The sequence below is a fragment of the Rhynchophorus ferrugineus genome, unplaced genomic scaffold (genome assembly GCF_030347505.1).
Source record: "Rhynchophorus ferrugineus isolate W39M unplaced genomic scaffold, kcgeb_rfMv2 rfM3, whole genome shotgun sequence".
NCBI classification, from domain to species: domain Eukaryota; kingdom Metazoa; phylum Arthropoda; class Insecta; order Coleoptera; family Curculionidae; genus Rhynchophorus; species Rhynchophorus ferrugineus.
This window is the reverse complement of record NW_027472582.1, coordinates 56022503-56080212: the sequence shown is the minus strand read 5'-3', so window position 1 is coordinate 56080212 and position 57710 is coordinate 56022503. Positions and strand designations below refer to the sequence as shown.

The 57710-nt window shown below is 31.6% G+C and overlaps 1 protein-coding gene, 1 non-coding gene and 1 pseudogene across 4 annotated transcripts in view; all 3 read left to right on the top strand.

Moving 5' to 3' along the window:
- The first annotated feature begins 542 nt into the window (after positions 1 to 542).
- LOC143194214 (inter-alpha-trypsin inhibitor heavy chain H4-like) lies at positions 543 to 25088 on the top strand. 2 transcript variants are annotated; one of them, XM_076400813.1, is made up of 20 exons: positions 543 to 670; positions 3543 to 3683; positions 3911 to 4150; positions 4213 to 4416; positions 6838 to 7101; positions 8305 to 8410; positions 8469 to 8650; positions 8754 to 8981; positions 10323 to 10608; positions 10668 to 10851; positions 13849 to 13964; positions 14738 to 14776; positions 14831 to 14854; positions 15964 to 16002; positions 16057 to 16080; positions 22559 to 22597; positions 22653 to 22676; positions 24537 to 24620; positions 24688 to 24853; positions 24948 to 25088. In XM_076400813.1, exons 2-20 carry the CDS (start codon positions 3552 to 3554, stop codon positions 24982 to 24984), a joined length of 2418 nt encoding a protein of 805 aa, XP_076256928.1. In that variant the 5' UTR covers positions 543 to 670; positions 3543 to 3551; the 3' UTR covers positions 24985 to 25088. The 2 variants fall into 2 exon arrangements, with proteins under 2 accessions (XP_076256928.1, XP_076256927.1); XM_076400812.1 differs by having other exon boundaries at positions 24534 to 24620.
- Positions 25089 to 36851: 11763 nt separating this feature from the next.
- The window catches only part of LOC143194218 (inter-alpha-trypsin inhibitor heavy chain H4-like), a 33866-nt pseudogene continuing 13007 nt past the window's right edge, over positions 36852 to 57710 (top strand). The window contains exons 1-7 of the transcript XR_013005263.1: positions 36852 to 36936; positions 37675 to 37812; positions 41757 to 41996; positions 42050 to 42247; positions 48608 to 48871; positions 56688 to 56793; positions 56851 to 57329. The product of XR_013005263.1 is annotated as an inter-alpha-trypsin inhibitor heavy chain H4-like (transcript). The remainder of the gene's footprint in view (positions 36937 to 37674; positions 37813 to 41756; positions 41997 to 42049; positions 42248 to 48607; positions 48872 to 56687; positions 56794 to 56850; positions 57330 to 57710) is intronic.
- On the top strand, positions 49398 to 49501 carry LOC143194506 (U6 spliceosomal RNA). Its single transcript, XR_013005346.1, has one exon. It is a non-coding gene; the product is annotated as a U6 spliceosomal RNA (small nuclear RNA).

The following is a 57710-nucleotide window of genomic DNA, read 5'->3' as shown; positions in this document are numbered from 1 at the left end:
TTAAGGTAACAAACATCACAAATTCCATCTTCGGGCTGCAGAAACTTCCATCTATCTGCAAACATGTTTTTGTTGCTGCTATTCTGAAAAGAAGATAAATCAATACCAGCCAACTCTCATCTAATCGGTTTTCTAAATTCCTATAAAGATTTGTTTTGTAAACCTTGGAAAACCAGTCACTCCAAGTAATCGTCCAAACACATATGCCTAAAATCGCAAGATCCCCTAATTGTTATGTTCTAAACATAACAATTAAATCGGTCAAATTGTGGGAACCTGTAAATTTGCTGCCAAAAATGTAAGTTATAATCTTCCACCTTAAAGGTTCCCTTATTAAACAAATTTACTTATTAATTTGGTCCAGATCCCTGAAGCCTGACGCGATTAGATTTATTTTCTTGTCGGATAAACAAATATAACCATACGCCGTAGGGATTCAAACCCGCGACTGTCGCAGTAGTAGGAGGTCAGTTCTGTCACCTTGACCAGTATGTCGACTTGGTTGCGCTGTACGTTTGCATTTATCATTATATAAAAATAAGGAATTTTATCATAAGAATTAGTGGGATGCGCAACTGAAGCAACAGTTGAATATTGCCAGCCGATTGTTAAAAACTTCTGGTAGTACAGTGGTTACTGTTTTTAGCTTGTCGTCGCCTGATTACCAATAGTGAGTTTAATATTTGATTTATTTTTTTTAATGTTGCTTCAACGTATTATATAAACATTAACAATTAAGTTTTTAAATAAATACTTTACCTGTGACTTTAATTTAAAGCTAATTTTTCTAAATAATAAATATGTGTTTAAAGTTGTTATATTTCAATAAGCGCATCACTATTTTTTTGGGAATATATATATCTATTAATATATGTTTGCATCAAGATTATTTAGGAACTTATTTGGTGGTTGACCTGCAACTTCTTTGAAATTAGTTCGATTTCAGAGATTATATCTGTCCATGCATTGGAAAGAAAAGCTTATAAAAAGTTTTTTCTTTACTTAATCCTGACAGTTACATAATAAAAAATAACTTTAAGCTCTTTGTAATAACCTGAGTTATGGCTATACTAGCTGTTTTTGGCAATGAACCCAATAGAGTAACGACACATATAAGACGATCTCCCATATATAAAGTCGTGACTAAATTATGTTCTTCGGAACCACCATAGAATATTTAGACGGGGAAACTTGGAAAATATATTTTAATTAAAATATTTTATTTATAAGAATATATGCATAATAATAATGTAAATACTATTTAACACTTGAATAGTAAATTTATTTAAAAAACATTAAAAAACATTATCTAAACTAATATTTGTGATGTTTAAACAAATATAATTTTTTTTAATAAAAACAGATATTTTTCGTTTTTAATACATTAAATATAACACATATGAATCATATCTCTTTTATTCAATAATAAATTTAAAAATCCATTTGTACATTAATATAAAATTAAACAATTATCTGCCTGAAGTAGAAGGCGCAGATTCGTATGCTCTGAAATAATCTATGGAGGAGCATATCTTATTATTTTCAGTTTAAAATCTCACAATTTCTAATTCTTTTTAAATGTTCTAATATGGGCTGAATAACTTCCACTAATCCCAATATTGAACTTATTTGGCCATATTTTTCTTCTCGATAGGTTAGGGCAAAAAACCTGTGAAAAAAAAAAGATTTTATGTATCTCAATTCACTTATGCAGATCAAACATAATAGAAGACTTACTATTTAAATTCTAATTAAACGATAGCATCTTGGTGAAACAATGTACATTTGGAGTTATTAATATTTGGATCTATAATTATTTGGTTTCAAATGCCTGTCCATGCAGGGCAAACTTTCCTGTACTTATCTAGGGGCTTATAAGAGTTTTTTTTTTAAGTTAATCGTGGTTTACCATTAAAACTATTTCTGGGCCAAAGGCGTTGAAAAATAATCGACTCTCTTTTAATTTCATATCATAGAACCCAAGGCTTTTGTTTCATTTTAATATTTAAATAAATCATTTCTAATGTTCAATAATTAAAATACAAATATAACCAAAAATATCCTATAAGATTTCAAACCGTAAAACCAAAAGCAATAAATTCGTCAGATCTGTTTTCTTCTTCGTCTTGTCGGTGCTTTTTAAGTCTTATTTTTCTATGATGGGCCTAGGAGTTGTTTTTGATTCAAATTAAATAATTTTACCATACAGTTGTCCGTTTTTTATGCTATTACTAAATATTATGCCCAAAGTTGTTAAACATATTATATCATATAGTTAAATGTATTGGACGCTCCAAAATGTGTGTGTCACATCAATCTCACAATATAAAATATTGATTAACTTCTGTTCCAATCACATCCATACATGTATTACATAGAGTTAATTATTGTCGATGTAAAGATAAAGACAAATATAAACAAAATAACCCATGGCAAAGTTTTTACAAAACAATAATTTATTTACCTATACTTTTATATAAGGAAAATACAATGAATTATTATATATAATACATTGCATTTTCCTTGTCTTTAGATCATTAGGGTGTCGTTATAGTTTTATATTTTGTTTATTTGACCCAGGTCTACTTTTGTTAGCAAATTTAATTATTTCATAGCATCACTGTACATTGTTCTTACATCTTAGTAAGATGCTGTCTAATTTCTTCTACTATGATTCTTTGAATTTCACATTCTTCGACTTTTACTCTCTACAAATTCTAGCTACGCCTAACCTTTAAATTTAAATTAAAAATATTATCAAAATATATTATGTTTATAAATGTCTAATTATTACCAGTTACCAGTTACCAGTTACTACAATTTTTGCTACTATTGTTGGTGGACAAACCGCATTAATGACTTGACTACTTCCAACACAAGAAGAATCATATTCTTCTCTGTTCTTGTTATCGTTCAATTTTGGCATATGTTGATACCTATTCGATGTCGTTGAAAATGATGTTATAAATTTGGCAGCTAACATTCCCACTATAAATAAAATTGATGCTGTTTGCACTTACATTCGGCGCTTACCATTTTTAAATTACTTTTTTCTATTTTAAACCAACAAGAATAACACGACAATTTAATCGTTATTACTATAGAATTTTTAATGTAAAATAAAATCTTAATATTCTAGATTTTTGTTTTGTTTTGACTCGAAAAGAATGTACCACCATTAGAAAAGGAAGACAATATGGTTTACTCTTTTCTATGGTTTAGTCTATTCAGGAGAGTGCGCATGCGTCAAATCCGGAGATATTTGTGGAGTAATGTATCCTCCCAGCGACTGAATTATCATAAATACTCTTAATCAATTAATTGTTGTTGGTGGGATTGCGTTTTGCTTCAAAGAATGAATCTTGATTGATGAAATTTATTTTTCATGAATCGTCCAAGCTCGTCATAGAACTAATCACAATTTCGACATATATGAACATTATTTTATGATTATTATATTTATTATTGGATGTTATACAGTTACTATTGTCTTTATTTTGTAAATAACGTTATTTGTTTCAATAACTGTATTTTTGTTTTAGGGAATTTAAATGGAGTTAAATGGACTTCGTTTATATTTAGTGTTCTTTACACTAATATGCTGTATTTCTTCTGGTGCCACACAGGATTATGTTGTAGAAAGTAGGAGACAAATAGGTGGTTCTGGAGGCTTCTTTAATAGAGTACGATAATTTTTTGTATAAGATTAGTTCGAATAAATAAATAAAATCATATTACTTACAATTAGTTTGGAATTATAAACAGAATTTCTCAATTAAATGGTTTTTAATATGCTAATAATTTTTTATGAGTAATGCTATAATGAATTATATAGAGCAAGTAGTTAATATAATCATACAAAATAACGTTATATATATTTTTCTTTAATTGATTACGATATTTTGTTTAGAATCAAAATGTTATTCCACAAATTTATGAAATGCTGCTTCATACAAACGTGTCCAATCGTTATGCCAAAACACTCGTCACTAGTAAAGTAAAAAATCAGAGCCCTTATGCACAAGAAACTACTTTTTCTCTTGTGATACCGGACAAAGCTTTTATTTCCGGTTTTACGATGGAAATAGATGGTAAGGAATATGAAGCATTCGTACAAGAAAAAGTGGAAGCTAAAAGAACTTACGACCGCGTAAGAATATTTGATTTTTTAATTAATTATCGTGATTGATAAGATCATTATGGCTGTTGTAGGCCGTTGCTAGTGGAATTGGTGCTGCCCACGTCGCAGCTAGTGTCAGAGATTCCAATCGGTTTACAGTATCCATTAATATAGAGCCACAAAGCAAAGCAATATTTCGTCTTCAATACGAGGAACTTTTAGTAAGAAAAACCGAAAATTACGAACTGGTGCTAAATATTAATCCAGGGCAACTTATTACAAAATTGGCTGTTATGGTAAGTATTATAAAACATTTAATTTGAAACTCAGTACTTTAGTCTGTGTTATTGAACTTTAAATGATTCTTCCTTTTGATTATAATTTTGTGCTCAATATCTTTTATAATATATTTTTAACTTAACTTATTTTTAACTTAACTTTAACTCACAGTATCTTAAGTCTCAAAATTAACTATTTTCATTTCTTTGGCTTGAATTATATGCATTGAAGAATACTTTTCAATTAATTTTCCATAATTTTTCTTGTCTTTCTGATTTCTTTTTGAGATTTCTTTTATCAGATATAATCTTAATTTACAAATACTTTTATTACTATTTTTCTATTCTACTTGCAATAGTACGAAAAAGCAAGATGAGTGCGGGATTAATTTATTAATGCGGAATCGGACCAAAGGACATGAGCAGACATCGGATTAAAGTGGATGTCGAGGTATTTAGCTGATTCTGCTTGTTGAATCGGGCATCCTTCAAGTGATATAATTATGTTTGTGTTATTTCAACGTATTACGAAATTGACATAGATGTATTTCGAACTATTGGGCTGTTTTTGGCAATTGTATTTTTTCTATAGCTTTAAGCAGATATATGTATTATTTTTACACCGTAACAGGTCAAGTGAAAACTCCCCGGCCTACCATTTTCTTGGCAAAATTAATTATTAAACAATACAAAATTATTCAACATAATTCCCTTCAAGGGTGATACACTGATTATAGCGACCCTCCAACTTTTCGATACCATTGGTCCTTTGCTTCAAAATAGGCTTCAGTTTCGGTGATCACCTCTTCATTCGACGAAAATTTCTCCCCAACAAGCATTCTTTTGATATCTGAGAACAAGAAACAGTCGCTGGGGGCCACATTTGGAGAATACGGTTGATGAGGAAGCAATTCGAAGCCCAATTCATGGATTTTTGCCATCGTTTTCACTGACTTGTGACACGGTGCATCATTAAGCAGCACTATCTTTTTTTCAAATGCGGCCGTATTTCGAGGATCTCGTCCTTCAAATGGTCCAATAAAGCTATGTAATAGTCGCTGTTGATGGTCCTTCAAGGTAGTCAATGAAAAATATTTCATGCGCAACCCAAAATACAGACGCCATAACCTTGCCACCCGATTGTTACGTATTCCCACGCTTTGGAGCGAGTTCATCGTGTGCAGTCCACTCGGATAACTGTCGATTGGATTTGAAGTGAAACGACGGAACCATGTTTCATCCATTGTCTCACATCGATGCAAAAAATAGGGTTTATTACGCTTGATCATCTTCAAATACTGCTCTGAATCATCAACTTGTCGCTGTTTTTAGTCAAATGTGAGCTCGCGCGGCACCTACTTTGCACAGAGCTTTCTTATACCCAAATATTCATGAAAGATATGATGATGTACACCTTCAGTTCATATCTTTATTTTATCTTTAGAGTGTCTGCTATTTCGATTTACGGTCACTCAAAATCATTTTGTGGATTATTTTAATGTTTTCGTCGGTAACAACCTCTTTTGGGCGTTCATTGCATTCACCGTCTTCGGTGCTTATTTCACCACGTCTAAAGTTAGCATACAATCCTCGATGGTTGATTTTCCTTGCGCAGTGTCCAACATCGAAATGAACGAAACTCGGCATCAAGCCAAGTTTTTGCTCCAACTGTATTTTTCCCCTTTAAAGAGCAATATTTTATCAAAACGCGAAATTCCTTTTTATCGATTTTTTTTTCACAATAACTAAAGTTACTTCACGCAAAATGCTATAAATCACAAACTAATGGTCCGACAGCTGTCAAATTTATACACGCATCTTTTGAGGGTTAGCGTTAACTAGAAAACATATGGATTTATTTCTAATAGCGCCATCTATATGTCAGGCCGGCGACTTTTCGATTGATCCGTTATAACAGGTACAGGAATGACCCCCTGACACCCAGCATATCCAGTCAAAATACATTTTTTTACGATTTGATATATTAATATTTGAGAATGTCCCTTTCTGATAACATATTTTTCAAAATATTTCTGTTTATATTCCTTAATCTTTTAATTCGTCTGATTTTTTGTTTACAGTATTTTTTTGCCTTAATTTTGTGGTGTTTTGATTTTTTTTACATATTCTTTGCGATTTAGTGACATTACTTTAAATTACTTTGCGTTACTGAAAAATTTTCTTGAACTTATAATTAACCATTTTTTTTAAAGTTTAAATAAATGTAATTAAGTCGCAATAACTGCTTCTATTTAACCAGTAATTATCGTTTATTAATCAATTAGATTAGATATGGTTTTCGTCATGTACTTAATTAAGACCGTATTAATTTGAAATAATAAAAATTATGTAACATATTATGATGAATTGAATTCAGATCAGTTATATCAAGATAGAATCTTGAGTAAACTATTTTTATTAATTACATCTCTTCGGTAGGTTAATATAATAGAATCTCGACCTCTGAGGTTTGTGAAAATACCATCACTACGATCAGGAAATGAGTTAACTATGAACGACGAAAAGGCAGATCTTGAAGCAGATATTGACGTCGTCAATGATACAAGTGTCATTATTACTTTTGAACCAAGCATAGAAGAACAGAAATTACTAACTAGACGTTTGGGTCGTGAGGAAGGCATTGGATTGAGTGGACAGTTAATTGTTCAGTATGATGTAGTTAGGGATCCACTGGGTGGAGAGGTATGTTTTGAATTTTTTAGCTACTTATTCAATTTTCAAATTTTTAAGCTATTAAAAATTAAATCCATAGTGAAGGTGCATTAAATATAATTTTAATTGCTTTGTTATTGATGTTTTGAAGATACAATTATTGATAATAGAGTATTCTGGTTTATTCAAGATTTTCGATATTATATTTTTTCAAGTTTAAGTTTTTCCAGAGAAAAGTTTCAGTGATAAGAATGTGTTTATTGTAACTAAGTTTTATAATGGATATTACTTCGTATTTCTCTTTATAACTGGCTTGCTGCGGGAAACATTTTGAACATATTTAAAATAAAAACTTTACCAATGTTTTTACCTTTTCATGACAATTGTTCTGAGTTCAATAATTGTAGCCTAGGCTTTATATTAATATTTTTGGATGATCAAATATTTTCTCTCTCTTTTAAGTACAATAATTTTTTGGTATATATTTTAATCAGTACGAAAACCTAGTTCAAACCCTCAAGGAGTATTCTTATGTTATGAGTTGCACGTATGCATTCAATAGGAGATAATTGTTTCAACGTTGCGGTTTCATTCTTGAGAGCTATGGTGAGATTTTCATTTTACGAGTTGCTGAAATTAACAGTTTTTTTTTAAAGATCAGATATAGAGAATAATAGACACTAAGTTATGCTTCTTCATGCAAGCGTTCGATGATACGTTACATGAGTTGTGAAGGATATATTGTTGCAGTTTTAATGAGAATTTCTGCAGTACTCGGAGTATAAATCAGGTGCATCGCCTTTTGACTACCACTTTTTTAGATCGATAGAGCATGGCTTGACTGGCATGTTGGAACAGCTGGAATTTTGAAAAAGTGCAAAAATGGATATATGATTGGATTGATCTGAAAACAACATCGTTCTTTCGACATATCGAAATATATATATACTATTTTGTTTAATTTTACTAAACAAATGCCTTTTTAAAATGAAAAAATGATCAGAATATGTATGTGCCAGCGCTTAATATAAACAGTAAAATTTATTTAAATGTATTGTAATGAAAAATTGGAAAAATATTACGACATTATTATAGATTCTTACTTCATTAGTAATTCACAGGTCAGGCTATTTATACAACTCATTCAATTTCCCTATTTTAGGCAATAATCATATCTATTAACATCATATTTAAAATAGATATCTTAACGTATATATGTTGAAATATTTTTAGGTTCTTGTGGATGGCGGTTATTTCGTTCATTTTTTTGCCCCTGAAGATCTAACACCTTTAAATAAACAAGTATTATTTGTGTTAGATACAAGTGGTAGCATGTATGGTAATATTTCTTGTTGTATGCCTTACCGTTCCGTTGATCTTTAAAAAATCTCTTATAGGAAGAAAAATAAATCAACTTAAAGAAGCAATGAAAAGTATCCTAGATGAATTAAAGGAGGAAGATACATTCAGTATTATTGATTTTAATACTGTCATTAGTGTATGGAATATTGAACAAGTGAACATCGATTATCTAGAGGGCTTGGGATATGGTTCATCCTATTTTCCAATAGGGAAAAATGTAATTAAAGAAGGAATATATATATATATACATATATATATATATATATATATATATATATATATATATATATTTATATGCTATAATAATCGTTATTTTTCAGTTAACAGTTCTTCCTAATTCTTTCCCTGCATCACGCAGAAATGTTCAGAAAGCTAAACGGGTAATAGATAAATTGGAGACTAGCGGTCGTACCGATATTGAAAGAGGATTAAAAGTAGCCCTGGAAACTGTTAACAAGTTTTTCAGGCCTAACGGAAATTATCCAATGATTGTATTCCTAACAGATGGTCGACCCACTTATGGAATAATTGAAGAAATTACTTCTATAGTAAGATTTCTAAAAACTACATTTAAAAATATTTTTGAGCTAATAAGAAAATTATTTTAATTTAGATGTAAGTATTTTATTTGAAAGTTAATTACTTACATTTAGGCAAGTAATGGTTGACAGGTACTGTGTGATCTGCCTTCCTTTGGATATTTACTTAAGACTTGAAGTTATTGACATTTTGATAAAAATGGCCAGGTCACGATATTGGGTATTACTTAAGCCTTAAGGTGTAATAAATTTTTATGAATTAAAATACGTATGTGAAGTTTGGGTAATGACATCAGTAATGAAGCTGATTACGACTGGATGTTTTTTGGGATGAATTCATCTTCAGGTTGCTCGATAGTTGGCAGTATCAACGGTTGAGCTTAGCAGAATGCGCAGCCCAGATAAATACTAGTTGATAAAAATGAGTTGTGGCTAATTGATTAAAAAGAAAATATATTGTGGATCTCGTCCTCGCTACAATCACACTGTAGTATCAATGTTAGGTTTCTTTGGACTGTTTTTTACGAATGTTTATTCTAGATTACTTGATATAAGAGGGAGAACTTTATGCCATTGACATATTTTAGATTAGGTTAATAATATTTCATCTCACCACAGGAACTTGTCTACCATTCAATATAAAAAACATGTTCAAACTATTATAATATGCGTTTCTGATACTCTCTGGGATAGAAATACGCAGAATTTGCTTTATCTGCCAAATATAGAAGAATTAGCAAAGTAAGCATTTGTAAGAGTCGCCTTTTAGTTTTGATCGTAAAATTTCCTTTCTCTATATGTCATTTTAGAGAAGCGATATTTTGGCTTATTCGGCTTATTATTTCCTACTTTCTACTGCTTTCCACCGAGGAACTAAGTTTAGGTATTTTATTATATTTGCTCCATTTGTTCTAACCTAAAGACTAAGATTTATAACAGCAGTTCGTCATTCTTCAGTTGTCCATATTTTCGACCATTTATAATATATTTAAGCCATACAGATCGCAATGCTACTTATATCGTGAATATTGATTAAATCTTCAACCTATATCAATATATCTGTCCTTTACAATACTTTCCCCACGCTGCTATATTTATATAAAAGTAGTGGAGACGTGTGATATAGAATTTTTGGTGGAATAAAGTGTCAAATGAGGACAGTCTATCATTTCTGGCTTGTTTCTTTGCGAGCTCTGTGAAATCTCATTTACATAAATGCGAACGTTTCCACAATTAATAGGCTACCTATTATTATACATGGAGAAATAAGTTGTACATTAATATTTAAATAGTTGAAAATTTATTATTTTGATTCAAATTTAAATTAATTTTGATTTATTTATTTGTTAGATAACTAAACAAAATGTGCATAAAGTACCAATATATGCCTTGTCGTTTGGATCAAGTGCTGATAAAGAATTTTTAGAAAAGCTTTCATTGAAGAACCAAGGATTTAGCAGACATATTTATGAAGCGGCAGATGCCAGTTTGCAATTACGCAATTTCTATCAAGAGATTTCGTCGCCCTTATTGGCAGATGTTAGGTTTAAATATGTAAATAGAGTGAAAAATGTTACCAGGACCCAGTTCCCGAATTTGTTCAAAGGCGGTGAATTATGTATGGCTGGAATGATAGGTAGGTTTTAATCTAGTGTAAGAAATCATTTCATTTCGGTTTACATTTGTTAATTTTAGAGGAAGGTTTTATGGTGACAGATGTTCAAGCAATAAATTATAGAGGACTTGTATCCTACCGTCCAAAAATGTATCAATCCGTAGGTTCATTGGAAAGGTTATGGGCTTATTTGACTGTTAAACAGCTTTTGGAACAAAGACAAGTTGCAACGGATAAAGAGTATATTACTGCAAAAGCTTTATCGTGAGTATACATAGTTCATACTTACGTGGGAATACATTTTAAACGTAATAAAGTTTTTTTTTAACCATAATATTAAAAAATATATAGGTTAATACTCAAATCAACCTTGGTATAATGGCGCGATACTTAATTATAAACTCTATGAGCAATTAAGTAGATAGTATTAGTAGCTATATTAATCAGTATTAATATGTTAATGTTGGTTAAAATATTTAAAATTATTTGTTGCCCAGAAATGTGACATACAATCAATGTTCTATTTCACCGTAAAATGAGAAAATCCGCAAGAGCAAAAATTATGGTTTGAACTATATATTTGTTTAATTATATATTTCTTTCTAAGCTTCCAAAACAATATGTTATAATTTGAAGCACTTCACTGTGATCCTGAATATACGTTAGTTTATGCTGGGTTTTAAATGATGCCATTGTCAGGTTTGATAGATGTTCATCTGCTGCGTACTTTTAGTGGAATTCGGAGAGTACAGCATTTAGGAAAATGTCTGTGTCTATAGAGTGTTTTCTTCTACTTCTCAACTAATATATAGCTGTAATTACCGCAGGACTTGGTCTTGCTGCCTTTTTCTTTCAAACGGTTGACTAATATTCCATGCCGTTGACATAAATTAACCCGAGTTTCTGGATTTGTTTCTCAATTGGGCAGTGATTGTCGCATCTTAATCGAATGACTGAATTTGTAAAACAATCTGGGACATAGAATTTACCTCAAGTATTGTATTTGTGATATTTCAGGTTCAAAAATCTCTCGCTATAAGTCATATTTTCTATATTTCATATGCATTATCTAAGAGAAGCAAAAGTTACTGCATGATGGTCTATTTGGTTAATCTATGTTATGACGAATACTGATGCTAATCAGAGAATATTCAATGGGTTCAATTTGCTAAATAATCATATTGAACACCACATATGTTTTCAAATACTTTTTAAATAATTGCATTTGTCAGATCAACTGAAAAGTCCCCGGCCGTATACATAGATGGCGCTCATAGAATTAAATCCATTTATTTTTTAGTAGCTCTAACCCTTAATAGATGCGTATATAAATTTAACAGTCGGATCATTGGTTTGTGAATTATAGCATTTTGAGTGAAGCAACTTTTGTTATTGTGAAAAAAATGGATACAATTGAATATCGCATGTTGAAAAAATATTGTTTTTTGAATGGAAAAAATTCAGTTGAAGTACAAATTTAGCTTGATGGCGAGTCTTCAGAGACTGTCCAAGGAAAATCAATCATAAAGGATTAGTATGCTAAGTTTAGACGTGGTGAAATGAGCACCGAAGACGGTGAACGCAGTGGACGCCCAAAAGAGGTTGTTACGAAAACTATCTACAAAATGATTTTGAATGACCGTAAATTGAAATTGAATGAAATAGTAGACACTCTAAAGATATCAACTGAATGTGTACATTATATCATTTACGAATATTTGGGCATGAGGAAGCTCTGTGCCAAGTGGGTGCCGCGCGACTTTTGACTCACTTTTGACCAAAAACAACGACGAGTTGATGATTCGGAGCAGTATTTGAAGATGATCAAGCATAATAAACCCGAGTTTTTGCGTCGATATGTGACAACGGATGAAACATGGCTCCATCATTTCACTCCAAGTTCAATCGATAGTCATTCGAGTGGACTGCACACGATGAAGCCGCTCCAAAGCGTGGGAAATCGCAACAGTTGGCTGGCAAGTTTATAGCGTCTATACTTTGGGATGCGCATGGAATAATTTTCATTGACTACCTTGAAATAAGAGGGACCATCAAGAGCGACTATTACATAGCGTTATTGGACTGTTTGAAGGACGAAATCGCGGAAATATGGCCGCATTTGAACTTCTGATAGAATGAATTTTCGAGGGAGAGTAGTTGATTTGAGTCATTTTGTTTTAATATTCTCTCATAATATCTTTATTTGTTCCCTGTAGAGTTAATCATGGTAGACGATTCCAGTTCTACTACATCATGACCATTTTTATTGCCAGTGTTGGCTTCAAAAACGTTTGTAAACGTTCTCCATCTCTTATCTATGAAATCTGGCACTTTCCGTTGTCACACGTGACGTAAAATTCACCACCAATTTTGATAAGCATGTCCATTGTTTTTACTAGATGCTTGCTATATATATATATATATATATAGTATATATAGAGTGTCCAACCAATAATGATGGTTTTACAATAATTCAATACTCGTTCAATTTTCGCAGTTTTTCAACATTTCGAACTTACAAGTGGATGACTTCGGGTCTGTTACTTGTAATTTATGATCTTTTTGTTAAATTTGTTCAACTGTTATCGGTATACATCTGCAATAAAATTTTATTGGATTGCATTTGCTGGTATGTATTTCCAGATTCCACTATCTGCGTAGCAAAATTTTATGATTAATATTCCGCTTTGGGATCAATGTTAATTACTCCCCCTGGACTAGCACATAACTTTTTTATGCTAATAACTGTCGTAATTGATCCACTTTTCAGCTTCAGAAAAAATATACCACCGAAAACTCTTCTTCTTTTTGGTGGTTTCCTGCCCTTTCAGATATCTCCTATTACGTGTAAATATATGGAAATATTGAAGAATCATTTTCAAAGCTGTCTGAACTTAAAGCACTTTCCACTTCTGGCATTTTTATATCGTTGATAATGAAACTGCGAATCGTTACATGAACAGTGCCACTATTAATTGGCTTAAAGCATATTGGCGGCAGATCTCGCTAAATCAAGCAACTTTCAATAACTGTAATACTACATGGAAATTAGATGGAAATTAAATACGCGCAAGCTAATTATAGCTTAAATAGTTCAAACAGTTTTGACTCACAACACTTAACTCTTAGCCAATAGCAACACTCTTGCGCAATTTTTCCAAAATAATATTTTAAGTCTGACACAAGGTTTTGTAGTTTTATAAAAATATATTAGGCTTAATTGATAACATAATTTTTTTTGTATTATTAACTTTTCTCTAGACTAGCACTGAAATATTCGTTTGTTACGGATATTACATCATTGGTTGTTGTAAAACCGAACGTAATTTCTATACTGGAACTTGAGGATGCATCTGTCATGGACCCACATTTTTCAAGTAAGGATTTTTTCATACTTTATAGAAATATTGTATAATGATATGATTTTAATGCTTATTTTGATTTTATTCGTAACAGTTACGTAACTGTATGGTAAGGCGTCTGGACGGTTGACAAAGTGCTAAGGCCCCTTTTTTCTAATGAATTTGCCATATCTGCAAAACATATCTACACAAATAAATACAAGGAAAAATAAATTCCTGTTCTAATATGAAGAAAAATATAACTTCAATGACGTTTACTTTTTTGAGTCAAATTTTTTTGATTAGCGTCTTGTCAAGGTTAACTTTATTTTCCATTTTGATATATCTATTTTGTTATATGCCTTAAAAATTGTATTAATCTAAAAGCAATGTCTGGAAGTTCTGTTAGACGTGTTCGGGGTTTATCTTTACACTATATAAATCCAATATTTTTTAACACTGTATTAAGGGATAACTTTAATCCATCAAAGAGCTGCATATCCCTAACTTTTTATTGGCGCTTTCTAAACTAGTAGTTATCTCAGAAATAATTTTATTACATTATGTTTATATTGAAAAAAATTACATTCTCTACTAGAATTAACACAACAGCAGCTTAGTATCTTATAATATAAATATTTAGTTCTCTAACGCATTTTACTGCTAAGAAAGGTTATTACCTCATTCCGATTCGAAGTTATCAATTAAGGTATTTATTGAGTTCGGCATTTTCATAGTAATCCCAAATACTAACATTTTTAATTAATAGTATGCAATGTATTTATTTATAATGTTTTCTTTTTGTTAAGATAAAGGGCGGGAATTTACAATCCGGCCAGAAATGACAGGTAATAAATGAAAATGTAGTTATTGCAATAACATTAATGTGTAATCATTTTTAGCCGCACCCATCGACTATGACATAAGTAAGTATTTTTTTATTTATATTATTAAAACATTACTAATACATCCAATATAACTTGTTTAAGGGAATGCAACAGTTGTAGGCTATATAATTGTATACTTTTATAAAGTAATTGTATTAGTAAATAGTAGTAAATTAATTGAATTTTTATTATTGAATAGTATCTTTGTGATATTGCTAAAAATTACAATTTGAATAAGATTTGCTCATTGAGAAATATTATGTAGACCTTGATCACTAAAAAGAATGAATATTTTCGCAATAAAATCTCATCAATGTTTCATAAATTAGTTTACACTAATATTAATATCTGAATAATTTATCATTTTGTATTAACACCATACTGTACTACACGAGTCAAATAATTAAAACCTCTTGAGTCGTCTTGTCTACTACGCGTCGTTGAATAAAATATTTGACGCTAACATCTGATCTGGTTACTGTATTCATTTCTAAATCTATGTGAAGATATTTTTTTGTACTTCGGTGCAATGAAGCGTTAACAGTAATTCTCAGTGCTATGTTCTGAAACTTACGAATTATGTTCAGATTGCTTTTATTGACACATTTCCATATCTCAAAGTCGTATGTCCACTCATTATGTCCACTCGTATGTCCACTCAAGCATAAGGACATGTATATAGGCCATACTTATGACCAAATATTCAATATATTCTTCCAAATTTAGTATCCAGTTTTATATTTTTTTACAATACAATATAACCGCAGCTTCGCCTCCAACATTATTCCTAAATATGTTGCAGTGTTAGCATATGACTTAGCTATTATTTAGTCTTATAGTGATGTATTGATTATACATAAAATGTATGTATGTCTCTTCCATATAAAACTACTCACTACTTACATTCTTTACTAGAATTAACACAACAGCAGCTTAGTTTCTTATAATATCAATACTGACTTCTCTAACGCATTTTAGTGCTAAGAAGGGTTATTACTTCATTCCGATTCGAAGTTATCTATTAGAGACGCAATGTGTTTCTGAGTGGATATTTATTGAGTTCAGTATTTTCATAGTAATCACAAATATTAACATTTTTAATTAATAGTATGAAATGTATTTATTTATAATTTTTTCTTTTTGTTAAGATCCAAAGCCCGAAAATCTAATCCCGCCAAAAATAGCAGGTAATAAATGAAAATGTAGTTATTGCAATTACATTAATTTGTAATCATTTTTAGCCGCACCCACCGACTATGGCAGAAGTAAGTATTTTTTTATTTATATTAGTAAAACATTACTAATACATCCAATATAACTTGGTGAAAGGAATCCAAAGTTGTAGGCTCTATAATTGTATACTTTATAAGTAAATTAATTGATTTTTTTTATTAATGATTAGTATCTTTGTGATATTGCTAAAAATTACAATTTGAATAAGATTTGCTAAGTGTGAAATATTATGTAGACCTTGATCACTAAAGAGAATGAATATTTTCGCAATAAAATCTCATCAATGTTTCATAAATTTGTTTACACTAATATTAATATCTGAAAAATTTATCATTTTGTATTAACACTATACTATACTACACGTGTCAAATGGTTAAGACCTCTTGAGTCGTCTTGTCTACTACGCGCCGTTGAATAAAATATTTGACGCCAACATCTGATCTGGTTACTGTATTCATTTATAAATCTATGTGAAGATATTTTTTGTACTTCGGTGCAATGAAGCGTTAACAGTAATTCTCAGTGCTATGTTCTGAAACTTACGAGTTATGTTCAGATTGCTTTTATTGACACATTTGCATATCTCGATGTCGTATGTCCACTCATTATGTCCACTCGTATGTCCTCAAGCATAAGGATATGTATATAGGCCATAGTTATGACCAAATATTCAATACATTCTTCCAAATTTAATATCCAGTTTTATATTTTTTTACAATACAATATAACCGTAGCTTCGCCTCCAACATTATTCCTAAATATGTTGCAGTGTTAGCATATGACTTAGCTATTATTTAGTCTTGTAGTGATATGTTGATTATACATAAAATGTATGTATGTCTCTTCCATATAAAATTGCTGGTTGACAGATTTAGTTTATTTAAAATTGATTCTCTATTGATTAGTCCAATTTTGTTTATAGACACTTGCAATTTCAATGCTCCTTATATGAAGTGAATCTGTATCTCTGCATATGAACATTCTAATGTCAATATAGTAATGAAACAAAGATGTTAACATTATAGTATATTAATGCATATAGTACTGAAATACTAAAACTACTATTAATTAATCGGCTACTATAGAGTGTATGCTAGAGTTGTTTTTTATATTTACATTTAAATTTGTTCAAAACCACCGATGGAACAGCCAATAATAGAGGACAGAAATTATGTATTAACTTTCAAATGGGGGCATCTTTACCTCTTTATCTTTAGTTATTGCATTCCTCGTTTTTATGTTTCTTTGCCTAGTCACTTTAATATCACTATATATATTCGGACATTGACAACTGACGGATGGCCTGGTATTGTTAATTTCATATGCAAACATGTAAGGAAAGTGATGGAGTTCAAGTAAGCGGGTACTTAGTAAAATAAAAAGAAAAGTTATTATCTGAAGCCACTTGCCCAATTGGCCAAGTTGCATGAGCGTTCGCTTCTTATGATGTAAAGTATATAATATAATATTTTAGAAAATCACATAAGTTTTCCAGGGGTTGTACAAGCAATGAATTTATTCTATTAAGAATTGACAGTTGCTGATTGAGTTGATGTATAAATCTAGAGACGCAAGACAGGATCATGAAATATAAATACATTGCTTAGATAGCTGTGGCAAAAGTGATTTTTTACATTGACATTGATTAGGGCCATAGAGAACGATTTATATAATAAATGACTAATATTGTCCTGTAGGTCAGAATGGTTATGGAATTCAGAATACATTCTACTCGAGTGCCAACTATGGACTGATAATTAAAATAAGTGTAGCATGGTGTTTATCAATCCTCATATCACAATGACACAAACAACACCATGAAAACCATATGTATATAGCTATGTAGCTGATCTCATAAATAAACATATACTATGAACAAATAAAAAAAATTTCGGAAGAAGTGTCCAGAGTGATTAGATCGATCTCCTGTATTTTTGTAATAAGGTATTTCACCTCCAAGACAAACTGTAAAGGCTATCTAATTTACCAAATCGTTCTCTCTAATAATTGACATATCTAGGTTCAAAAATATTTCAAAATGTCAAGACCGAAAGCAAGATTTTGAATATAGGATATTAAGCCAAACTAACAGCATTATAGATTTATAATCTTTTGTAAACGTCGACTTTTGTGACTGAAAACGTGCACTTGCGATGCGTATCACTTTTCTTGTTCCACTAGGAAATGCTGAAACGCATTATTAACTGAGAGATTTACGGTGATCATGTTCCATAAGAACATGTAAAATGTGGTTTCACTAATCCAAATGTGGTGATTTTAATTTTTAATTCAAAGGACGCCGTTGTATGCCGGAAATCTTTGAAGATGCATAATTGCAAGAGTTATTGAATGATGTTCCCACACAAATTTAGTTGTTAGTAAAGTTGAATGTGAATGGAGTCACAATTTGTGAATTATTACAAGTGGTGCGAAAGGTCAAATATATAGGGAGATGGGTGCCACCTGAATTGAATGACAGGCAATTAGAAAATCAGAAAAACGTCAAAAATTGATATGCTACCTCAACGGCATGATAGAAATTTATTATTATTTTTGAATCAATTAGTAATGGATAATGAACAATGGATTTATGACAATATCACTAAGTGAAAAGAACTGTAAGTACAAATCTATTTGTTTGCAAGTTTGGGTCGGTGTCGTGTATTATGAATTGTTGACAACTTGTTCCTGAACTAAAAAGTGAATCCGTATATCTGCACATGAAATACCATATAAGTATACATGTATAAGAATTTGAATATGCACCAGTACTTGAATATATAATGACATTAAATAATTTCTTCCAAATAGCCAATACATCCTTCAAAGTATAATATTGAGTTCTATATTTTCCATAAATGAGCCTTACAGCCCACCATAGGCTCCAGTGATATTCCTAAATATTTTGTAGTGTTAGCATATGACTTGGATACTATTTATTCTCTTACATGTAAAATTGGCGGTCGACAGATTTAGTTTCATTAAAATTTATTCTTCATTGCTTGGTGCTCTTTTGTTTACAGTCTCTTGCAATTTTAGTGCTACTTATATGAACAATTATATATTGTGTAAACCTTAAAAACTGAATCCGTATACCTGCACATGAAATATCATTAAAACATTAATCGAGACGATCGATTATCGATAATCAATACGCTTCTTCTTTAATTTAAAGATCAGGTCATCAGTTTCAATGGTTTGAACAAATTTTAATCAATTAAAGTTCATATATGGTATATCCAATAAAAGAGTGAACTTATGTCATCTAAATTTATGACGTCAAAGCGTAAATAGTAATATAGCGTATAAAAGTAATATTGCAATATTTAATTTTGACTTACAGTTTATTTTGGTTTTGATATATAAGTTTATAATGTTAAATAATACACTTTTACATTATTTACATAGTAACATAATTTACATTATAGTATATTTAATGCATATATTATTGAAGGGCTTAAACTACAATTTATTAGACAGCCGCAATAGTTTGTAGGTTATAGTTGATCGTACACCTATGGTATCCTCAAGACGCCTAATCCACATAATTAGCAATGGTGATACATAGAAATAATGTGTTTTACTTTCATTTGAGAGCATGTTTACCATTTTATGTTTAGTTATGTTTTCTCTCGTTGCTGTATTTCCTTCTCAAGTCAGTTTGATATCACTGTATTTTTCTCTAGTTTCTGCTGTTAATTAGTCTTATTGTAAAGCTTATTCTAAAGTTTATATATGTCCGGTATTCAGATCAGGTGGTGTTAAACGTTTTAGTCTACGCACTTCACTATTACGTCGCATATTTAGCTGATTAGCGAGTACATTGGGATGCACCGACACTCTTTCGAAGTACTTCACACAAACACGTTGAATTACAGTCGTTATAGGTTCTAGAGGAATATTGCGTTCTATCACTTTATTTGAAATATAGTACGGAGCATCAACAATGGCACGCAACACTTTATTTTGGAACCGTTGAATGATGGATATATTAGATTTGCTAGCGGTACCCCATAGTTGGATTCCATATAACCAAATAGGCCTGAGTATAGACTCATACAGCAACACCTTGTTATCTAATGATAACTTGGATTTGTGCTCGATGAGCCAATACATTTGATATTATTTCAGACGAAGTTGTTTTTGTTTATAGAGAATGTGCTTCTTCCAGGTTAGGCGTCGATCTAAGTACAAACCAAGATATTTAACTTGCTCTCTTTGGGGGAGTTGACGATGATTGATATTCACTGGTGGACATGTTCTTCTACGCAGGGTAAACGTTATATGCGTGGATTTTGTTTCATTGGCTTTAATGCGCCATGTCTTCAACCATAATTGTATTTGCTCCAGGTGGGTTTGTAGGTTTATTGATGCTGTGACTGGATCTTCATGGGACGCTAATATCGCTGTGTCGTCTGCGTATGTTGCCACAGTAGTTATTTTTGTGGTGGGAAGATCGGCCGTATACAGAAGATACAGTACTGGATCCTGTATACTACCTTGCGGAACTCCTGAATATATGGGATTTAATTCGGTATGATCATCGCCTTGATTTACAATAAAATGTCTATCAGTGAGATACGATTTTAGTAACTGATAGTCCGGATGAGGGAGAAGTTTCTTTAGTTTAACCTGCAAGACCGTATGCCGTACTTTATCAAAAGCCTCAGATATATCTAGAAAAGCCGCCGAACAATATCTTTTGGCATTTAGGTCAGTGTTTGTTTTATTTACAAGTCTATGCACTTGTTTTATAGTCCCATGCTTATTGCGAAACCCCAATTGATGTTCTGGAATAATTTTTCTTTTTTCTATTATATAGTTTAGCTTCTTAATATACAGTTTCTCGAAAACTTATAGGCCAGTAGGAGATCACATCTTCTGGTATTTTTCCTAAATGAGGAGCAGTTGGTTCTATTATTACACAGAGAAGGGGGTTTATCTTTGATGGCTATTTTTGAAAAAGTGTTACTATTATTGGTGAATGATCAGAGGACAAGTCAAAACATGATACTGCATGACACTTTTTTGTATCAATATTTTTTGTAATACAGAAATCTATAATATCTGGTTTTTATTTCTGTCTGAAGGCCAATATGTTGGTTCTCCAGTAGAGATATGTTGTAAGTTATCTGTCTTTATTGCTTTTAGCAGTTTTCTACCTTTTGAGGTTATTATTCTTGAACTACACATTAAATGTTTTGCATTTTAATCTCCTCCGGATATAAATCTATTACCTAGCGTACTGAAGAATTCTTAATAGTGTTCTGCCTTGTTGTTATGTTTGGGTGGGCAATAAATTGCAGATATTGTTAATGGTCCATGGACATCCTCCATAGTTATGGCTTGCAGATAGTCTGCAAAATTTTTCTTTTTCGAAATGCTTTATATCATCTCGAATGATTATGGCTATCTTCTGGACTTCTCAATCGTTTTTTGTTAATGACTGTAGTCCATTCTGATGGTGGAGTTTGCGTTATTGCTGATTGTTCTAATCTTAAATCATAGTGTGCAGGTGATTTGGTTGAATCGCTGTGGTTTGCCATTTTTAAATTTTTAATATTTTATTTTATTTATTTCCAGGGTATAAAAAAATAAAATAAATACATTGTTTATTTCACGCACTTTATTTTTCATTTACGTTATTTTTTGCACTACTTTTTGACCAAAAATACTACAAATGAATTTCAAAAGGACTGTTGTAAAATAAGGGGAAATAATTTTAAAACACTAATAAATATGAGATCCAGTCTTTTTGTCTGGTCACGTAAACACGTATTCACTACACTTTAGGTCTGTTGAGAGACGGATAGCCGCATCTGTTATGCGTTTTTAACACTCAATTAAATAACCGTAATAAAATACTGGGGTTTTTTATAGAAAGTTATTTTTCTAGAGCTTGGAGCGTATTGAAAATACGTCTTCACCCGAAGTGTGGAATATAGATATAAATATAAGGAAAACCCATTCCTGTTTCTAATATGAAGAACAATGTATCTGCAATGAATTATCGATAAATGTTATGACGTTTTTTAAGCAATTTTCATTGTCTGTTTGTCTGTTTAATGTCTTTTCTCCATATGGTTTATTGTTAAATATATCTATATCTATACACAAATTGATATAGAAAATCTTCATTAATTATATTATATGCCTTTAAAAATTGTACAATTTTAAAAGCAATGTCTGGGTTGTGTTAAAAGTCTTTAGGGGTTATCTTTACATTATTTAAAAAACATAGGATGCAGTGTATTAAGGGAGGACTTTAATCCATCAACGAGCTGCATATCTCTAACTTTTATTGATGCTTCCTAATCTAACAAAATAATTTATATTGAAAAGAATACTCACTACTTACAATCTTTAATATAATTATTACATAAGAAGGATTATTACATCGTTCTGGTTCGAAGCTATCAATTAGAGACATAATCTGTCTCTCACAAATATTAACAATTTTAATTAATAGTATGCAATTATAATTATTTTTGATTTTTTCCTTTTGTTAAGATAAAGGGTGGCCATATGGTATCTGGACAGGATCAGGAGGTAATAAATGAAAATATAGTTAAATGCAATAATATTAATATGTTATCGTTTTTAGTCTCATTCAACACCTATGGATACAGTAAGTATTTTTTTATTTAGATAAGAAAAATCCTAGTAATAGGTTCAAATAGGGACTTTGAAATGTTTAGACGCTCTGTGAAACATATATCGGTAAAAATAACTTGGTAAAGGGAATGAAATAGTTGTGGGTTATATAATGTTATACTTTATAGGTGAATTCATTAAATTTTTTATTATTCAATAATATCTTCGTGATATTGCTAAAAATTACAATCTGGAGAAGATTTGTTCAATGAGAAATATTATATAATCCTTGATCAGTAAAACAGTGAATATTTTCGCATCAAAATCTCTTACGTTTCATCAATTTGTTTACACTAATATTAATATCTGCATTAGCAATGTGCTCATATTTTGAACTAACACTATACTATCCTATACTAGTTAAAAGGTTTAGACCTCTTGAGTCGTCGTATTTCAGTTTATGTATTAGTTTAAATTATTTAAACATGATGATATATTTCAATTAATAAAACAGTGAACTCACGTCATCTAAATTTATGACGTCAAAACGTCACAATATTGCAACATCGATCTTTGGCTTTTAGTTTATTTTGGCATTAATGTACAACAACATTCTAATGTAAATAAAATTAACCAGCTACTGTAGTTTGTAGGTTAGAGTTGTTTTATTATGTTTACATTTAACTTTTTTCCAAACCACCTATGGTATCTCCAAGACATCTAATTCACATAATTAATATTGGTACTAAGAATTTATGTATTTTACCTTCATTTGAGAGCATCTTTACCTTTTTATGTTTAGTTATTAATTTCGTTACTATGTTTCTTTGTCTAGTCAGTTTGATATCACTGTATTTCTTGTTAGTCTCTTCAGTTACTATAAGTGCACCTAAAAATATTATATTTAATTATTAAGTTATTCCTAAAGCATTTGCCATATCTGCAAAACGTATCTACAGGTATAAATATAAGGTATAAAAGAATTCCAGTTTGTAGTATGAAGAACAATATATCAGCATTGAATTATTAAAAAAAATATTTTCATTAACAAAACTTAATCAACTTTTATTCTAACTTTTATATTTTTCCATCAGCTTTTGTTGTCTTTACACTCTTTTTATTGGCGTTTAGAGGTAGCAACGTTAATGATAGCGGTAAACAATTTGTTGTAGCGGCAGAATAAATAGTTCCTAGTTACGAGTATAAATACGCATAAAAAATTCTTTCCCCCCGCCGTTATAGAGGGCGCGGGTGTACCTCTCACAGGCGGTAAATACTTAACTTTCTTCCCTGTTATTAGGGACGAAAGTACGTACTTTCGACCGAGGTATGAAATAAAATTATTAAATGTTTTTTTGTAATGTTTAAGAGATTTGGTTAAGTTTTTCTGAAAATACATCCAAAAACTTCAGCTTACAAATTATCAAATTATATATTACAAAAAAAATTTCGGCCAAAAATATCGATATTTTTGCAAAAATTATCGATGTGTCGATATATTTTCGGTATTTCCACCGCACCTTGCAAACCTATTTTCGTATTGCCAGCAGTACATTTTATCTAATAAATAACAAACATTTTTAGTTTGCTCATCAAGCTTTTGTAAAAGCAAAATTAACTTAAAAATTCTTCCTAACCACAACTCTCGTAAATAACAAGACGTAGCAGTGAAGTTCTAGTTTAAAACTTTACAAATCTGTTTACTCACTGATCAACCTAGAGTAAATTTATTCTATAATTCTTATATATTAGCACAAGATAAAACCTATAAAGAGAATTATTCATTGAAACATTTTGATTATATTTCTATAATTTTATCCCATAAACATATTGCAAATTGCATTTAAATATATGTAAATTTTTTTATATATTGATTATTTTCCGAATTTAGTAGAGCCTCCTTTACTGACAAGTTCAGGAAACTTTTCCTGGATTGAGGGCGTCCTTCATAATAATGAGACCCTTTTTATAAATGCAAGTAAGTTTTTAATTTACATTATGTCTTATTAACATATTTTGTTTATATATGTCTATTTTTATTTTAGAGTATTATACATTAGGATTGAATGAAAAGTTTGGCGAAGGTCAGGAATGTTCCAATTCGGTGAACAATTCTTCTGGTCGTTGTACATTACTCCATGAATGCCCAAGTGTTCACGATTATTTAACAGATTTCCAGACCTATAAGAAGTACTTTTGTAAGAGAAGAAAGTATGTTGCTTAGTAAAAATAAGATTTATTCTACTTAACATTATGATACGATTTGTCGCGAGTCCAAAATATGAATGTGTATTTTAATTTTCAGATATGCAGGTGTTTGCTGTCCAACTCTCAAACAGTAAAGCTATGTAGTTGGTTGATTGTTATTAAAAAATAAATATACAAAATGTGAAATTTGATATCGTTTTTGCTGTAATATGTTTGTGCTGTAATAAAGAATAATAATCAACTTATTGTATTTAAAATAAGATAGAATGCTGTTTCACAAGTTCGAACATGTAACCGATTGAGCCAGCGGAAGTTGTCACTTTGTTAAACGTGTGCAAAATTCTTCAAAATCTTATAATAAGCGGTTATAAAGCGGCAAAGGTTGTTTTAATGCCTTGTTCTAATACATTTCGCCGCTGTTTTTATTGAAAATATTTTTAGCATTTTGCAGCTGCACTGAATATTAGTACGGTTACGGTCACTAAGATATCTCAAAAAAATCAAATACAATATAACTTTAAATTCACCAAAAAGAACCGGTGACGAATCAAGATCCGCTTAAGGTTAGCTGTATCAGAGTTCAAATATATGAAATATATAAAAACAATAAGTAGTTTTTTAAGTTGAAACATTTATTCCAGAGAAAATTGTTAGTCTTGAAAGTGCCCATAAAGAGCTGAAAGATATGCAGCTGTTAGAGGGCTGTAGAACATCCCTTCATACACTGTTGGGTAATATAGGATTTAAGTGGTGTAAAGATAATCCACGAAGGGGTTGAATGGGACATCCAGAGATTGCTTTTAAAAGAATACAATATTTAAAACCATATAGCAAAATCAAGGAATATTAGATATCGATATTTCAGAATGGTACATTGGATTACTCATGGCAACGTGATAAGAATAAATATAGTGTAAAGGCAACAAAAGTTGATGGAAAAAGGTAAACCTTGGAATAACTATCGATTACAATTTGTTACTCATAGTTCTTCATGCTGGAAAAATGTATTGAAAAAAAGACTTCGGGTGATTACTATGGACAAATGAACCATAACATGTTTTTGCTGTGCAATTAAGGAATGGCTTAAAGTACATAAAATAAGTTTTGAGGAAATCATGTTAAATAATGAACTATTTCAAATTGTTACTTGGTAAATATACCTGAAATATTTAATAAAATTTTATGTAATTTACTTTTTTAGAAATAAGCCTGAGAAAAGATACGTGGCAGATCCGATTGGTGAACATTACGACTACAGAGTTCATAGTCTTTCTCCCTATCACTACATATTTAATCCAATCGAGTTGATATAGGGTATTGCAAAGAATTATAACAATATACATTGAGATCGAGAAGACCAGTCAAGCCAGAACTGTCTGGGTTTACGTAAACAAGCATTGTCGGCAATAACGCCTTCGGTTTGGATGAGCTCAATCAGACATTTTGAAGAAGAAATTGGCAAATGGTGGAATCGTGAGCAGGTTTTTAATAGATTGGAAATAAACAGCTTAGTTATTTACTTGAATAGTTATTCTGAAAGTGACAGTGATTGAATAAAACTTTATGAATGTTGGTTTATGATTCAATGCTGACGATCACCAAGACAAGGTGATGAAAGAGGAAACCACTAAAGGTCAGTATACAATTAATATACTTTAGTTGTAGGGAATTGTATTATAGTGAGTGAAAGCTTTATGAGCATGTGTGTTGTTGTTCAGAATATAAATGAACGTTTGGTTAAAATGTACGATGAGAGAAATTTTACTACTAACTGTTTTACAGATATGGCAAATGCATTAAGGGAAATGCGGTGACTAAATCTAGTTTTATCATGAAACATGTATACAGTTAGTAAAAGAACAAATTACGGAGAAATGTAGTAATACCAAAATGACTTTACAAGGAAACATTGCATCGAAAGAAACAAGAACTAAAAGTAAAAGATAAAAATTCTCTCTAATGATAATATAATACATTACTCAGATATACAATCATTAGTTAGGTATATTAGGCCTTTAGGGGATACCACTACATAAAAAACCGCGCTTAGAACTCTACCTATACTAGTGTGGAAGAAAGTTTAATGTAAATTTAATAAAACAACTCTAATCAACAAATTATTGTGGCTGTATAATTAATTGTAGTTTTAAGTTCTTCGATAATATATGTAGTAGATCTACTCTATGTACAGTAGATGTACTATAATGTTAAAATAAATTATATTCGATAACACTTTTGTTTAATTATTGTATTTAGATTAGAATTTTGTTATACGTCAAAGTCAAAATGTACTAAAACTCAGAATTGATGCGGCAATTGCGTCATCAATTCAGATCACGTGGGTTTACTGCGGTTTTGAGTAGACTATATAATAATCTAATATATATATATATATATATATATATATATATATATATATATATATATACATCTATATGTATATATACTAACATATATATTATATGTAAGTATATTAGTAAGTATACTAGTTGAATCTACTCTAACTACAACTACGTACTAAGTTTTCCCAATATGTTGTTCTTTTAGTCCAGATCTAAGATATCAGATCTAAACGTAATTAGCATTTGTGCATTTCACATAGTTTTAAACTGTTAATGTTAATGCAAACTGTTGTCGTATTGAGGTATGGTCATATTGATGTTGGATTTCTTTATTCAATTAAGGAAATTTACAAAATAATACAATCAGCAATTCAGCTAGTGCTAATAACATCATTGTAAATTTAATATTTTGCTTAAAATATGTGGGAAAAATCAAAATGCAGGGAAATTTATACCATACCCATTTGATCGAAAAATGAATGGGAAAACCAATTGACTTTTAGAAAAAGTCTAATTTTAGAAACAATTATAAAGTGTTAATTAATTATTAACATTTAATTATTTTATACTAATTATTATCTATTGGCGATAGTTTTAATATCATGCGTTGTTGTCGAAATATATTTTCATATTCGTTACTTTCCCTTTTGATTCGAACTCATCAATGTTTGAACGGTTTGACTTGACGTTTATCAATAACAATTGACGACTCAAACAATCTAAACAAATTTAAATGACTGGAGTTGGCTTCGTAGCCGCAGTGGTTAAAGCGACAGGATCCTACCGCTGCGATAGTCGCAGGTTCGAATACCGAAGTGCTTAGATTTACTTTATGTTTTCTCTTGTAATTGTGAATGTCTCTAGGCAACAGTATACAACAGTTCGGAATCATGCTAGAAATTATCTTTATTTCCTGGTACTAGTTAATCAAACAAGTTACTGTATGGAAAAATTTTGAAGTAGTGACAATATTCGATAGATGCCTCTTACGTCATGATTTCAAGTGTTGGCATAATATAAGCCACATCGTTGGATAAATATTAATGTTCTTGGTCGTTGATATATCGATAATTATCGATTATCCGGGATAATGTTATTAAAATACTGTGAAATTTTCAGGAATACGTAGGTGTTTTTTCTAATAATAATTTTAAAGGATTTTGTTCTAATAATAATTTTAAAGGATTTTGTTAGTCTCATATTAAACTTTTTATTGAATTGTTACCTAAAAAACGCATTAACCTTTTTGTTGCAAGTTAATCTCCTGAACACCGGAATCTCTAAATCATATATTGAATGTTGTCTACTTAATTTCTATGGTGATACAATATTTATAACTTTTGATTTTACACACTTGGGCTATTTGGACTTAACATGTATTTCACTGTTATTAATGTGCAGTGAGTTTTACTTATAACTTTACTGAATTAGTTCAAATGTTTTAATTCTTTTTAATCTTCTGAATAAACCATCATTTTTCAGGAGCTGGAGAACCTCAACATTGTTGTGCTGATGGAGAATTTGTTAATATATTTGGGCATAGCCTTTGATAACGTTATTGAATGTTTCTACTTCCAGGTTCTTATGCACATTGTCGTTATGAATGTACCATAGATAATCAAGAATACCTTGCAGTTGTTTGTTTTGGAATCCTTGTATGATGCTTTGGGTGGTACAACCCCAGACTGGAATATAATAAATCCATAAGTCCACACTGATTTCAAGGCTTGTTGGTAAAGCAATAGCTTATTATTTACATATAGAGCTGAACAATAACCAATTGCTTGTACTTCAGCTTAAGTTCTTCACATTTTTTCTTAACATGTAGCTTCGTTTGAGCTTAACATCAAGGGCCACGCCAAGATTTTTGGGACTATTTGCTGATTTATATATACTGGCTTGTGCTTAATTCTATTGATGGTGAAATCAATATGCACTAATTTATTTTTATAGAATTTGATGGGCCATGTTGTCATTTCTGCACAGTATTGTATTCGGTAAGTTTTCGGTTTATTCAGTGTTGTATTCTCTAATGCCTAACGTTATTTTGTGTCATTCGCAAATGTGGCAACAACATTTTAATTGAATGTAGATCAGTTAAATCGCTAGTCCCATCACACTTCGCTGTGACACTCCCATTTCCATTTCCTGTGAATTCGATCAATTGTAGAATTTTGTTTCCTGAAACTAAACGGAATGAAATGCTTTTCCTCAATGACTGGTTTTTCCCTTTTCTTTAGAATTTTTTCAAATAATTGGACATTATCGGCAATAGTGACATTGACCGATGTTAAAGTATAATATTTCTTCTTTAGTTAAAAGAATCCTTCTGTATTAAGTACAATAATAGAATGTTACTATAATGAAATATCAACAGATGTGTGTGGGTGTTTTGATGAATCATTAGGAAAGTAGCGTTACTTTGTTTTGTTTAAGGATGGTGATTGAAGCACTGAAGGACTTTTTAATGCACACAAGGACATTGGGACATTCAGTAAGAGAGATGCTGAGTGATAATGGGAAGGAGCTTGACAATTAGGAGAGGTTGGATCTATATTAAGCAAAAACGGAATTACATAAAGGCTGATGGCAACTATACTCCAGAGCAGAATGGAGTTTGTGAGCGAGACAATAGAACTAGTTGAAATATCAAGGACCTTGAAATATTCAAATCCAGAAGAGACCTCTCCAGCAGGATTATGGCATGAGTTAGTTAAGAGCCTGTTATATATTCTGAATAGAACGGGAAAATCATCTGTAGATGGTGATAGTCCTTACGAATTGTGGAAGGGAAACAAGTAGAGAACCAAACATCTAAAAATAATTATTCAACTAATGATTCATATTGTCCCCATATCCCTAGTCAAAACCAAAAAAAAATGATAGAAAAGCCGTAAAAGGGCGCGTCATAGGATATGATGGTGATGAACGATTTAGAATTTGGATTTAAAAAGATCAAAGCATAATTTTGTCTAGAAATGTACGATTTGAAGAGAAACCTGGATGCTGTAATGAACATAATAAATTACCATTTCAAGAAGTGAAACCAGAAGAGGAAGTTGTTCGTGATGAACCACAAGATTGTGGGACAGGCAGCGACGAGGAGAGCATCATTGAGGACCGTTCAGAGGAAGACTCTAATGAAGATGTTTCAGAGCTTTAAGAAGAGGGTCTAGGTGCCAGACTAAGAGATCGCTCAACTTTGAAAAAGCCTCACTCTTTGAACGATTATATTCTTCACAATTAGTGAAAGAAGATAGATAATGCAAAGCAGAAGTTTCCATACAGAGAAGCAATCGGAGCATTAATATATCTAATGCTTGGGACTAGACCAGATCTGGCCTACAGTCAGGGACAACTAACTATGGAATCACGTACAGGTCGAATCCAGAAAGTACTAGCTTGGAGTGCTATGGTGATGCAGATTTCGGAGGTTGCTTAAAAACAGGTCGATCAAGATCCGGAGTCATAAAGTATTCTGGAGGGGCAATTTAATTTTCAAGTCAGAGGCAAGACGGTGGCAACGTTAGAGGCAAGACGGTGGCAACGTTAACTACTAACAATGAGCTAGTAACTGCAAATGAAGCTGTTAAGGAGATTGTTTGGTTAAGTCGATTGTTCTGCAAGATCGTAAGGATTCAGGATGTTCCAATCTTAAAAATCGATAATTCAGCAGCAATAAGGTTGGCACAAAATCCTGAATATCATAGCAGAACTAAACATATATCAAACAAACACTTTTTCATCCGAGAAAAGCTTGCAAAAGAATGACTCGGAATTCAATATATCTCGATGGAGCAGCAGGTGATATACTTCATGACCAAACCACTTCAGAGGACTCGTTTGCGGGTTTTGTGTGGTGAATTAGGGTTGCTGTAGGATTGAATTCCTTTTCTTTGTCTGATTATTGTACTTAACAAGGGAATGTGTTAAAGTATAGTATTTCTTCTTTAGTTAAAAGAAGGCTTCTGTGTTTAATACCATAATAAAATGTTACTAGTTTCTAGGGACTTTGAGTTATGTAGTTGTTAGATATATATAAGTGCCACTCAAAAGGAAAACCACGTTGTTGTTGTATATCGATCATTCATAGTTAGTTTATAGTCTTCGACATTTTAGGTGTATTAAATTAATAAAGCTGTTTGTTAAAGTAATCTCATAATATTAATTAATAACCTAAAATCTTAACAAACGGTATGACGATATTTCATGAGGCAGCTTTCCTGTTTTAGGAAAAAATTATAAGCACTTCAGCCGCCTTCCACAGTTGGTCTCTGTGAAGCATTTGTTAAGTCGATAAATCTTAAATAGTGCTTTTATCGGAAGTTTTTTTTCATATTTTCCCACCAATAAGGTCAAGACCAGGAGCCATTTTTGCTAATGGTAATATTATTTTTAATTTATTTTTTACTTTCATTTAAAGTGGCACATCGTATTTTCTTTCTTTCCAGTACAATAGAGCAGGGTAATGATTTAGGTTCATCTACTGTATGGGGTTGAAACCTTATCTGTTGAGGTAGTCCGCAAATAATGTATTCTTTTCCTGATTATCTTTGTCCTGGCTCCCATCCTCATTTTTTATCGGAGGGGTTTGTATGATAGGTCCTTTTAAGTTTTTGGTAGCTCTCCACGGCAAATACTCGGCATTAGTATAATTAGAAAATGTATGCAGATATTCACCCATTGTGTCATTTTTTAATTGTTTAATTTCATGCCTCAGTTTTATCTTACAACCACTAAAGATGTTTGTGGTCTAGCATTATCGTTATGGATATTTATTGATTGTATTTAATACCAGATTGTGTTTTAAAACTTACGTGTCCGTGGTTGATTTACGTGTAAGAGAAACAACGAATAATCTACCTATTCCTGTTCGCTTGATTTGGGCGTATTTTGTTTTATTGTGATATATTTATTTGTAGCATATATTACATAAACATTTTAGGCCTAAAATGTCTTCCTTCTTCCATATAAGCTTTAACCGTGTCAGTTTTTTGCCATAGCTATCGGATGCATCATTATATCCATCAACTAAAGTTGAATAACACTATTAAGTATTAAATTGGTAGTAGAATATAATATGCATTTAATTAAGACAATTATAAAAGCTTTTATAATTATATTTGATAAAAATAACAAATATTTTTGAATAGTTATTAATAGCATCTAGTATCAAATACATTGTCAATTATTAGTGTATTAATATATTTATTTATTTCAATTTCAAATTTAAGATTAGAGTTCTAAAAATACAATTATAAAACGTTCCAACTGACTTCGAGGAATTATTGGAAAATTATGTTTCTGAAGATTAATTATATCTTTTAGGTATTCCCAATCTTAATAAACAAGTTATGTCTTTTAGGTGACCGCAATGGGATAACCTCTGCTAATCTCAATCGTTTCTAAATATACTTATGCCTTTTTTTATTGCTTGTTTTATGTAAAAATTATTTTGAGTGACATTATCTTTATACATACTTTCGTATAATAATATTAGGCATTGAATCTGACTTCCCCCTTTACATTACAGTCTTGCCATAAATAATGAAAGCTCGCTTTTCGGTGAATTCAGGAATATATATTTCAATTTAATAGATATAACCGGCTTGGTTGGCACAGGGGTAAAGGCGACAGGACGGTCAACCTACTGTTGCGATAGTCGCGGGTTCGAATTCGTTGTAAATTTATGTTTGTGATTGTTTTGAGTCTGCATCCTGTTCTGGTGTTATCTAGGTGCTCTTTATCTTTCTTAAGACTTTGTTCAGGAAGTCTAGTTTTATACTTGCATTGATTTTCGCCGAACATCACCATAATTGAATTCTATTTATCTATGATGTTTTATTACTTGCTTCTATAAAAGCAATTGAATAATGTACTGATAATTGTGACTTTCTTCCAATTAGCTGTACATTTTCCTATATTTCAACTCTAGGTCTTCTTGTTCTTTCCAGCGAAGTTTTGCATCAAGAATCATTCTAAGATTCTAAGCTTTATTGTTATAAGAAATGATATTGTTATTGATGTTTGTATAATCTGACTATAGGTGAACTGCACATATAAACATTTACATTGATCAGTAGACATTTTTCTTGATAAAATTAGATTTAATCTCTGTATTCTCCTGATGCGTTTGCATACACCACATACATCTACAAAACAGTTAATATTCATACGTTCTTCGTGAATTTTAACCAAATGCTCAAATATATTCTGAACAATTACGCTCATATCTATGCACATACATCTTTCACACTTTACAATACATTTTACTACAGTCATTCTATATTAATTATATGCTATATTATTACTCCTTTCCTTTAGTTGTTTCCACTATCATCATTCTGCATTCGTATTGTCAGCACTGAATCAATATAATAATATGAATAATCCCGCATCTAGAAAATTTCATTTACTCACTGTCATATTTTGAACAAGTATTCAAATTAATAGCCGATCTATTTATTTCTAATCTAACACTAGTTTACAATTCTCAAATACAATACACACAGTCCTTTCCACATATCTAAACCGTTCTTGTCTGCATATTTACTGTACTGGTTATATGCCACAGCCCATAAGAGTTCGAATTGATTGAATACGCAGTGATAAGGGAGGAAGATGTTATACTTTGTGGCCATTTTATTGAGTCATCTGATCTACTGTGTATCTTTTTTCTTTCTAAAAAATTAAATAAAATAAAACACAATTAATTTGTGACACAATAAATTTGAAATTATGTCTTGTAGGCCAATCCTTACAGCCTTTGCCTTCTTTTTACATAACTGTGATTGTGCATCGTTTTGATTGTAACTGAAATAATTATTTAAAAATTAGCTATAACTTTTATGGAATTGAAGCGAGTAAGTATTACAAACCATAAAATGAAGAAATTGAAGATTGAAGGTGAATTTTTGATTATGATTTCATAGAATATTGAAGAAAGTAAAAATATAATCGGCAGTTGAAAATTGTGAAATTATTATTATTGAAATCTAGTACCACATATTTGATAAGACATTTATAAAAGTATGAGACAGTGTTGCCAAAATGAATTTAACATAGTAACTGCAATACAAAAAATGGTTTAAATTGTATACATTTGATGACGAATGTCTAATTTTCCTAAACCTTTAGCAGCTCTGTTGAACGAAAAGCTGTAACCAGTATTATATTAAATTACATTGTAATATTTGGATAAATAAAATGTGCAAATTGTAAATTTGAAGTTTATTTTAATAATAGCCTTACAAACTACATGCACATGCAACTTCAACACTTCAGGTACTTTACAAATTCTATGTTTAGACATTCTTTATCATATTGAGTTCTCCTATTAATTCTTAAATAAGGTCTCTGCTAATTAATTCCTTTATTTTACTTGACTTCAGTGATAACACTAGATTTCATACATCATCTTTGTGTAAGTTTTGTTCGAAATGTTTAAAAGCTCTCTTTGTCATAAAACACATAACTATCAACATTATTTAATCAAACATGCATCAAATTCCCTTAACTTGGTGAATGGCGTAATCTAATCTAATCATGATGGGATTTGATTGACACACTAATTTTTTTTCTTTTTTTATTTTCAAACTATATTGTTATTAAGTAGTTAAGTAGTGAATAATGAATAAGTTCAGTGAGAAGCCCATTTTCTTCTGTCTGATTGGCATTCGAATTTTGTAAGAATACGTACTGGCTTCATGGACACTTATACGAGTAATCCCATAATATTATATGAAATATAGTTTTCCATATTATTTAGTAACTGAGAATAGAACAACATTTTCAATTTGTACAATAAGCAAAGCTCTACTTGATATTATCTGAGGTTAGGTCTCAAATGTGTTCTACAGTCAACAGTGTTATTTACCTCAATATTACCTTAATTACGATTTAGGCATAATTGAGGATACAAAGAGATTAAAAAGAAGAAAGAAGATTAATTTAGTAAATGCTTACATTATAATAGTCTTTTTATTGAGATTAATATTAAATATAATCCACCTCACAACCATTTTTGAATTGATTTTACTGAAGTTCGCTGAGCGATCGTTTGCTCTACCATCTTCCTTAAATCCGACTTCCACTTGGTCCTGGTTAATCTTATCCTTAACTACTCCATTCATACCTCTCATTTAATTGCTGATCTCCTTCCCAGGGCTGGAATTGGCTTGATGAATCGCATCCTTATCCACTACCCTAATTTTCCTCCTTAGACCTTCACTACCGCCTTCATAAACACATCTTTATCATCTTCTTTATCTTCCACATCACAAATATTTGTATACATACTGACCTTATCCCATTCGTTTCTTGTTTCACAAAGAACGAGGTACAGCGTCGTTGGCAGGCTACAACAGGCTATTTGAGGTTAAAGTTAATTTTTTTCTCCTCTCTTCGCGTTCTTTCCGTTCGTCACCATGCTGTAGCTCTGAATCGACTGAAATTGGCCCTATTTCAATCTACCACACTGAACGACACTCTACAGCTCACCCAGGTTGGATTAGCTCCTATACTTAGGCATACTTAGGTATGGGCTGCAACATTTTAGATATGCCTTAACAGGAGAAAATATAGACAAACTCCTTGGATTTCTACGATAAATCGATTTTCTCCATAAAATCTAGCCTGTGCTAAGTTGAGTATTACTGGCCAAATAATCATTACCGTTTCGGTATGTGTGCTAATGTGTGCTGTCTGGATACAACCTCTACTTCGTTATGATTGTGTTTGTAGTCCTGTATTTCTGTCCATTTTGAAATTGTATGTACACTATTTATACCTTTAGCCCACCTGTTTGTATTCGATATGTTTGAAACATTTTTTTTATAAAATCACATAAATGCATTTGTGATGTAGTTGATATCAACGTATCTATCTTGCCAAACATGCAGACAGCAAAACATGAAGATTTCAGGTCTACTGGATGAAAATTCAACGGATTTAACTTGTAGTTCAGTTATTGATCGCCTAAACTGTTATTTTCAAATATTAAAGGTGTTTCGCATGAGCTGATCATTACGTATTTTGCGGTTTGTTCTCTTTATGGAAAATTGTGATAAAAACATATTCATTGCTGCCACGATAATTGTGATGCAAGAAGTTGTGAGAAATGGTTCTTGAAGATAAATATACTTACTAATTAATATAACTAATAGTTAGTAGTTAGTAATTATTATCTTTGGGTTACGCGTTACATTTATTCATTGCTATTACTGAGTATGAAGCGCTGCAGTTAATTAAAATATAAAATAGAAAAATTAATGAAGCAAGAGAATAAACATCCCTTTAACAGTTATGGATTTAGAGAAGTCCTGCTATTGAAGATTTTGGTGGCTTATCTACGTAACCTCTGCGAAAGATAACTCAATTTGTTCGTGCAAAATCGTCCACGTAATTGTAACGTTTAATAAAAGTATTTTAATGAAATCTAATAGGACATACTTCTCGATAATGTTGATATTAATAATTTATTTAATCGTTACATCTTAATATGCTATATAAATATGTTATTTCTTTATTATATATCGTGTTACATGTTTTTATTAGCTTTGTTTTAAATCTGATATTTTTAAAACAGTGTTTTATAAAACACTTTATAGATTACGACACAAATAGAAATCTATATTTGTAACTGAACTCAACAATTACCATCAGTTGGATATTACCAGTTGTTTGTTAAACATTTGCCGTTTTGTTGTTTTTTTTGTTATTCTTATCGTTGCGTGTTTTATAAAAGTGAGTTAAATATTATTTTATTCTTTAATATATACGTTATATTAGTTTAGTTTGAAAAGTAATGTCGTTTTTTTTTTCATATTTTTCGCGGTCAGTGTTTTTATATGAACTTAAAACATATATCATTATGCATTTTTAATCAATTAAATCTGAATACTGTCTCTGTATAACTTATTTTCTAAGGTTTCTGTACAAACATTGATACGATTTCTTTTGAAGTGAGCCTGTTGTGAAATCTGCTTTATACTATTGATAAAGTTTTGCAAAGACGGGAAGAAATGGTAGTCAGTTGGGTAAGTTGCGGGCTATACGGTAGACTAACTAGAGTCTTTCTCGATTGTTTACGACTCACTGAAGATGTATGTATGTTCCAGCATTCTGTTTTGATCATACGTTACTCACTATTAATCGCCTTAATTATATGTATCCAAGACGTTTCGACTTAATTTCGCTTCAGTTCTCGATTTAGAAATGGACATTTGGTACTTTAATTTTTCACTGTTATTTCATATGGAGTTTAAGTATTGATTTTTTTGTGATATTCAGTTTTATATAAAATCTTTCAAAATTGTTTGAACATGGTAAAATTTGTCAGTTTTCCTGGATATAGGCTATGTCGATTGTAATAATATATTCAATGTTATTGAAATAAACAATTTTTAGTGAAGTAATAAGAGTCGTCAAAATGTTACTAAACATTAGTAAATCTATTTTACTTATAGTTAATTGCTATTTTAGAGATACTAGATGGATTTTAAGGAACTTGGCTCATATTTAGTGTTTATTGCACTGATTTGTTGCGTTTCTTCTCATGTTAAACGAGAATATGTTGTAACCGGAGATAAGCAAACTGCAGGTGTCAACTCTGTTGGAAAGGTACTAACGTGTCCATGATGATTTAGATACTTAAATAAATAACAGCAATTTGTATTTACATAAAATAGGCATGATGCAAATAAGCATAGGCAAATTATATATCGTTTTGTTTGATCCTTGATATCTATCTCATTTATTTTGATCAACGTTAAAGATTCGAAATAGTAATGTAAATAAATCTAAAATTCAATTGTTTTGACGTTTTCTACATAACAGTTTTTCATTTAGTGGTTTGAGTTGTTGAGTGTATACAGATGTTAAAGAGCATTAGCATAACGTTGGGTATTTGTATGAGGAGTTCTTTATATATGAAGCTGCTTTAATAGTTTTTTTGTTTTTGATTGATATCTTATCGCATTGAGATACCATGCACCCTGTATATACTTTGCAATTCATTGTTAACATACTTTGATATGATATAAGATTTCATGGAAAAGGTATATTTTAAATTTATATAGTCTATTCAAAACTGCAGTGAACCCACGTAATCTGAATTGATGGCGCAATTTTGCCGCAACAACTCTGAATTTTAGTATATTTTGACTTTGACATATAACAACATTCTAATCTAAATAAAGTAATTAAATAAAACTGTTATCGAATATAATTTATTTTAACATTATTGTACATATAAAGCAGTATTATTGAAGAATTTGAAACTACAATTATACAGCCACAATAATTGATAGGTTAGAGTTGTTTTATTATATTTACATTACACTTTTTTCCACACTAGTATAGGTAGAGTACTAGGTGCCTGTTTTATGTAGTGGTATCCCCTAAGACCTAATGTTTGTTTTACTTTCACTAGAGAGCATATTTATCTTTTACGCTTAGTTCTTGTTTCCTTCGCTGCAATGTTTCCTTGTAAATTTATTTTGGTCTTACTGTATTTCTCCTTAGTTTGTTATGTTACCATCTGTATACATCTTCCTCCTCATACCTTTTAACCAAAAGTTCATGTATATTCTGAACAATAACACACATGCACATAAAGCTTTCACATTCTATAACACAATTTCCTATAGTTAAAGTATACTAATTATATAGTGCCTTTTAATTGTTTCCTCTTTCATCACCCTGTCATGGCAATTGCCAATATTGAGTCCTAAACCAACTGTCATAAAGTTTTATTCAATCACTGTCATTTTCAGAATAAATACTTAAGCAAATTACTAAGGTGTTTATTTCCAGTTTATCAAGTACTACCTCACGACATCACCATTTGTCAATTTCTTCTTCAATTTCTTCATAAATCCAGACAGTTCTGGTTTGAATATTCTTCTCGTCCTGAAGGCCTGTTGTAATAATTCTTTGCAGTACCCTATATCAACTTAATCGAATTAAATATGTAGCGATAGGGTGCAAGGCATACTACTCTGTGGCCATAATGTTCAGCAATCAGATCTACCACGTATCTTTTCAGGCTTATTTCAAAAAATTTAAATATATAAAATGTAACTAAACATTTCATTTGTATTTACCAAGTAACAATTTGAAATAGTTTATTCATTAACATGGTTTCTTCAAAACTTATTCTATGTACTTTAAGCCATTCCTTAATTGCAGCCATGGCCATATGTATGGTTCATTTCTCCATGGCAGTCACCCTTGGACTAATTTTGCACCAGCAATAAAGCTGTTCCGGTTTCCAGCATGTAGAACTATATGTCTGCAATAAAATATTAATAAATGTTATGACTAACAAAACCTAATCGGTAGTGATATCGACGTTTTGCTTTTCCATCAACTTTTCTTGTCTTGCCATGAGTGACCCAATATACTTTAGGGTAAATGATGTGGCTCGGTGAATGGAGGTAAAACGAAATGAAACAGTGTTGTTTACATTATGTGATCGTTATTTATTGAAGTATCAACACTGTGGGAGGATGAATTGTTCGACGACGTGGTAGCTTATTTTCTTCGACGACGGTACCTTGTTTCTGGAGCTGCTCTGTGACTAATCCGTAGTCACATACGTTACGGTAATTCAGAAAAGACAAATAACGACGGTATTCGACCGAAGCTGCCCAAAACCAAAATGTCTGCCATTATGACGGAGACGGCGAGCGAAGGAAGATATTATGATTTAAACATAGCGCCGAAAGAAATGTTTAGTCGAGAGGCTGGTGATTAAACAGTGATGTAAAAATCTCTAAGAGTTCAAAAGAATGTGAAAGAAATAAAATTTGGACAAAAATAAAAAAAAAATGAATTGGAAATAATGAAATGAAATTTAAGGTTCATTGTTCCAGCACTAAAATCAAATTTAACGAGGAACAAATGTTTGAATGAATGTAATGTTGAAGGAATAACGGTAATATTGAAAACGAATCGAATTAAAAATATTGAAAATGTTGAAACAAAAAATATAACGGCTACGTAAAATACACCATGTTGCACGTACCCTCCATTCACGAGTACAAACCCAATTTTGGGAAAGATCACGTCGGGGTCCCCACTTTAGGGTAAATTAGATGTGGCTGAAACAGTGGTGTTTACATTTTGTGACCGTTATTTATTGAAGCAATATAAAAATACAAATGATAAAATGGATGGCAGCGGTGTTACCTGGTGACGAGGCTTGGGCAGTCGATGGTGGTACGTCTAAACCAAACGATGGTCGAGTACTGAATGAAGGGAAATACCCTTCAATAACATCCCAGATAAATGTCTCGGGGTTGCCCAGCTATTTGTTATCGGGTTCTAGTTGGCGCTGCTGGCACCCCGCCCGTGTTGAACATCTGGGATTATATTTCTGGGTATTTTGTAGACCGTTATTCCACGATGTAAAATTCGACATGCCTCAAGGTACCATTCTGAAATATCCATGTCTCATCTTTTGTTATCATATGTTTATAAAAATTTTATTCTTTTAAACGCAATATCTGGAAGTTCCCTTCGTGGGTTTTCTTTGCTCTATTTAAATCCAATATTACCTAACCATGTATGAAGGGATGTTATACATATCTGCACATTTTTCAGCTTTTTATGCACACTTTCAAGACTGACATTTTTCTTTGAAATAATTGTATTAAATTATGTTTCGATTGAATAACCTACTTATTGTTTTTATACTGTTATTCCTATATTTGAACTCTGATACAGCTAACATCAAGCTGATCTTGATTCGCTACCAGTTTCTCATACAGACGGTTTCTTTAGATTACTTTAAGGTTATATTGCAAGTACTAATATTGAGTGCAGGTGCAACGTGCTAAAAATACTTTCAATAAAACCGTAGCGATTTGAAATTCATTAAAACAAAGCGTTAAAACAATATTTACCGATTCATAACATGTAATTATAAATTTTTAAAGAATTTTTCAGACGTTTAACAAACGGACGACTTCCGCTGGCTCATTCAGTTACATGTACGAACTTGGCAAACAGCATCCACTTTCCACCGCCACATATTGATGACGTGCGTCACTACTGTTTTGAATAAACTATATATATCAATCTCAAATGTCTTGAAAAAGAACGGGTTTTTTAATTTTATTGAAGCTCCACTGAAACAGCTATATCTCCAAAAATAATTCTCGAAAAATATCCTCTCGTAAGGGCATATTCTTAAATGGTTCAAGTTTTAAGCTTAAAGAAGAAAATCGAAATTTCAAATGTCTACACTAGAATAGCTCTTTAAAATGAAGTAAAGAACATAAAAACCTTTGATTCCACAGAATTAATGTATTTATATATTAATATATTAGTACATTAGAATATACGACAATTTATAAAAAAAATCATCATGCCTATTGATATGTAATTATAAATACGATATTTAAATTTTATTTATTTTTTTTTAAAATTTTAATTAAACTTAAAATTACAAAAAATAAAATAAATAGATTATAATCCTTTCGTTAATTTTAAGGGATTTTTATTACTTATTAATTATTTTATGTAAATATTTTAAAATATAATTACAATACTGTAATTAGAACGTAAATGGCCCTCCAGAAATATATGAGATGCTACTTGACGCTAGCGTAACCAATCGTTATGCCAAACTTCTCGTCATTAGTAAGATAGGAAATTGGAATACTAAGGCACAAGAAACCACTTTTTCCTTAGTGATACCCGAGAATGCCTTTATTTCCAATTTTTCGATGGAAATCGATAATAAAAGATATGAAGCATTCGTGCAAGAAAAGGAGCAAGCCAAAAAAACTTACTTACAGGTAAGTTAAATTGTCTTTTGTGTGAAGACGTAAGATTATCATAGGTATTTTAGGCTGTTACTAGTGGAACTGGAGCTGCCCATGTTAATGTCAGAGATTCTAACATTTTTACAGTGTCGGTTAATATTCAGCCACAAAGTAAAGCAATTTTTTATCTTCAGTACGAAGAGCTTTTAGTAAGAAAAATGGAAATATACGAACTGGTTTTAAATATTTATCCAGGGCAACTTGTTGAAAAAATGGCTGTCGTGGTATGTTATAAAAATATATTAAATTTGAAGATATTTATTATTTCTTCTTTGTACTAATATTGTATTAATATGAAACTATATATATATATATATATATATATATATATATATATATATATATATATAATAAATATTATATTTTAGAATAATTGTGGTTCTTAAAAATATATTAAAAGCAAATATATAGTCTGTCTAAAATAATATTATTTTGGTTTTGATACATAGCAAAATTCTAATTTAAATAAAATAGTGAAATAAAGTTTATGTTATCAAGTATAATATTTTATATATTTTAACATTATAATGCCAAAATTCATGATCTTCCACAACACCTGGGGAGTAGAGTTCTAGGAGTCTATTTTATGTAATGGTATCCTCTAGATGCCTAATCCACCTAATTAACACTTTTGTATCCAAGTAATGTAATTTATTTTTATTGCATTGCATATTTACCTTTTTATATTTAGTTCTTATTTACTTTGTTACCATGCAATATTTCCTTGTCATGCCATTTTGATGTGAGTATATTTTTCTTTTGTCTTCTATTTCTCTTGTGTACCTTTTTCTTGCAAATATTCCTTGTGTTCTCCTTAATGCATTTGCCATAATAGCTGTAAAAGAATTAGTATTAATTATACCCTCCGTTCCAACCAAATGGTACAACCATGTGTAAAGGCAAAATCACACATATCTACCAACATTCTACAATTGTTCTATATTAAGTCTACACGTATCATTAGTTCTTTTCTCTCTTGTCTCTCAATATTATTTTGGTGATTGTCAGTTCTAGGTCATAAGCCCATATCAGGAAAATTTCATTCAGTTACTATCACTTTCAATTATATTCAAGTCAATTACTGCACTGTAATGTTTCTAATCTATCGAAGACTTGTTCACATCTCACTATATGTCAATGTCTTTTTTTTGTGTGACTCTGGGGTTCATCCAAACCAAAGCTGTTATAATAGACAATGCGTCTTTCCCAAAAACCACACAGTTCTTCACTCTATATACTTCTCGAAAACTATGTCCATTATAATAATTCTTTGCCACCTCCATATCTCTATAATATTAAATATGCAATTATAGGGAGGAATGTGCAACACGTTGTGACCATACTTTTCGGCTATGTGACCTATAGTGTCTTTTGTCAGGCCTATCTCTAAGAAACCTAAATTACATAAATCACAAACATTGAATTTATTTTTAGCAAGTGGTAAATTGAAAGAGTTCTATTTCAAAATGCTGCATATTCCTGAGTATTCTGAGATTACTTTCCAGATTAATATTTTGCTCTGACATAATTGTATTAAATTATGATTATTATTTTTTTAATTAATTACATTTTATATTAGATATGTTTAATTACAAATTAATTTATTACTACTGTTCCGTTGTAGTTGCATTAACCGTCCGTCAATGACCGGGCACCCAGGTATCCATTTCAATCCGCAGGTAAAATATATTAACTTCTCCTTAAAATTTTTTTATGGCCGTCTGGATCCCTAAAATTGAGGTAATTTGGCACCCATTTTTCGTCAAATCAATTAATTAAAAAAAGTTATTAACTATCAAAATACCCCGCCCGTTCGATATCCAGGTACCCGGGTATCCACTAAGATTAATGTCGGCGTTTATAATGAACGACTGATTTATACACACTTCAAAGTTTGATTTTTGTCAATATAGCTTGTATTTTTTTATTTAAATAATAATTAAACAATAATAAAAATAGTAAGTATGAAATACATAACTCCGTTTTATTTGATTTTATTAATATCGTTTTCCATTCTTTTACTATTTATTTATTTTCATTATTTTATTTATTATGATTCACTGCCATATAGAAATTGGAGCACATTAAATTATTTCGTACATCCTTCACATGTCGTCGTTGTAATTCAATGTTCGTCACAAATAGACTTCTCACATACCGAATATATTTTTCTAGTATTACGACGTTTTTTAAATTCACTTTGGAGACATTCATAACATACATCAGTAAAATTTTTCCTCCCAGTTGAATCGACCTGCGCCTGAGGTGTCAATGATACAGATAATGTTCGCTGATGCGTATTCGGAGTGATAGCCCGACCAAGAAGAGCTTCAATCGCCACTTTTGTTGAGAAATGCCTCATAATTTGTGCATTATTCGAACGACGTTCAACGAATAGAGTACATAGCTCTCTACCTAATTGCCGATAAAATAATCGTTCATACGATTTTTTAACAATCATTTTATTATTCTCATAATACAGAATATATGATGCAAGGCAGGCAATATCGAGAATATTGTACAAAAATGCTAGAGGTCACCTTTGAGTTGATCTTTTTGTAATATATCTACCAAGCACTTTATCTATCGTGTCTACTCCAGCTTTAGACCAGTCATAAAACTCAATAATTTCGGGTTTTTTCTTTGCACTATCACTAATTTTAGCTTCATGATGTATTGATGATAGCATAATTACTACCTTGACTTTTTAGGCACTTAACTACATAGGGTAACTTTTTCATGAAAACCAAACACAGTGGACAATTCTTCTCGCGTTTATGATACAGCAATTTCTGGTGGAATTTATGCTTTATTTTTCTTCAAGGTGCCAATAATTGTCAAGTTCCAAGATAGTAAAAATTTTGCCAGTGGAAGAGTAGTGAAGAAATTATCCATTGTAATGTTTCTACCGGATCCTCTATACGGTGCCACCAAGTCTTTGACAACTCTTTCACCAGGGTTTTTCTCACGACCATCTTTCAATTTTCCTGTGTAAAGCTGTCCAGTAAATGGAAACGAACTTTCAGCATCACATATCCACCATACTTTTATTCCATATTTAGCTGGCTTTGACGGAATATACGGAGTGAATCTAGTTCGACCTCGGTATGGATAAAGTTGCTCGTCAATTGTCAGGTATTCTGTTGGCTTATAATGTTTTGCTAAATTACTATTCAACATTGTCCAAATGTCTCGTATTGGAGCAGCGTTTCTTTCTCTTCGTACGACATGAGAAGGGGAAAGGGACATCTCAGGTACCTAAATATCGATAGGCTTGGCATTCCGCTATTGTTATTTCTATGAGGACTATAAAATGTGTCCCTATAGCTATTTCATATACCACATAGCCAGTTTACACAGATTTTTTTTTATTCAGTACACTAATGACTTGCACATCTGCCACGCTATAGGTGGTAATTGAACGAATGGTGAATAATAATGAATAATAATGAATAATAGTGAATAAAAATGGTTAATAAAAGTTGAGAATAAACTTATACACTAAACAAGTTTGTGTGGTTTGATTCGCTTCAATCTATTTTCCTGCGTGTTGTCCAGTAGCTGTATTGATTCCACGTTGCTTTAGCAACGTTACTTCATGTTTTAAGGTGAAATCTTGGATCACTTAGTAGCTATAAACATTGCTTAATTAAACGTAGAACATTGTTTTGGTTGCGCTTGATTACTGGTTGGTTTGATGTTTTAGTGCAATCCCATATTTTCAGCCCATAGGGCCAAATTGGTTTTATAATTGACTGACAAACCAATCTCTTGGATTTTAGGACATGTTGAGAGTATCTTCCGAATAACAAATACAGTTGCTCGACTTTGAGCCTAATTTGCTCTGCTTTTTGCCTAACAAGATGTTTTCAATTTAACCTACCATCCAGATATATTCCGAGCTATTTAGCTAATTCTGGTTAAGGATTAGGGCACCCATCGGATGATATAATTAAGTTTTTGTCATTTAGCTGCGGCACAAATTTGACATGGACCGATTTGGAGCTATTAAGTTGTATATTCCAATTTCTAGTTCCCTTGTACATCTTGTTGGCCGTTACTTGACTATTTTCTACAGTTTTAGACAGATATACATTTCTTGCCATGATAACTATGTCGTTGGCAAATGTTTCAAGTACTGTTCTTTTTGTTCTTGGGATTGTCGAGTGGTGATTTCGAAATCCAATCTGGAAATCTGGTATTTCTATAAATGGTTTAATAGGTTTTAACAGCAGTTTCTCAAATGATTTTGATACCGCAACTTCTTTTGAGGTTTGGTAAGTTTTTTAAGCATAATTATTCGAGCAAACTCCAGAACATGCACAATTAAATTGAATATGTCAACATGATTATTGCTTTCCGTGGCTGTTCTTTTAATAACCCAGATGAAATTTTATCAATTCCAGGAGCCTTTTTAGGATTGAGATTGTTGTCAATTTCTGTGGCAACTTAAATTGGGGAAATCAGTTTTACAGCTATATCTGTTGTAGATTCTATATCATTCAATTGGAATATGTTAGCTAAATGTTCTGCGCGTTATTCAGCTTTTCCATCGTTGCGTAGTACCCATTCATTATGACCATTTTTAAGAGGCCGTACTCGTAATAATTTCCAACAAAGCAACTCTGTTTATAATCCTTAATATTTTGATTTGTCTGATTGCTAATTCTGTTAAATATTGTTCTGTGTATACACCATTACAGGTTCTGTGCCATACCCTTCTAGCTTTTCGTCTTTCTTTTAACAATTCCCCATTTTCCAAGAGGCAATTTACGTCATATTCTGATTTCTCTCTTGATCTCTGTGTAGATTCTTTTCGAGCAGATCGAGGTTATTTAATGACATTTCGGGTTTGTAGCTCAAGATCGTCTAAACTTCTGAGTCTTACGTTTAAACTGATTTGTTCCTGCATTACAGGTTTAAGCATATACCTGTTAGTAAATTTGTTAGTAAGATTAGGCTTCTTCGTTTTATTCAGAATTTTTGTGACTAGTGTTAATAATACTGGAGTGTAATCAGATGATAGTTCGCGCGAAAATATTATTATAAAGATGAAATTATGATTACTTTTCATTTCCACACATTTCATTTATTTTGTTCCGAATATCATCAAGGTTGATACGTCGTGTGCGTCACATATGGACGGTTTCTCTTTGGTAACTCTAAAGTTATATTGCTCTGCACTTTTTGATATATATTTCTTATTATATTGGTACATTAACTTATTACAAAATTCTAATGAAACAAACATAATGTTATCAAATATAATTAATTTTAACATTATAGTCTATCTAGTGCATATGTTATCGAAGTACTTATTAATTATACAGATATAATAGTTTGTAGGTTAGTAGGTTTCTCCACACCATCTATGAATAAGAGTTCTAGGCGCGTTTATTTATGTAGTGGTATCCTCTGGAGGCCTAATCCACCTAATTAACAATTGTATATCCAAATAATTTATTTCTGATAATACTGTAGTTCTTAGTACTTGATTTAATCACATTATTCTCCCTATTGCATTTGCCATATCTGCAAAACAGTTGCTATTATTTATCTCCTTCCAAATTTTAATACAATTAGGCAAATATTTATGCACATAAAAGTATCACACTCTACAATAAGATTTCCTATAAGTCAATGGTGAGTATATACTCACTCGTCTTTAGATGTCTCCACCCTTATCACCATGTCTTGGAAATTGTCAGTATTTAATCATAATCTCATATTCTGAAACTTTTCTTCGAGTGAATAACTCAGCTGTTAATTTTTAATCTACCCTACATCTGTTCGAGTTCATTCTGATCGAGTTCATTCTAATTGAAGATGTTATTATCCATTTCTGTTTCCATCATGTAGAACATTATACCCTCAATGAATTTTGAAATAAATGTTATGACTAGTCAATTGTTATTCCAGTGTTTTCTTTTTCCATCAAATTTGTTGTCTTAATACTATTTTATTTATTATTTTATCATGAAGGACAAATTAAAATTATGTTAATATTCCTTTGGAATTGTAAGCATGGAAGTTTCATTAGATCACTTTGTGGATTTTACCTCTTTTGAATCCTATATTACCCCTCAAAGAGTTGCATAACTCTAGCTTTCTACGGATGCTTTTCAGAGTAACAGTTTCCTCTGAAGTAATTGCATTGAATTAAATTTATGTCGAAAAAACTACTTACTGTTTTTATACATATCATATGTTTGAACTGGGATTACGTTTGGCCATATATTACATTTTTTGCGATATATCCATGACCGTGCCATGCCTATCTCTCTAATGCACTTTACAAGCAATCCATTATCTCGTTTCTGTTCGAGATAACTAATTGGAGACGTAATCTGTATTTAACTCTGAATTGCTCATTTGCCGTGTTATAACCTGTAGTTATTATAACTAATATGTTAAAGAATTTTGCAGTTGTTTGATAACCGGACGACTTTAGTAGGATTATTCGTTTATATGTTCGAACGTACCAAACAGCACCGTATCTCTTTTTAACTCTTTGCTCCCCTAACTATTTTTATGACTAGTTCTAGATTAATGTTCCTATTACTTTAATCCTTGGTATTTTTCAGGTTAACTTGAGAGAAACCCGACCTCTGAGGATTGTTAAAATACCAGCGCTACGATCAGGAAATGAATTAACGAAGAACAATTCCAATGCAAATCCTGCAGCAAATATTCAGATATTTAACGATTCGGCTGCTATTGTCACATTTAAGCCAAATGTAGTTAAGCAAAGAATATTGTCTACTATTTTGGGTGGTAAAGAGGATAACGGTTTAAGAGGGCAATTCGTCGTTCAATATGATGTAATTAGAGATCCATTGGGTGGCGAGGTATGTTTTACTCTTTTCTCAAAATGTTATAGAACGCATATAGTTTCTATCTATATCTAAATCTATATCTATATTAGATAGAATGGTTAGGATTAAAGGTTTGTACAAAATTAATGTATGATAGATTAGATAAAATACAATATGATTAAATAATAAAATACCGAGTAATTTCGGATGCGAATCTATCGCTCTGAGTTTGGTACAAAATTGATTAATTTAATTCAATTGGCATGATTGGCGGAGATTCTGCTTAAGTTCTGACCAATATCGATGTGTACTATTGAGAATCAGCTTGATCGCGGGACTTTTACGTAACTGGTTATTTCGATGACTTGGTTGTTTTAATAAAATTGTCTATTGGAGTACACAATTCTGTCTTGTTAATAAGGAACTATAGTCAATTCAAAACGGCAGTGTGCCCACGAGATATGTCAAAACGTCGCAATTTTGCCGCAGCAACTCTGAGTTTTAGTACATTTTGACTTTGACATATAACAAAATTCTAATCTAAATAAAATAATGAATTGTACCCAATTCGGCGGTACATATACTAAAATTGGATACAGAGAACGATTAGCATGGCCCCTGCGCAAGGATGACACGCAAAATCGTGAACTGTTCCACATTTTTAGTGATGGAGGGTAAGAAACTGATAAACAAACCAGAATACAAATTCCTTGGTTTGCTGTTCGATCACCAGCTCAACTGGCTCCCACACATAAATTATCTCAAGAATAAGTGTTTGGCAGATATAGGTCTACTGAAGACCCTTTCCAACATCAATTGGAGAGCACACAGGACATCGTTGAGCAATATATATTAGGCGCTGATAAGAAGCAAATTGGATTATGGAAGCCAGTGTTATATTACCGCGCCACCTTCATACGTGGAGAAATTGGATCCCATACAATACGCCGCTATGAGAATCATACTGGGAGCATTCCGCACTAGTCCGGTTGAAATTTTGCAGTGCGATGCAGAGATTTCAACACTCGAGTCACGGCGAGAGCTCCTGCTACTAAACTATGCAAGCTCCCTCAAATTCCGTCCAGAGTTGGACCAATTCAATACCTTTTTCCTATTTAAGACCAACTGGGCCAATATAAAGAAGAGTTACTTAAGCCCCTCATTAATCTTCCAGAGGATATGTAAACGATTAATGACTGTGATCCCAGATGCAAAATGTAGAATTACTAATATAACACCATGGCAGTTCTCAAGAATACACATAGACCTCTCTATGAAGGTTCTGAATAAGGAAACAAATAGTTCTTCTACAATAAAAAGGTTCTTTAGACAGATAATCGAAGGGAACTATTTAAATCATTTTATTATCTACAGAGATGGCTCAAAACGTGAAAACTTTGTGGGTGCTGCTTATACGTCTATTCTACTCGAGAGACACTTTTGGCTTCCATCATTGACTAGCATTTTCACCGTGGAGCTGCTGGCTATATATATGGCCCTATCTGCCTTGGAAGAATCAGGGATCAGCGAATCCATACTACTAGTATCGGATTCTATGAGTTTCCTAGAGAGTTTAAGATCAGCAAGGACAGTCCACCGTCTGGTCACATACATCAGAGAGATACAGACAAAGTTACAATTTAGGGGTGTAAGAATAACATACCTCTGGGTCACCTCCCATAAAGAAATATCTGGAAATGACCGACTGAAGAGCCGACCATCTAGAAAGTTGGGAAGAGAATTCAATCAAGTTAAACGAACTCCTCAGCAAAAAAGATGCCAAAGTCTATATGAAGGGCTTAAGGCAATTGACCCAATTAAAATGGGACCTTCTCATAAAAAACAATAAATTATGGGAAGTCAAGAAGATCTTTTATCAATCTATAGACCATAATAATATCAGTAGCCGTTGTGTGTGATTTGTGCTAGATTCGACTTAGAGTCAGACACATCCTACTGGACTGCCAGAAATATGATGATTTGAGGAGACAACTTGAGATGCCGATAACATTGGGACATTTGGTCCAACCTGAGCAACTGAATATGCTGATTGACTATCTAAAGACCATAGATCTACCTCAACACTTGTAACATACATTTATTATTGTGTAATAAAAAAAATATTGCATATATTCTACTGTTTAAAATCTGCTGTGTGGTATTGTAAGCTGTTAATGTTCATATAATGTATTGTAATTACCCTAAATAGCCCAAGAGACTGACGGGTTTAAATAAATAAATAAAAAATAATAAAAAATAAAATAAAAATAAAATAATGAAACAAAAATGTTATGTATTATAATTTGCTTTAACATTAATGTACATCTAATAAATATATTATCGAAGAACTTATTAGATTAGCAATTGTATATCCAAGTAATGTATTTTTCTCTCATTAGAGAGTATATTTACCTTGTTACGTTTTGTTTGTTTCCTTCGATGGTGTTTTTCTTTGTAAATTCATTTTGATTTTACTATATTTCTCCCTAGTTTGTTCTGTTACTACCTGTATACATCTCTCTTGATAAAACTACATATAATCACTGCATTCTCTTTAATGCTAGTTTAATGCCATTTAATACAGTTAGTATTATTTCTCTCCTCATACATTTTAATTAAATATTCATGTATATTCTGAACAATTACACACATGCTCATAGAGCTTCCACACTCTATAAAACATTTTAATTATGTACTGACCTTTGTTTTCTCTTTCATCACCCTCTCTTGGTAATTGTCAGCATTGAATCATTAACCAACATTCATAAAGTTTTATTCAATCACTGTCGCTTTCAGAAACACTAGTCAAGTGAATAACTAAGCTGTTTATTTCCAATATATCAAAAATTTGCTCAGGATTCAAACCTCAGCCAAATCGAATGTTTTATTTTCGACAATGCCTCTTTCGATAAATCCAGACAGTTCTGGTTTTGATATCCTCCTCAACCTGAATGTCTATTGTAATAATTCGCATAAAATTTATTTTATGTACTTTAGGTCATTTCTTAATTGCAGCTTTTGTTGGTGCATTTGTTGGGATCTTCTCCACCAGTGTTACTATAATATGGTGCATTGTGCATAACAATAACTGATGATTCCTCTAAGTTCTTTAAAAACCTGATTTTCATACCACTGCAGAAACAAGTTATGGTTCATTTCTCCATGGTCGTCACCCTTGGACTTAGGGGAATACACTAATTCTGCACGAGGAATTAAACCTTTACAAATGAATTATTAATAAATGTTATAACTAAGAAAACCTAATTGATAGTTATTTCAATGTTGTCTTTATACTATATTTATTATCATCTTGCCATAAGTGACCCAATGTATCATTCTGAAATATCCATGTCTCACCTAAATATACAAATTGATATAATTCTTCTTTGATTATGTTGTATGTTTTTAAACTTATTGCTTTTATACATGGCGTATATTTGATCTCTGATATAGCTAACATCAAGCTGATCTTGATTCGTCACCTGTTTGGCATAAATACTTTTCTATCTTTTCATATATTTTAATGACCGTGTCCGTATTGATATTCAGTGCAGCTGCAATGCTCAAAAACTATTTTCAATAAAAACCGCTGCAATTTTAAATATTTTAAAACAAAGCCTTAAAACAACGTTTCCCAGTTTATAACCCGTAATTATAATCATAAAATATTGAATAGTCCGTATAGTTTGTGATTATAATATTTTTAGTTTTGTGGGTTTTTGTGAGTTTTGCAGAAGTTTGACAAACTTTCGCAGGCTCACTCGGTTACATGTTCGAACTTCTCAAACAACATTCTATATCTTTTTAAATAAAACAAAATGAGAAGGAAAATATTGTCTGACTGTGAAACGAATTTACAACTTTCGACAAGCACATATTGACAACGTGCGTCACTACTGGTTTGAATAGACTATATGTACTGTTGTTTACAAGATTCAGTATATTTGAAAATAAGACTCGGTGTCGATTTAATGGATATATTGCATCTTTGATGCTTCTCTGGTTTCGGTTATGCACGTGTTGCGCATTTATATCTTCCCGCTTGCGAAAAGAAAACCTGTAAAACTTAAAAGACTTTATTTGTACTAAACTTATTAATTACAAGGATAGACGGGTATAAACGATAGTAGCGGCAACTTGAACAATGATAAAGTGGCACCAACTGTGCGATCCTTTAACCAAGTATTCACATTTTCTGTTTTTTTCGGGACTGTGAAGCCTGTGTGTGTTCTTGAAGACTGATGGCAAAGCAGGATACTATATATTTATTTTAGTCTGAAACAGAGTTGGAGTATCCTGTTACCGATATCTAGTTAGGAAGAACCGCGGGTGCGTGTTGAACTAGGTTATGTGAAAATACATTACTCACTAAACCCCATCCTTTCGGCTGATCCCATAATCCTCACCGATACTTCTTACATTTTACTAAGGTAGGTGAGCGGTGACACCGTTAGGAGGCACTATTATCACATCAGACAGCTCGCGAACTTGAGTTAATTGTTCGACGGAAAATGCCGAGACGATTGGAATTGCAAGCATTAGGAAAAGTGTGGGCTGCGATTAAAATAAGTCCACGAGGAGCTAGATGAATTATTGGTTTAAAATATCGACCAACTCGGTAATATATTTGTTGTCTGAAAGTCGAACGTCTCGAGAAATGAAAAGTCTCTTTTGTTTTCCTGAGAATCTTATTCTGTTAGGTCTGGAGATGTTTCACCTGACTGCTTGAGACGTATTTGAAGTAAACACTGGAGCCGTATAATACAATTTATCGAATCAGAGTCTTGATAGACATCGGGAGTTTGCTGGCCCGATTGATACCTTGACCTTTCTGAAAAGAAGTGCGCAACGCCTTTTGTGAAAGAAGATGGCCTGGTTATTCCGGGGGTTGACTTTCAACCTATAGAATGTTAACCACTGGACCGTTTCATCGAGCTGCTTCTGAAGTCTATTGTGTATACGCACTGCTACTGTTGAAGAAGCGAGGTAGGTAGTATCGACTGCGTAAAATACAGCTTCAAGTTGAGAGGATGATTAAACAGATACAACTCATTTTATTCCGATCGCCAACTACCTCGTACCGGGAACGTAGGCTGGCTTAATTGTTCTTCTCGCAACTTTATCGGTAAATATTTCTGGGACGGGAAAGACTTTCGCTTCTCGGGATATATCGGTTTGTTTAAACCATTGTCTGTCTTTCAAGGTCGTGCATTCCATCAGATTTTTCCCGATTCCAGAGGGTCGATACCTTAAAAATTAGTTTGTCCTTTATAAATTAGCTGTTGTTCCGAACCACTGTACATATGCTCCTAGTAATTTTGTCCATATTTATATATCTATAAAGGGAAATACTCGTGTAACTAAGTTTTTCTCTTCGCCATAATATGTACACTTCAGGTCACTAGAGGATTCTAAGTGAATGTAGTTTGTTAATGTTATTGTCATAATCGTGTTCAGTTCCATTTGCATGAATATAATCATGTTGCTGTTAAATCTAATTTTAATGGCAGTCAAATCAGTGTAACTGCCTTTTAGCTATCGAAGTGGAATTATTAATTATTATGATGTATTTAATATTAAAGTCCAAATCATACAGAGTAGAAAATATTCAATATTTTCTGTTTCTATTTAGTGATTGTTTAGTCTCGCCTTTCTTTAGTTGTTAGTTAATTTTAACGATTTATTACTTAAAATTATCAGCTGGATGGTGAGACCCTACATCTAATCTGATTGATGCGATGGAATTGATGGTATATATTCATCTCATTTCATTGTAGAAACTGGTTTTTATTTATTCTATTTTATGTTTTCCTTTATTAGCTGCCTCTGAGCTCTTTTATTTTATTTTTCTTTCTTAATGTGTTCCATCTGTTTCCAAAATATTATTAATGTACTGAATCAGTTAAATCTTGCGCTTCTCTTGGCTGTCCTGTACTGGGAATTGAGATGGTCATGCAATTTATATTGTTAATGTAATACTTTGGCTTGTTTAAAGCTGTTTTCTTGAGGAAGGAGATTGAAGTTGGCTGTTTTGTTGATAACTCAAAATTCATGATATTACTCCGTGTTCATTTTGAATTATTCTTTTGTTGTTTTGAACATTTTATTGACAATGGACAGTGCCATTTGTTGATAATTGAGTTTTGTTGTTTTGGGATTCGCATTCTTCGCATGGCTTGGCTATTATCTGGGACTATTGATTTATTTTTAGAACCTGAGGCTGAACGGAATTCTCGAACACGAGTGGATATCTCAAGCACTCAACTCTAATACAGAAAGGCTTGTTTAAATACTACCTTTCTCGAAATTCCTTTTGCTGAATTTAAAATGGGGCTTCTTGAGCTATTGTTTGTACTTGAGTTATACAATATTAATTTGTATGTCAACTTGGTATTCTTAAACCGGTTTCTGTTATAAGGCTTCTGACGAGTGTCTACTTCTAGGTGTCTTTAAAATAAAGAAAAGTCATTGTTTACCAATTAAATTATCTTTTCCTGTTTCAAGAAGTTGTATGCGAATTGAAGGAAATCTAGAAATTTAGGTGTAGTAGATAAATTACTTATATATTTTTGTTTATTTTAATATAGTTATTACAACGATAATTATGTACATATTTTATTTTAAAGTGTTTTAGTTTTTAATTATAATTGTCTGATTGATAAAACACACAAGAGCTACCAAACGTAATATATAAAATAGCGGTAATTAGAAAATAATATTAGTTTAGATATTTAGGTGTGAAATCTGAAAGGAATAACTAGTTAATTGTGTGGGACATGCACCATAAATCACTCTAAATGCAACTCTTCGTTGAAATAGATAATCACATAAGGTTATATTACAGGTTATAAAACATACGCCTTTTCTCCGATGGAACATATCTTTCCCTGTTAGGTTATTAGAATATTAATATATATGTTATGTATATGTTTAGTTTTAGATTAAATATTTTGATTCTGCCATGCACTTTATATTTGTATAGTTGAAGAGTTGTGTTCGAGGAAAGCATTCTTCAGTTCTCGGTTTTTTTATCGTTCTATCGAGTGCCATGGTAAAAACATGAAATCTGACGATTCTTTTTCATTATCCGGATAGTTTCAGAATAAGCTTTGGAATGGAACATCCCAACCATATTCTCCCATTGTTACCGATATCCACTTGCACTGTTGAGCAAAAATTCTCAAGTCTTGTAAATTAAAATGTTAGGAATTTAAAAGAGATGGTGTTACCCTGTATTAAATTGCAACTTGTATATTTATAATCGTCTCAAGCCTGTGAGACGATTACCCTTTGCGTATCGTTGACCAAAAAAAAAAAAATCAGCGCGATGAAAATATTTGAATTTGTACCGAGTATATAGCACTTGCTGGGAGTTTTACTTTTTTACTTCAATTAGAAATAGGCGGCAAAAGGTAATCCAATGTTGTGTGAAGATTATATCATCCATGCTCCATCGATTTCAACGTGTAAATATTGGTTTAGTTGATTTAAAAGTGATGATTTTGACACTGAAGGCAAATAGCGTTCTGGACAATCAACAAATTTTGAAGAGGAGGATTTCAAGGCATTATTCAATGGAACCATTAACATGGATTGTTGTCGAGTACAATTGAAGCCTTTGAGCTCACATATAAGTCGGCGTTCTGCTTGAGTAGTGCTTCTTATGAAGATAGATATATAAAAAATGGGTCGATTTGTGGATAGTCTCAAGAAACACATCGTTCTTCCACGGACAATACATTCAATAAACTACATTGCACAAATTTTTAAAAATAAAACTTCACATTTAAAAACGAAAACACTTTTAAACTAATTAATAGCCCTAATATGTATAAATATATATTTGTAGGTTCTTGTGGATGGTGACTATTTCGTTCATTTCTTTGCTCCTAAAGATCTAACTCCAGTAAAAAAACAAGTTGTGTTTGTATTAGATGCCAGTTACAGCATGCGCGGTAATATCTTAATGTTTTATGGCTTACTTCTATCGATGTTGACGATGTCTATTATAGGAAGAAAAATTGAACAACTTAAAGAAGCAATGAAAAGTATTTTAGATGAATTAAACCCAGAAGATACATTCAGTATTCTTGATTTTAGTGATGTGGTTAGTGTGTGGAATATTGAGTAACTGAATATCATGTATCAAGAGGGCACCAGATTTCCAGGGGATTTATCATATCTTCCACATTTAATTAAAGTACCCAACGAAAATACTTATCACAATAAATATTGTACTGTATTAATTTAATTTTTTCAGCTGTCGTTTCTTCCTGATTCTTTTCTGGCTTCACCTGAGAATATTAAAAAAGCCAAACAGGTAATTGATATGTTACAGATCCACTATGGCACCGATATTCTAAGGGGATTAAATGTGAGTTTAGCACTTATTAATCAGTACTTTCATTCTAAGAAAAGGAATCATCCTATTATTGTATTCTTAACGGATGGTGAGCCCACATATGGAACAACCCAGGATATCACATCTGTGGTAAGCCTTTAAACCTAACAAATCCTAGTAATAAAAACAATAACAAAATATTATAGAGTTGGCAAGAAAGTTATTTCGGTTCAAATATGAAAAGTATTTTGTTTTAATAGGTGTATCAAACGAGAAGTATTTTTAACTGACTCCAAAAAAGGAGGAGGTTCTGTGTTCGGCTGTATATATTTTTTTAATATATGTTTTTTATTCGATATAGTGCACTTCCAAGGTGGTCTAATTGCAACCAACTCAGCATCTTTCGGGGGAAGCGGGGGGGGGGGGGGGGATATCGAGGGAAAGACTCAAATTTCAAAATCACGTACAAATTCACATATTTTTTAACTAAAATAATCAGATGTTTGTTTATAATGTTATTGCTGAGCTGAT

Bases quoted from the DNA above. Each gene is read 5' to 3' on its own strand.
- LOC143194214 (XM_076400812.1), top strand. From the start codon at position 3,552: ATGGAGTTAAATGGACTTCGTTTATATTTAGTGTTCTTTACACTAATA. The intron at 10,609-10,667 runs GTAGGTTTTAAT...TGTTAATTTTAG, and splicing joins ATGTATGGCTGGAATGATAG to AGGAAGGTTTTATGGTGACA. The intron at 22,677-24,533 runs GTAAGTATTTTT...TTCCGAATTTAG, and splicing joins ATTCAACACCTATGGATACA to TAGAGCCTCCTTTACTGACA.